This window comes from Atractosteus spatula, chromosome 24 (genome assembly GCF_055471065.1).
Source record: "Atractosteus spatula isolate fAtrSpa1 chromosome 24, fAtrSpa1.hap1, whole genome shotgun sequence".
Taxonomy (NCBI): domain Eukaryota; kingdom Metazoa; phylum Chordata; class Actinopteri; order Semionotiformes; family Lepisosteidae; genus Atractosteus; species Atractosteus spatula.
The window spans coordinates 14,296,566-14,352,947 of record NC_142729.1 but is presented as its reverse complement, the minus strand read 5'-3'; the positions used below and the strand labels follow the sequence as shown (position 1 = coordinate 14,352,947).

Sequence of the window (56,382 nt, the reverse complement as noted above, 5' to 3'; positions counted from 1 at the left end):
CGATTGTTTGGGAGGCCCTGCGATCAATTCCTGGGGTGCTGTCCGTGGGGAGTTTGCATGTTCTCTTCATGTTTACACGGGTTTCCTCCCACAGCCCAGAGGCACGCTGGGAGGTGAAGTGGCTCCTGGGAAAACTGGCCCTGGTGTGAGTGTGTGTGTGTGTGATGGACTGGTGTCCCATCCAGGGTGTACCCTGCCTTTGATCCCATAGATGGACTCCAGCTCCCAGGCGACCCTGTACTGGAAGAAGCAGTAAGAAAATGGATGGAATTGATCGCTTGTTATATTTTATTTTCATCTTCTATGGGTGATAGGTATCTATCTCACTCGTCGACGGCCCATTTGTTTTATTTCTCTGTTTTGGACTGGGAGAATGATCTTCTGCTGTGTTTTAAAGCTGAAAAAAAAAAGCTGTTTTCTTTTCTCGTTAACGGGACAGTGTGGTGTGACGTCTTTTTTCACCCGCCTGAAAAGGAGACTTTCCATTTCCCCATCTGGGTAAATAGGCAAGCTGGGTAACCGGGTAACACGAGATGTTACCCAAAAGAATCAGGAGCCCAACAGCTGTTTCAGTAGTTATTGCACAGACCGTGTTTATTGCACTCAACAACATACAGTAAAAAGGTTCAGGAAATTGGCCAAACATTGACCTAAGGAGTTCAGAGGTCGGGTAGCGAGTCTTTGAGGCTGACGACTGTGACGCAGGCTGCTTTGAGACAAGGGAACCTTTTTAATAATAATTGCTTACACTTATATAGCGCCTTTCTGGACCCTCCACTCAAAGCGCTTCACAGGTCATGGGGATCCCCTCCACCCCCAGCAGTGTGTACCCCCCACCTGGATGAGGCGCCAGTCCGCTCCCCACACCCCAGCTCTCAGTGGGGAGGAGAGCAGAGTGATGGAGCCAGTTCAGAGTGGGGGGTTATTAGAAGGCCAGGGGGGAAATTTGGCCAGGACACCGGGGTAACACCCCTACTCTTCTCGAGAAACACCCTGGGATTTTTAATGACCACAGAGAGTCAGGACCTCGGTTTTACGTCTCATCTGAAGGACGGCGCCTGTTTACAGTCTAGTGTCCCCGTCACTATACTGGGGCATCAGGACCCACATGGACCGCAGGGTGAGCGCCCCCTGCTGGCCCCACTGACACCTCTTCCAGCAGCAGCCTCAGCTTTCCCAGGAGTCTCCCCTCCAGGTACTGGCCAGGCTCACACCTGCTGAGCTCCAGTGGGGCTGCCAGTGGGGAGTTGCAGTGATATGGCTGCTTTTGCATGCAACTCACCTGAAAGAAGCTGTTCCTGCGATCTGTGCCCAGCTCCTGCCTGCTCTACCAACCCCCTCCAACAACCTGCCAATAAGCCCCATCTCTCGGGTCTCGTAAGGGTGTCCCCTGAGCGTAGCTGCTACCTCTTCATTCTCGCCTCCCCCCCCATCTGGGCTGGGAAGAGGGGAAGGCGATGGACGTGACGTAAGGTTCCGAAAACCTGCAGTCACAGCGCCGTTGGCGTCAGGGCTGGGACTGGGGGGGGCGTAGACCCCCCACCCCGGGGGCACTGTCACTCCGAAACGTGCACAAAGAGGGGGGGGGCGCCGATGGGATGACCCTCTTGAAACTGTTCTTCATGCCGAACCCCGTGATTGATGGGGCGAGCCGAGCGCCCGTCACTTCGATACCCCTAGTTTCTAGAACAGCCTCTAGAGAGCGTGTGATTATTGATCTGGAGCCCCTAGAGCCGATCGCAAGTCACTTCGGTGCCTCTAGTTTCTAGAACAGTCTCTAGAGAGCGTGGGATTATTAATCTGGAGCCCCTAGAGCTGATCGCAAGTCACTTCGGTGCCTCTAGTTTCTAGAACAGCCTCTAGAGAGCGTGTGATTATTGATCTGGAGCCCCTAGAGCCGATCGCAAGTCACTTCGAGACCTCTAGTTTCTAGAACAGTCTCTAGAGAGCGTGTGATTATTGATCTGGAGCCCCTAGAGCCGATCGCAAGGCATTTCGAGACCTCTAGTTTCTAGAACAGCCGCTAGAGAGCGTGTGATTATTGATCTGGAGCCCCTAGAGCCGATCGCAAGGCATTTCGAGACCTCTAGTTTCTAGAACAGCCGCTAGAGAGCGTGTGATTATTGATCTGGAGCCCCTAGAGCCGTCCCGTGAGTCGCCAGTGTGTCCCTCCTTCGTGGGGCCCTCAACGTTTCCTAGGTCCCTAGGCTCTGTGCCTGCAGTGCCTGATGGGAAACCGGGTACTGATCGGAGTCCCTTCCAAACGTTTCAGGAATCGTCTTTAAAGGAGCTGATGAGCGCTAAATCAGATAGCAGGCCCGTTCCTTCTGGATTCTCTCCAGAGATATAAGAATGCTTTAGCTCCAGGAGAGGGGGGGGGGGGAGTTCACTTTGTTTTGTCTGTTGTTTGGGGCTGGGGGTCTCGTTACGAGTGAAGATCAGACCCAGGAGCAGGTTATAACAAGTTAACATCATTTATAAGAGCAGGTGACATCATCTTTTCTGGCTGGACACTGAACAAGAACGAACACACACCTGCAGTCTGCGTGCCTACCAGAATTTTTCCATCAGCAGCGACTTTAGAGTCGCTGCTGGAACAGCTGTCATTTCAGAGAACCGATCGACGCTGGGAGAATGGATGTGAAGCACAATGTTAATGAACAAAGCAGCCTGCATCACAGTGGGAGGGGCCTGGCCACAACCCCGCCCCCACTATCTCCCCATTGGATGGGATGAAAACGTGCTCATTACATATGTGATGAGAGGGGTGGAGCTTAGCAGCGGTAGATTGGTATAGATACTGTAGATATAATAAATGGTTAATCTCTTTTAAGCATCCTATTACAAAAAGGAAAACAAAAAAGAATCCTAATAAAAATCGTTCTGCAAACTATTTAGGAAACACACTCATCGGGTTGTCATAAAATATCAAAATACATCACAGAGAAATCTAGGTGCTCTTCCTTGTTTGTACTTATAAAACTATGTAAAAGATTTAGTAAACATTTAGCAAAGATAGGTGAGGTTCCACACACTCACTTTGTAATACTCATAAATATACTGTACGATTTTTTTGTCTTTGTCTTAAAACATTGATCGTAACTATTAAATACTAGTGAAACCATAGCAAACCCGTACACAAGTTATCAAAAGTGGCGACACTCATTAATTATAGAAACACGTATTAAATATTATAAACACGAGTTATAGAAATGCTTATTAAACATGTGCAAGTTTTTGTTCGGTTCGTGAGAGACGTGGGTCGGGAGTCTGGGACTTGAAACTGCCCTCAATCCCCAAGAGCAGGGACACGTTGCCCAGAGACAGGGTGACCACTGACCAGCCAGTCACAAGAGCTGCCCAGACAGGATGGTTAATTACAGCACGACTCCCGCTAGTAAGCTCAACGCTGCCCCCAGTGCCTGATGTCTGCAATCCTCCTGTAGCTAGAGATGGCTCATGTTTTTTGACCTTCTGAATAGGCAGACTTCAGTTTAAAGTCAATTACAATTTGGAAATGCCAGTTAAACTTTTGTCTATCCGATTGCTGTCTGAAATCACAACCTATTTGGAAACTGAGAAAGCACCTCTCACGCACCTGCCTCATCAGAGACATTTGCCACCTTGTTCCACAGCGCCTGACAGGAGAGTGAGGTCTGATTGGAGGAGGGGGCGTTTCTCAGTGACATCACTGCGCTCCACAGCGCCTGACAGGAGAGTGAGCCCTGACTGGAAGAGGAGCGGGCGTGTCTTAGTGACCTCACTGCTTCTCCACAGCGCCTGACAGGAGAGTGAACTGTGGCTGGGTGGGGGGGGAAGGGGAGTCTCAGTGACATCATTGGGCTCCATAGCGTCTGACAGGAGAGTGAACTTTGACTGGGTGGGGGGAAGGGGTGTTTCAGTGACATCATTGGGCTCCACAGCGCCTGACAGGAGAGTGAGCTCTGACTGGAGGAGGGGGAGAGTGTCTCAGTGACATTCGTCCAGAACGAATCTCTCTCTGACATCCCCCCACCCTCAATCCTGGAGTTTTGTGGAGGGGGTCTACTCATCTCCATTCCGACCCACCTCTAAGTTATTGGCTCGTAAAGGATTCGTGGCTTTCTCAGAGCAAACTGCCGACATGCTGGCTTGAGAACGTCCAGAGGCCTTCAGCTGGACTTGGCTCTGTGCCCTGTGACAAGCGTCCCGCCACAACGTCCTGATTGACTTAGAAAGGGAAAGGGCTGGGGGCCCGGGGTTCGATTCTGGACCCGAGGAGCTGTCTGTGTGGAGTCTGCATGTTCTCTCGTGGTCCGTGTGCGTTTCCTCTGGGTCCCTCCCACTGTCCACAGACATGCTGGTGGGTTCATTCTGGGAAAGCTGGGCTTCTGGGAAAACTCGCCCCGGTGTGAGTGTGTGCGCGCCCTGTGATGGACTGGCGTCCCGTCCAGGGTGTACCCTGCCTTGTGCCCCAGTGCTTGATGGGATAGACCCCACCTTGAATTGAAAGAAGCAGTAAGAAAATGGAAGGGTAGAAGGCTTATTGCTGATCTGGTGTGTGTTATTGAGCAGTGTATCCATCTACACCAGCTTGATCGATATCCACCCCTCGATATCAGCCGCCTCAAAGGAGGTGGCCTGACTGTGCTTGTTTCTTTCAAATGAGATTCAGAAATTGTCCATCATGCTTTTGTTACATGTCCACACAATCTGCAAACACCAGCTGTTGTGAGACTGAAGTCACGACGAGGATAATAATAATAATTGCTTACACTTCTATAGCGCCTTTCTGGACCCTCCCCTCAGAGCTCTGTCCAGGTCCTGGGGATCCCCTCCACCCCCAGCAGTGTGTACCCCCACCTGGATGAGGCGCCAGTCCGCTCCCCACACCCCAGCTCTCAGTGGGGAGGAGAGCAGAGTGATGGAGCCAGTTCAGAGAGGGGGGTTATTAGGAGGCCATGATGGGTAAAGGCCAGGGGGGAAATTTGGCCAGGACACCGGGGTAGCACCCCTACTCTTCTCGAGAAACGCCCTGGGATTTTTAATGACCACAGAGAGTCAGGACCCTGGTTTTACGTCTCATCCGAAGGACGGCGCCTGTTTACAGTCTAGTGTCCCCCGTCACTATACTGGGGCATCAGGACCCACACAGACTGCAGGGTGAGCGCCCCCTGCTGGCCCCACTAACACCTCTTCTGTTAATCACTGTGCCGGTTGGCTTATTGTTGAAGAGGAGGGGGACCCAGTGTTGGCTCAGGACAGTCATACCTAGATCTTCGCCTGTGCTCTGATTCTCTGCCTGGGCTCCTGAGGAGCCCCTAACCAGTCAGTGAGCTGGTCACCCTGTCTGGATTAATATCCATCTCTGTATCTCTCTTTGCTCATCCCAGCACTGGCTTGTCGGAGCTCAGTTCTTATTGGCCTCATTCCCCTTCAAGTATCAGAAAGCCCCAATTCTGACTCCTCACCCCCACCCCATCCATACCCCAGGCCCTCTGGGAACGGAAAAGGGCGAACTGGCGTTTGGGCAGCTACCCTGGCACGACAGAATCAAACAACTGCAGGTGGAGCTACCGGCCCCCCCCCCCCCCCCCCCCCCCCCCCGCAGGCCGGGGCTCGACCCCGGCGACCTCTGCCTCCAAAGCCTGTTGCTCAGCCTGTTTGGGTTAGAGGTCACTGTGTCGGCGGGCGGGATAACAAAAACAAACGAACGACCGGACGGACAGCCGGATTGGGAGAGTTGGAGAGTTGGGTCGCGGTTTTGGCGAGGGGGGGGGGGGGTGGGAGCCGCGCGGCGGCGCCTCCTACAGGCAGGCGGGGAGGTTGGCGAGGACGTTGAGCTCGATGAGGATGGAGCAGAGGAGGAAGATGGCGTAGAGGGTGAGGACGCTCAGCCCCAGCTTCCGATCCAGCCTCCAGTGGTTCAGATGCACGCCCAGGACCTGGGACAGACGAGAGACACGCAGCAGGCGTTACACCCTGTCCTGCTGGAATCAGGCAAGTAGCCAGCAAAACTCTTATCCTTAATTAACTGGGATACAAGTTTGATTACACCCAACACTGAACTGGTTTTCTGTTCTGCTGCCTGATTTATTCTCTCATTCAAACCCACTTTCGACCGAGAGTCTATCCCAGCAAGCAATGGGCGCGAGGCGGGGTACACCCTGGAAGGGACGTCAGTCCATCACAGGACACACAAACACACTCACACCAGGGCCAGTTTTCCCAGAAGCCAATTAACCCACCAGCATGTCTCTGGACTGCGGGAGGAAGCCGGAGCTCTTGAAGAAACCCGCATAAACCCAGGGAGAGCATGCAAACTCCACACAGACAGACCCCCCCCAGGTGCGGATTCGAACCCGGGGCCCCCCAGCACGGGGAAGCAGCAGTGTTCGCCTCTGCGCCGCCGTGCCACCATTGATCCAGGAGGTGCCAAAGTGTCAAGATACTTTCACGGCAGATAGTTTTGCTTTGACCACCATCCCTCTGTACCCTAATGGGGTCAAAGGTGTTCCTGGTGCTGTCCAGTGCGATAACCTAGACACTGGAATGGCTTCGGCTGGGAGAGGCGGGAACGGACTGTAGGATGGCCGACCCTGCCTAAAAACATCTGGGAACATCTGGATCAAAAGCCGTTGTTAAGTAATGCTCCCTCCCCATAGCGAAACCCTTCTCTGCTACTGGAACATACCTGGGTTGGGTGACAATACGGAAGGCCATCATTCAGATGCTCCTTGGGGGTCTGGGCACTATATGACCAAGGGCCAGCACAGGGGTGTAGCAGTTAGCATTGCTGCCCCACATCTGTTGGGCATTCAGTCTGATTCTGGCCTGAGATGCTTCTGTATGGAGTTTGCATGTTCCCTACACGTTGGCTCGGATTTCTCCAGGGAATCTGGTTTCCTCCTGCCTTCCCAAAGACATGGAGGCGATTGGCATCTCGGTGTGTTTGTGGGCACCCTGTGACGGACTGGCACCTGGGTGTCTGTCGGGGTCTTTCCAGAATGGGATCTGGGCTTCTACACCCCGCATGAGGGATCAGTGATTTTCTCTCAGTGGATGGGAGGAGGAGGAGCTCGTACTTAGGCTGAGCTCTCGATGGAAGCGCTAGACAGCACCAAATTAGCCTTGACAGGTGGGTATTGAATCTGCTCTCCACCAACATCTAGTCCACCAACCTGTTTAGGATTAGAGTGAGGTTTAGGGTTAGGGTTAGCATTAAGATTAGGGTTAGCATTAGGGTTAGGACTAGGCTTGTACTAAACGCTATCCCCATCAGCATGAATTCTTGGAGGAACAACAGCTTGATTAGGAAGCTTGCTCCACAGCCCCACAACTCTTTGTGGAAAGTAATGCCTCCTGTTTTCTCTCCTAGATTCACCTCCTCTTAGTTTCATAACTTAATTTACTTTTCTCTCTGTTTAGGACAGGGATTATTAATGGTTTAATGATGGCAGATAACACCTTTATACTGGCAAACCCTCAACACCATCATGAAAGAGTCTTGCACAGCCTGGCGTAGCAGGAACACTACTCACAGTGAGAAAGACAGAGGCCAGCAGCAGGATCACTGAGTACAGCAGCCCTTTGCTGTTTATGAAGACCTGCAACAGAGAAAGAGCTAGAGAGTACACAGGGACAGAAAGAATCCTGTTGTTTACTGCAGCTCTAATCTTTACAGTTCACTGAGAGAGCCCATCTGCAAGCTGCGCGGTTAAGCACAAGCCACGAGTTTTTTAGAAACACATGATTGCGTGTCGAGCCCAGGAAACGCACAAGCACATCAGCTGTAAAACTCTTTGATCACGCACAGCCCGTGCTGTCGGCGATTAGTCATGCCTGTCAAACAGCAATCGTTTGGTTTTGCCTGGGGAGAGAAAGCCACTTACGGTTGAACCGTAGTCCACCACAAGAGTCTGCATGGCCCAAGGGAAGCCCAGTCCCAGCAGGATGTCGAATATATTGCTACCGATGGAGTTCGAAACAGCCATGTCCCCCATCCCTGTGCAGAGAGGAAATGTTTAAGGGAGAACCCTTCACTTTCAGCCTAACTAAACCAACTGGCCAAAATATCAGGAGCATCACGACCAAAGCCATTATCTCGTTCAGGATCACCTACAGCTGAGTACCCTAGGTGTGTGGGGCTGAAATAATCCTTCCACTAGTTTTCCCAGATTTCAGTAGGAAGCTCCAGATATTTTGGCCAGGAGGTGGTGCAAGTACATAATCACCACAAATTCTGTGCTCCTTATAAAACAACAGGCCTTCAAAAATCTTACAGATGTTCAATAGAATAAGATCTATTAAATGACATTAGAAAATGAGTCATTAGAAAAGCCGAAAAGCTATGTCCCACAGTTTGACAGTCCATAATATAATTCTGTTCTTCAGATGCAGTATTTCAGATGTGGCCTAGATCTGTAAGACTAATGATTAAATAAGCCCAAGTAAAAGATCATAGAAGAGCAACAACACTGACTCCAGAGCTCAGGGTCTAACAACCACCTGGGAGACGCACAGTGCTCATTCTGCATTGGCAGCCCCCACCTGGGAGACACACAGTGATCATTCTGCACCATTTGCCCCACCTGGGAGACGCATAGTGTTCATTCTGCACCAGCAGCCACCACCTTGGAGACACACAGTGATCATTCTGCACCAGCAGCCCCACCTGGGAGACGCACAGTGCTCATTCTGCACCGGCAGCCCCCACCTGGGAGACACACAGTGATCATTCTGTACCAGCAGCCCCCACCTGGGAGACGCACAGTGCTCATTCTGCATTGGCAGCCCCCACCTGGGAGACACACAGTGATCATTCTGCACCATTTGCCCCACCTGGGAGACGCATAGTGTTCATTCTGCACCAGCAGCCACCACCTTGGAGACACACAGTGATCATTCTGCACCAGCAGCCCCACCTGGGAGACGCACAGTGCTCATTCTGCACCGGCAGCCCCCACCTGGGAGACACACAGTGATCATTCTGTACCAGCAGCCCCCACCTGGGAGACGCACAGTGATCATTCAGCACCAGCAGCCCCCACCTGGGAGACGCACAGTGATCATTCTGCACCAGCAGCCCCCACCTCGGAGACACACAGTGATCATTCTGTACCAGCAGCCCCCATCTGGGAGACGCACAGCAGCCATTCTTACAATTCCTGCTGGAGCTGATCTCACTGCTCTCCCCTAATGCCAGAAAGCCTGTCAGTGGGAGTGGGACAGACAGGGAACTGCTTCCTTTATTTACCCTGCCTGGCGACGATGAGGCTGGCCATGCAGTCGGGCACGCTGGTCCCGGCTGCCAGGAAGGTGATGCCCATTATCACGTCCGGGATGCCCAGCGTATAGCTGATGATGGTCACCTGGGGTGAGAGACAAGAGGCTGTAATGTTAATGTCAAGGGCGCCCCCTGCGCCCCACCATGTAGAGGGCAGAGCCCCGAAATGCACTGCCTGTAGAATTTGCGTCAGGTTACAGTGACACACAGTGGTAATATTTGCGTACCAACAATTTGGAGCCACATTCCTGTGCTGCAGGGATTTGGCAAACTTGCTGGTGCTACTACAGCTGCTATTACTACTGATCTACTACAGCTTCTCTTACTACTGCTCTGCTACAGCTGCTATTACTACTGCTCTGCTACAGCTGCTATTACTACTGCTCTGCTACAGCTGCTATTACTACTGATCTACTACAGCTTCTCTTACTACTGCTCTGCTACAGCTGCTATTACTACTGCTCTGCTACAGCAGCTATTACTACTGATCTACTACAGCTGCTATTACTACTGCTCTGCTACGGCTGCTATTACTACTGCTCTACTACAGCTGCTTTTACTACTGATCTACTACAGCTGCTATTACTACTGATCTACTACAGCTTCTCTTACTACTGCTCTGCTACAGCTGCTATTACTACTGCTCTGCTACAGCTGCTATTACTACTGATCTACTACAGCTTCTCTTACTACTGCTCTGCTACAGCTGCTATTACTACTGCTCTGCTACAGCAGCTATTACTACTGATCTACTACAGCTGCTATTACTACTGCTCTGCTACGGCTGCTATTACTACTGCTCTACTACAGCTGCTATTACTACTGGTCTACTACAGCTGCTATTACTACTGGTCTGCTACAGCTACTATTACTACTGCTCTACACGAGCTGTTCTTACTACTGCTCTGCTACAGCTGCTATTACTACTGCTCTACTACAGCTGCTATTACTACTCCAGCTGTTCTTACTACTGCTCTGCTACAGCTGCTATCAGCTGCTATTACTACTGATCTACTACAGTTGTTATTACTACTACTCTACTACAGCTTCTCTTATTACTGATCTACTACAGCTGCAATTACTACTGACCTACTACAGCTGTTATTACTACTCATCTACTATAGCTGCGATTACTACTACTCTACTACAGATGCTAGCACTACTGCTCTACTACAGCTGCTAAAGGTACTGGTCTACTACAGCTGCAATTAATAGTGACCTACTACAGCTGCTCTTACTACTGATCTACTACAGATGCTTTTACTACTGATCTACTACAGCTATTGATCCTGCTACTGTTACAGATACTGCCACTATTACTTCTAGCACCACTGCTATTACAACTAAGAGTACTACTACTAACAAGAATATTAACAAGCTGTGCCCATTTCTGTAGCATTCTCCTCCAACCTGCTGCAGGTTAAGTGATACAACAGCACCACCTTCTGTCCACTCGCTGTAACTGCTGCAGAGCTGGCATTACCGCTGGGTGATTTTACAATTACTCCAGGATCAGAATTTGACAGGGAACTCGACATTTTCTACACACGGACATATTTTCTCGAATCTCTTCTTCATTTAGCAGCAACAAGATTGAGAGATGTGTCAAGAGATGTACAGTTACCCCCTCGAGCTCAAATTAGATGTCAGAGCACCATAACTACAACGTGTCTCATGTGTTTTTTAATCAGATTCAAGGATGTATCGTTAACAAATACGTATACTGGCGATGTGACAATTGCTCTGATCAACACACTTGCAATTAACTTAGTTTCTTATACAGGGGGCCAGATCTTATATTTGAAACCACACACTAACCTGCTGGAGTGTTATACAAGCCAGCAGCCATATCACCCTGCAACTCACAACTGGCAGCCCTACTGAAGCTCAGCAGGTGGGAGCCTGGTCAGTACCTGGAGGGGAGACTCCTGGGAAAGCTGAGGCTGCTGCTGGAAGAGGTGTTAGTGGGGCCAGCAGGGGGCGCTCACCCTGCGGTCTGTGTGGGTCCTAATGCCCCAGTATATTGACGGGAACACTAGACTGTAAACAGGTGCCGTCCTTCGGATGAGACGTCAAACCGAGGTCCTGACTCTCTGTGGTCATTAAAAATCCCAGGGCGTTTCTCGAGAAGAGTAGGGGTGTTACCCCGGTGTCCTGGCCAAATTTCCCCCCTGGCCTTTACCCATCATGGCCTCCTAATAACCCCCCTCTCTGAACTGGCTCCATCACTCTGCTCTCCTCCCCACTGAGAGCTGGGGTGTGGGGAGCGGACTGGCGCCTCATCCAGGTGGGGGTACACACTGCTGGGGGTGGAGGGGATCCCCATTACCTGTAAAGCGCTTTGAGTGGAGGGTCCAGAAAAGCGCTATATAAGTGTAAGCAATTATTATTATTATCATTATATGAACTAGGTCATGATTCTGATGGGGTTTTTTTGGTACTCCTAGACAGTTGACCAGTTAAAGCTTTTCCACAGACTGTTACTGTAGACACACAGTCCTAGTCTTTCTCAGTTAGTCTGATGGGATGTCACAACTTTGGCATGCCAGCTCTGTTTGACATCTTCTCTTTCATCAGCAAGGTCTTGTCTTGGCCAAAATTAAATTAATAAATTATCTGCCCAAGACAGGGGGATCAAAGTGGCACAGTGTTTAGCGGTGGTGCCTCAGAGCGTGGGGGCCCTGGGTTCAGTTCCAGATCTGGGGTGCTGTCTGGGTGGAGTTTGCATGTTCTCCCCATGTTCACAGATGTTTCCTCCCACAGTCCCAAAGACATTCTAGTAGGTTAACTGGGTTCTGGGAGAATTGGCCCTGGTGGTAGTGTGAGTGTGTGTCTGTGTGTGACCTGTGATGGACCCTGCCTTGCTCCTGCTGCGTGCTGAGATAGGCTCCAGCTGCCCCACAACCCTGAATTAGATGAAACTGTTAGAAAATACCCTGGCTTCCGTCAAGCAGCAGGATGGGATCCTGGGATCAGTTAATTACTAACTGCTTAACGGGCTGGATGGACCTCTTTGTAACCCACCTAATGTTCTTATTCAGTGATACAACCTGGGTGGACTGGAGCACCTTAGTTAGGTGGACAATTGCTGTGCCCCCTATACAGACGTGAACCCACAGTCCACCTTTCCTACGATAAAAGGTTGCACAGCTCTCACCATCCAGACCATGACGTAGGAGAAGATGGCTATCCAGAGGGTGGACATCAGGAAGGTCACCATGAACCACTTGTGCCAGCGTGGCAGGATGCAGTTGGGCACAGTGCAGTAGAGCAGCAGAGACAGGGGCCAGGATACCAGCCACTTCATCCGGGCACACAGCCCCCCTGCGGGTACAGAGCAGAGGAGAGAGAGAGTATCAGACACTGCCCGGGCACACAGTCCCCCTGCGGGTACAGAGCAGAGGAGAGAGAGTATCAGACACTGCCCGGGCACACAGCCCCCCTGTGGGTACAGAGCAGAGGAGAGAGAGAGTATCAGACACTGCCCGGGCACACAGCCCCCCTGCGGGTACAGAGCACAGGAGAGAGTATTAGACACTGCCCGGGCACACAGTCCCCCTGCGGGTACAGAGCATAGGACAGAGTATTAGACACTGCCCGGGCACACAGCCCCCCTGTGGGTACAAAGCAGAGGAGAGAGAGTATCAGACACTGCCCGGGCACACAGTCCCCCTGTGGGTACAGAGCAGAGGAGAGAGTATCAGACACTGCCCGGGCACACAGTCCCCCTGCGGGTACAGAGCACAGGAGAGAGAGTATCAGACACTGCCCGAGAACACAGTCCTCCTGTGGGTACAGAGCAGAGGAGAGAGAGTATCAGACACTGCCCGGGCACACAGCCCCCCTGCGGGTACAGACCACAGGAGAGAGAGTATCAGACACTGCCCGAGAATACAGTCCTCCTGTGGGTACAGAGCAGAGGAGAGAGAGTATCAGACACTGCCCGGGCACACAGCCCCCCTGTGGGTACAGACCACAGGAGAGAGAGTATCAGACACTGCCCGAGAACACAGTCCTCCTGTGGGTACAGAGCAGAGGAGAGAGAGTATCAGACACTGCCCGGGCACACAGTCCCCCTGCGGGTACAGAGCAGAGGAGAGAGTATCAGACACTGCCCGGGCACACAGTCCCCCTGCGGGTACAGAGCAGAGGAGAGAGAGTATCAGACACTGCCCAGGCACACAGTCCCCCTGCGGGTACAGAGCACAGGAGAGAGAGTATCAGGCACTGTTCGGGCACACAGTCCCCCTGCGGGTACAGAGCAGAGGAGAGAGTTTCAGACACTGCCCGGGCACACAGCCCCCCTGCGGGTACAGAGCACAGGAAAGAGAGTATCAGACACTGCCCGGGCACACAGCCCCCCTGCGGGTACAGAGCACAGGACAGAGTATCAGACACTGCCCGGGCACACAGTCCCCCTGCAGGTACAGAGCAGAGGAGAGAGAGTATCAGACACTGCCCGGGCACACAGTCCCCCTGTGGGTACAGAGCACAGGAGAGAGTATCAGACACTGCCTGGGCACACAGTCCCCCTGCGGGTACAGAGCACAGGAGAGAGAGTATTAGACACTGCCCGGGCACACAGTCCCCCTGCGGGTACAGAGCACAGGAGAGAGAGTATCAGACACTGCCCGGGCACACAGTCCCCCTGCGGGTACAGAGCACAGGAGAGAGAGTATCAGACACTGCCCGGGCACACAGCCCCCCTGCGGGTACAGAGCACAGGAAAGAGAGTATCAGACACTGCCCGGGCACACAGTCCCCCTGCGGGTACAGAGCACAGGAAAGAGAGTATCAGACACTGCCCGGGCACACAGTCCCCCTGCGGGTACAGAGCACAGGAGAGAGTATCAGACAGACCTTTCCTTGGCTATTCTAAGCCAGCCTGCATGCCCGCTTACCTGGCATCCGCAGGGGAGAGAAGACCCCTTCCTCCTCATCTTCCTCCTCCTCGGGCCGGCCGGGATCGCCCCCCGTCTCGCCTTCCGGGCGCCCCGCTTCGTCCCTCTCCCCGGGCTCCTCCAGGGGCTGCCTCTCGTGGTCCAGGGCACCCCCGTTCTCCAGAGCCCAGGAGCCCCCGCCGCCACTGCCGCCCCCGCCGCCCCCCGCCGCGGACACGCCCCTCGCCGGGGTGTCTTCGCCCCCCGCCCCGCTGCCACTGCTGCCCCCGGGGCTCCTGGTGCGGATCAGCCGCTGCCTCTGCCGGCGGGAGAGAGGGGGAGAATGTGGGTCCTGGTGCTGGTGTTCTTGAGATCTGGGGGTCTTGGGTTCTGGGGTTCGGGGGACTTGTTCTGGATTCTGTTGGTCTTGGGATCTGGTGGTCTGATGCTCCTGATTTCTGGGGACTTGTGGCGGGATTCGCTTGGTTGTGGGATCTGGTGGTTTAGTGTTCTTGTCCCGGTGGTGCCCAGTGGTGTTCAGTCTGGTACAGTAGAGCCCACTGGTGCCCAGTCTGGTACAGTAGAGCCCAGTGGTGTTCAGTCTGATACAGTAGAGCACACTGGTGCCCAGTCTGGTACAGTGGAGCACACTGGTGTTCAGTCTGGTACAGTAGCGCCCACTGGTGTTCAGTCTGATACAGTAGAGCCCACTGGTGCCCAGTCAGATACAGTAGAGCCCACTGGTGCCCAGTCTGGTACAGTAGAGCCCAGTGGTGTTCAGTCTGATACAGTAGAGCCCACTGGTGCCCAGTCAGATACAGTAGAGCACACTGGTGCCCAGTCTGGTACAGTAGAGCACACTGGTGTTCAGTCTGATACAGTGGAGCCCAGTGGTGCCCAGTCTGGTACAGTAGAGCCCACTGGTGCCCACTGGTACAGTGGAGCACACTAGTCCCCAGTCTGGTACAGGAGCTCCCACTGGTGCCCAGTCTGGTACAGTATAGCCCACTGGTGCCCAGTCAGATACAGTAGAGCACACTGGAGCCAGGTCTGGTACAGTAGAGCCCACTGGTGCCCAGTCAGATACAGTAGAGCACACTGAAGCCCAGTCTGGTACAGTAGAGCACACTGGTGTTCAGTCTAATACAGTGGAGCCTAGTGGTGCCCAGTCTGGTACAGTAGAGCCCACTGGTCCCCAGTCTGGTACAGTAGAGCCCACTGGTGCCCAGTCAGATACAGTAGAGCACACTGAAGCCCAGTCAGGTACAGTAGAGCACACTGGTGCCCAGTCCGGTACAGTAGAGCCCAGTGGAGCCCAGTCTGGTACAGTAGATTACCCTGGTGCCCAGTCTGGTACAGTGGAGCACACTGGTGTTCAGTCTGGTACAGTAGAGCCCAGTGGTAATCAGTCTGGTACAGTAGAGCACACTGGTTCCCAGTCTGGTACAGTAGAGCCCAGTGGTGTTCAGTCTGGTACAGTAAAGCCCAGTGAAGCCCAGTCTGGTACAGTAGAGCACACTGGTGCCCAGTCTGGTACAGTGGAGCCCACTGGTGTTCAGTCTGGTACAGTAAAGCCCAGTGAAGCCCAGTCTGGTACAGTGGAGCCCACTGGTGCCCAGTCTGGTACAGTAAAGCCCAGTGCTGCCCAGTCGAATACAGTAGAGCCCACTGGTGCCCAGTCTGGTACAGTAGAGCCCAGTGAAGCCCAGTCTGGTACAGTAGAGCTCACTGGTGCCCAGTCTGGTACAGTAGAGCACACTGGTGCCCAGTCTGGTACAGTAGAGCCCACTGGTGCCCAGTCGAATACAGTAGAGCACACTGGTGCCCAGTCTGGTACAGTAGAGCACACTGGTGCCCAGTCAGATACAGTAGAGCACACTGGTGCCCAGTCAGATACAGTAGAGCCCAGTGGAGCCCAGTCTGGTACAGTAGAGCTCACTGGTGCCCAGTTTGGTACAGTAGAGCACACTGGTGCCCAGTCTGGTACAGTAGAGCCCACTGGTGCCCAGTTTGGTACAGTAGAGCCCAGTGAAGCCCAGTCTGGTACAGTAGAGCACACTGGAGCCCAGTCAGATTCAGTAGAGCCCAGGAGAGGGCAGGACTTACCTCGTTGATGAGCATGCGGCCGGCCATGCTGAGGCGCGTGCGGGGGGAGAAGTGCTGGGTGATCATGATGCGCAGGCTGGCCTCGGGGAAGGACAGCTGGTGGGGGTGCAGGCTGAAGAGCTCGTCCACCATCAGGACTGGGGACTCCTGCACCGAGCGCCGGCCTGCCGAGGACACAGGGGGGTCACAACGGAGCAGACTCAACACGCCCCGCTGGGGTCTGGGCAGCATGGGTCTGGTTAAGAGACACCCCCCTCCCATCTAGGAGGACAAACTCCTAGCCAGCAGCCATATCGCCCTGCAGCTCCCCACTGGCAGCCCCACTGGAGACTCAGCAGGTGGGAGCCTGGCCAGTACCTGGAGGGGAGACTCCTGGGAAAGCTGAGGCTGCTGCTGGAAGAGGTGTTAGTGGGGCCAGCAGGGGGCGCTCACCCTGTGGTCTGTGTGGGTCCTAATGCCCCAGTATAGTGACAGGGACGCTATACTGTAAACAGGCGCCGTCGTTAAGATGAGATGTAAAACCAAGGTCCTGTGCAGGAGACACACAACTCCGATGTCACTGAGAGCCCACTGGTGCCCAGTCAGATACAGTAGAGCACACTGGAGCCCAGTCTGATACAGTAGAGCCCACTGGTGCCCAGTCAGATACAGTAGAGCACACTGGAGCCCAGTCTGGTACAGTAGAACCCACTGGTGCCCAGTCAGACACAGTAGAGCACACTGGAGCCCAGTCTGGTACAGTGGAGCACACTAGTGCCCAGTCTGGTACAGTAGCGCCCACTGGTGTTCAGTCTGATACAGTAGAGCCCACTGGTGCCCAGTCAGATACAGTAGAGCACACTGGTGCCCAGTCTGGTACAGTAGCTCCCACTGGTGCCCAGTCTGGTACAGTAGAACCCACTGGTGCCCAGTCAGATACAGTAGAGCACACTGGAGCCCAGTCTGGTACAGTAGAGCCCACTGGAGCCCAGTCTGGTACAGTAGAGGCCAGTGGTGTTCAGTCTGATACAGTAGAGCCCACTGGTGTTCAGTCAGATACAGTAGAGCCCACTGGTGCCCAGTCTGGTACAGTAGAGCACACTGGAGCCCAGTCTGGTACAGTAGAGGCCAGTGGTGTTCAGTCAGATACAGTAGAGCCCACTGGTGCCCAGTCTGGTACAGTAGAGCCCACTGGAGCCCAGTCAGATACTGTATAGCACACTGGTGCCCAGTCTGATACAGTAGAGCCCAGTGCTGCCCAGTCAAATACAGTAGAGCCCACTGGAGCACACTTACTGGCTGCAGTACATTATACGTACACACCATGTACCACATTGTGATCACAGACTGCTTCACCTCAGTCAGTACTAGCATCTCCATTCCATTGCCTCAGCTCACCTGCTGACTACACTTTAAAAAGTGAGCAACAGCCTCAGAAGTTAGGGATCAATTAAATAATGAACGCATTGCCAAGGTATCCACTCCTGATCCTGGAGGGGGTACAATCCAGATCTTACAGGTAACGTAAAACCGTCAGTGAGTTACAGCCTGGAAGCAGATCAATTAAGACCTATTAGAGACCACTGGATGCCACTCAACTCACTGAGAGTCCAGGGCAGAACGAAAACCCGGAGACCCGGAGGTCCACCTGGCCCTGGAGTGAGTGGCAGTGATGTCTTGGAAAGGTCCAAGACCAGGACGGGAATGGCAGGGACCGGAATGGGAGTGCGTCCTGATCGAAGGGGGGGGGGGAGGAGGAGAGACGGGACGAGGACACTCACCCTTCCTCAGCATGACCATGGAGGTGTCGGTGCGCGCCCCCTCCCCCGCGGGCCCCTGCCGGTGGCGGCCGTTCATCAGGTGACACCCCCTGCTGCGCTGGCGCTCCATGAAGTTTTGGATCCTGGAGTTAAACCTGGATCGAGACATCGGAGACTCTTGGATCGGTGGGATTGTATCTCCCGCCATCTTGGGGAAAGCTGAGACTGCTGCTGGAAGAGGTGTTAGTGGGGCCAGTAGGGGGCGCTCACCCTGCGGTCTGTGTGGGTCCTGATGCCCCAGTATAGTGACGGGGGACACTAGACTGTAAACAGGCGCTGTCCTTCGGATGAGACGTCAAACCGAGGTCCTGACTCTCTGTGGTCATTAAAAATCCCAGGGTGTTTCTCGAGAAGAGTAGGGGTGTTACCCCGGTGTCCTGGCCAAATTTCCCCCTGGCCTTTACCCATCATGGCCTCCTAATAACCCCCCTCTCTGAACTGGCTCCATCACTCTGCTCTCCTCCCCACTGAGAGCTGGGGTGTGGGGAGCGGACTGGCGCCTCATCCAGGTGGGGGTACACACTGCTGGGGGTGGAGGGGATCCCCATGACCTGGAAAGAGCTCTGAGTTGGAGGGTCCAACTCAACTCATTCACTTCATTAACAGAACAGTTACGTATTTGACCCACAATGTAATTGAGGGCTCAGGCAGAACAAGTACCGGAAGACACTGAGTCTGAGATCTCAGATCAAAGAGTTCTAGGCAAACTGAAAGAAACAGTTCTTTCCCGAAGACTAGGGGTTCAAAGTTTAAAATAGGGGCCGTAATGCTAAACAGTATAACACACTAGTAAGGTCTAGAATACTGTGTCTGAAGGGAGTGTCCCACAATGACAGGCTTGAGGAACTGAGTCTCTTTAGTCTGAAGGGAGTGTCCCACAATGACAGGCTTGAGGAACTGAGTCTCTTTAGTCTGAAGGGAGTGTCCCACAATGACAGGCTTGAGGAACTGAGTCTCTTTAGTCTGAAGGCAGTGTCCCACACTGACAGGCTGAAGGAACTGAGTCTCTTTAGTCTGAAGGAAGTGTCTCACACTGACAGGCTGAGAGAACTGAGTCTCTTTAGTCTGAAGGGAGTGTCCCACACTGACAGACTGAAGGAACTGAGTCTCTTTAGTCTGAAGGAAGTGTCTCACACTGACAGGCTGAAGGAACTGAGTCTCTTTAGTCTGAAGGAAGTGTCTCACACTGACAGGCTTGAGGAACTGAGTCTCTTTAGTCTGAAGGCAGTGTCCCACACTGACAGGCTGAAGGAACTGAGTCTCTTTAGTCTGAAGGAAGTGTCTCACACTGACAGGCTTGAGGAACTGAGTCTCTTTAGTCTGAAGGCAGTGTCCCACACTGACAGGCTGAAGGAACTGAGTCTCTTTAGTCTGAAGGAAGTGTCTCACACTGACAGGCTTGAGGAACTGAGTCTCTTTAGTCTGAAGGGAGTGTCCCACAATGACAGGCTTGAGGAACTGAGTCTCTTTAGTCTGAAGGGAGTGTCCCACAATGACAGGCTTGAGGAACTGAGTCTCTTTAGTCTGAAGGCAGTGTCCCACACTGACAGGCTGAAGGAACTGAGTCTCTTTAGTCTGAAGGAAGTGTCTCACACTGACAGGCTGAGAGAACTGAGTCTCTTTAGTCTGAAGGGAGTGTCCCACACTGACAGGCTGAAGGCACTGAGTCTCTTTAGTCTGAAGGGAGTGTCCCACACTGACAGGCTGGAGGAACTGAGTCTCTTTAGTCTGAAGGGAGCGTCCCACACTGACAGGCTGAGGGAACTGAGTCTCTTTAGTCTGAGGGGAGCGTCCCACACTGACAGGCTGGAGGCACTGAGTCTCTTTAGTTTTGAACAGAGAAGAACAGAAGGGCACCTGAAACAAGCCCCTGAAGGTGGGGTACAGTCACCAGCTGCTCTGTGCAAAAACGCCTGAACCCGAGAAGCACCTAAGGGGAAGACTAGGAGAATTTCACTTCATGCAGGAACTCACTTCATGATGAGGATGTAGACGCCATACATGGATATCAGGATCAGGGACTCCCACCTGCAGGCCAGAGAGAGAAGGGCTTCTGAGATAAGGACAGCAGTGGTTCTCGTTCCCCTTGTCCATTCGTCAGGAGATGGGCAGGTGCCCACTGGTGGCCGGAGGGGTGAGGGTACTGTGAAATGCCCTTCCGCTGCCTGTGGTGTACTGGGTGGGTGAGGGGAGTGGATGAGGGGGCGAGTAGATGAATTGATAGCAGGATGGGTGGATGGATTGATGAATGAATGGATGAATAGATTGATGGGTGGACAGATGGAGGGGTGAATAGACTGGTAGGTGGACAGATGGAGGGGTGAATAGACTGGTGGGTGGACAGATGGAGGGGTGAATAGACTGGAGGACAGATGGAAGGGTGAATAGACTGGTAGGTGGACAGATGGAGGGGTGAATAGACTGGAGGACAGATGGAAGGGTGAATAGACTGGTGGACAGATGGAGGGGTGAATAGACTGGAGGACAGATGGAGGGGTGAATAGACTTGTAGGTGGACAGATGGAGGGGTGAATAGACTGGAGGACAGATGGAAGGGTGAATAGACTGGTGGACAGATGGAGGGGTGAATAGACTGGTAGGTGGACAGATGGAGGGGTGAATAGACTGGAGGACAGATGGAAGGGTGAATAGACTGGTGGACAGATGGAGGGGTGAATAGACTGGTGGGTGGACAGATGGAAGGGTGAATGGACTGGAGGACAGATGGAGGGGTGAACAGACTGGAGGACAGATGGAAGGGTGAATAGACTGGTGGACAGATGGAGGGGTGAATAGACTGGTGGGTGGACAGATGGAGGGGTGAATAGACAGGTAGGAGAACAGATGGAGGGGTGTATGGGTGGACATGTGGATTATAGGTGGATATTAATTAGTTCTGGTCATTTAACGACGCAGGACTGCAGGACCCTCCACAGAGACAGTGAAGTCCGCTTAGCGCGTGTCAGAAGCGAAGGGGCTGCTCGGAAGACGCACAGAGCTGTGCCTGCAGCACCTCATTGGGTTCTCAGACGTGTTTTGTTTTCGTGGCAGAACCCGGGGCAGGACTTACCAGGCCACCTTCTCGTCGTAGATGACCTGCGAGAGAAAAAAACCCAAAGAGAGGAGGTTAGCGCCCGATCCGTGTGGCACCCGGCCCCCGCCAGCCTCCCAGAACCCCGCACCGCGCTCTCGGCGGGCTCGGTCCGATCGCCACCCTCGGACCCCGGAACAGGAGCCGGTCCCCCGACACCCGCGGGGTTTAGGACCCTGTGCAGACGGTCTGATCCGGAAGCGACTACTGGGAAAACACGGACGGGCTCTGATCCGGAAGCGACTACTGGGAAAACACGGACGGGGTCTGATCCGGAAGCGACTACAGGGAAAACACGGACAGGGATGGAAGGGATGGCGAACGGGGGGGCGGGTGGCGACAGTGATCCGGGTGCAAGGTGGGGGGGGAGCACAGGCGGACAGGCCCAGGACCCCATGCTCGCAAACCCCTCCTCTTCAGGACGCCCCAGCCCTTCCTTGTTCTGTACCGATCTCCCGCACCTGCCTCCGGTTCCTGCCCCCCGTCCTAGAACACCCCGACGTTCCTGCCGATCGGGGCTCGGCTCTGGAAGATGGACGCCGGGAAGCCCGCCTACCCGCCAGTCCGGGAGCGACTCGACGGCACAGGCTTCACCGCGGCCTCCTGACTGTCTGGGTCCGGGACTGGGAGCGTCTGGTCCTGTTACCCCCTCCCCCGACCCTTCACCAGATCCCCCTCCGGCTTTGAACTCTGCTGGTCTGTCGGGATGGATCACCCGGTCTTGGACATTCGCTACACCCCTGGATTGGCCTCGGATTCCCCTCGGGCTGTCTGCCTTGGCCACACCTCGCCTTTTCCCTCACGCCTCTCCGGATTGTGCCGTCTGCAGAGGGTCCTGATAGAAGTCCGAGGGGGATATCTGGGCGCGGTCCCAAACCCTGCCAAGGCCCCTCGTAGGCCCCCCCCCCCCCCCCCCCGGGGGCACCGTCACTCCGAAACGTGCACAAAGAGGGGGTGAACGCCGATTGAATGACGTCGATTGACGTGACGCCCCTGAAACTGTTCTGATGCCGAACCCCGCGATTGATGGGGCGAGCCGAGCGCCCGTCACTTCGGTACCCCTAGTTTCTAGAACAGCCCCTCGAGAGCGCGGGATTATTGATCTGGAGCCCCTAGAGCCGATCGCAAGCGCGCTGTTCCAGCTCGTGTCTCGTGAGTCGCTAGTGTGGCCCTCCTTCGTGGGGCCCCTCAACGTTTCCTAGGCCCCTAGGCTCTGTGCCTGCAGTGCCTCATGGGAAATCTGGCACTGACCATAATGCTCTTGGCCTTTGCCCCAGTGGCTTTGCAACTTTCTTTCAATAATTGACTCTTGCCAACCACGGTGCTGATGTATGTGAAGGCGCTTTTGATCCACGACTCGTAGAAAAGTGTTACCATAGTTCTATCTACCTTAAAATAGATGAGTTTCCTGGGGGGGGGGAGGAAAAAGGTTTGGCTTTTCATTTTATAAAAAGGTGCCCCACTTTTGTCCCACCTCAAGCGTTTGTCTCTGACCAGTCCCAGGTTTGACAAACTCCTCTCTTCCCCCCCCCCCCCAGATCTGCTGAGTGTCTGATCGGCTGGGGCAGAAGGAGCTGCGATCCCTTAAGACAAGTTAGAACCACCACCAGGGGGAGCTCTGCACTGGGGTAACTGAAAAGTGCTGTAGGATCCCATGAGAAGAAAGGAACTTATATACTTATATAATAAGGTATTATATATTACATTGAATATAATACCTTAGATAATACCAGGTGTTAGTGCTCTTCCCATAGACTCAAAGCTCTGTTACTTACCAAGATGAGGGCCAACACAGAGAAGGTGTAGTAGATGGAGTCTCGGAAGAGAGACCACCAGGTCAGTAGCACTGTCTGGGGACAGAGAGAGAGACCCGGTTTTTAGTTTTTTTTAAGTGCCTTTTGCGTGCTCAAGTGGCTCGCACTGCTGTCTCACGAATCCTGGGTTCTGGGTTTCAATTCGGGGGGGTTGAGGAACCATCTGGGTGGAGTTTGCATGTTCCCTCTGGCTGTGTGTCCTAAGACGGACTGGTGTCCCGCTGAGGGTGCAGTCTTGCCTTGTGACCTGGGCTCCCGGGAGGAGATCCGGGTTATCCGGACCCCCTACCAGGAATTAGCGGCTTTCAGATAACGGATGCATTTCATGCTGAGTTGGGTATATAAAACAAGGTGAAGAAATCCAACCTTTGAAAAGGTTTTGAACACAAGTAGCATTGAAAAGTATCCAAGGGGTGAAATCCCTGGATTTCTCCGGTGGGAGCATTCCAAAGCCCAGCTTGTAGACGAATTTGGGGGCACATAGCCCTGCATTACGTCTAAGATCTTAAAATCAATTCGAAACGCCACTGGCAGCCATTGCCGAGACACCAGAACAGGAGTGACACGAACAGCAGTTTGGGTCTTAGTCAAGACCTGGGCTACCGAGTTCTGTGTTCCTAAACTGTTCAGAGAGCATTTCTAGGATTAGTGAAATGGTTAGCATGTTTTGCTTTTGGAATTCCTATGTGGACCACTGCTTAAGGTCCACTGGGGTCACCGGCTGCCTTACACTGTGTGAGGGTGACATCACGTCTGGGAGTGGACTTGAACCAGGAAGCTCATGCTACACAGTTTTCCTACGGCAGAGGTTAATGAAAAGTCCATACTTGAGCCCGGAGCTCATCCCATTGATCAGTATCAGAAGAGATCCTAGTCAAAGGCAGATGGGTCCCCCATCCCCCCATAACCCTGGTACCCCCGATACACCTGGGTGGACTGAACCCTCACCCTCCTGGACCAGGGCCCACAGCCCTGAGCGCCACTCTCTTCCGTCCCCTACAGGCCGTAGGCCTAGACGGGCGCTTCGTACCTGTCCAGCGAAGAGGCCACACACGCCGATGATGACCAGGATGTTGAAGACGGCCGAGCCCACAATCGTCCCCACGCCCACGTCGCCCTTGGTGATGAACACACCTGTGGGCAGAGGAGGAGACAATGAATGAATGAATCTGGAGAGGCACTGCGAGCCGGGGTTCAATTCCAGTCCTGGGGTGCTGTCTGTGTGGAGTTTGCATGTTCCCCCCAAGTGAGCCTGGGTTTTTCCAGGTGCTCCAGTTTCCTCCCATAGTCCAAAGACGTGCTGGTAGTATTTATTGTGCACAATCAATGCTGTGGAACAGGTTGTGCATAACAATATATACTGTGCAACAGGGGGATCATGAATTTATTCATCTTCCTAAATGAATGCTCAACCCCTTTCACAGAATTTATCAGACTATTAAAAAAATAAATTCCTTGGCACTGTTGTCGATCAGAGACGAACCTCTGGGGAGAAAACACGTCATATGTAAGCTGATCCAATAGCCTTTGTTATTCCTGAGAAAACTTGGTGTGTGTTACGCCAAGGACTGTATTCTACAGAACATGTATTCAATTTCTTGCATTAGGAATGTGTCTTTTCGCAGACCCCAGCTTGCTCTCCATGAGACACCCAGACGAGGAGAGAGAGGCCTGGGGTCAGTCATTTATACGGCGCCCCTGGAGCAGCTGGGGTGAAGGGCGTTGCTCAGGGGCCCGACGGAGTAGGATTCCTCTGCCACTGTTAAGACTATCGCAGACCCCCCAGGACTATAGATTTTTAGGGAGCCCCTCCCCACCCCACCCGACACTCATCACTCCCGCCCAACAAGCACAACTACGCCCCTACATGGCATTACATTTAAAGTTCAATTCTTGTCCATAACGTTGTACGGAACTTAAGACAAGTTAGAATCACTCGTTAATAGCACGATAGCGGGGGCTTCTACACGTGACGTCTTCCTGCATACGGGCTGGCATCCGAATTTCAGAACGGCGTTTAACACCGCCACAGGGCCCGCCTTCTCAACAAACACAAAGCGCGCTCCTGCGGCACGCCCCGAGCCCCCCACTCCAGCGCCGTTCAATAAGGGCCAATCGCACAGAGGTCTTCTAAAATGCAGATCGGTGGTAGCCCAGCTGCTAAAACTAGTCCGGACAACGGAATCGTTTTGCCCCAGCGATGGATACAAATGGCGGTAGAGGCTCCTGTTCAGTGAGAGGAAGAACCAAAAACAGCACCAGCTCTGCTGTGATCACCAGGACAGACGTTCAGGTTCTGGAGTGACTTTGAAGACTGACGTCTCACTGCCCTGAGCCTATCGCCATGTGCATTTCCATCGCTGTGTTCATAGGCTGACACCAAAAACGTGACACAGTGGGTTTCCAATCAATCAGTAAGTAATCGGAGTATTTGATCGAGAGACATATTAACGGTACGGGTACCTAGCGGTACTTATACATGGATGAATTGCAGTCATCTGTCGTCGTCTCCTAATTATACCCCAGTCGCCCCAGTGGGTCCCCCCACCCCCACGCCCAGGGTGCCCCCTCTCACCGATGAGCGAGGTGAAGAGCTCGGGCGCCGAGCTGCCCGCCGCCATGAAAGTGGCACCTGCCACGTCCTCGCTGAGCTGGAGGTTCTGCGAGGGGGGGGGGCGTGGGAAAGATGGGGGAGGAAGAGGGATAGGGAACAGGGAAGACGGAGGGCAGGAGAGGCGAGAGGAGAGAGAAGAAGATTAGCGGGATCGTCGGTCCACGGGCCTTTCGGTGAAGGCAACAGCACACCTGGCTAATGCGTGAGATCTGGCCACCTCACGGTTCCAGGCAGCAGCTGACAGACGGGCAGAAGCGGAGTTCGGGGAAGCACAGATCGAGCCACAGCAAGCCGCAAAACTGTCAGCCACTCCCCAGCTTCTGCTACCGTATCTCCGGTCGGATTCACGCTGTGACTTAAGCCCCAGAGAGGGGCCAGCACGCTGTGAGGCACTGTCTCTAGCTCGCTTGGCACACAGAAATCAGCCCATCACCAGCGCTTCCTAAATCACAGACATGGGGTACCGGCCTGAGATATAACGAGTGTCCGCAGCCAGGGGGCGCCGGTCCCCCCCCCAGCCCGGCGGCCAGGCCAGCAGCAGTTACCTCCGAGATCTTCTCCAGCGAAGGAACGAAGTAGTCATCGCACACGATGGCGAGGGCGTAGAACATGTACACCGCCTGGGAGACAGCGAGAGGAGGAGAAAGAAAAACAAGTGATCAGACTGATTGATTGATTGATTGATTGATTGGCTGGTTAGTTGATTAATCGATTGGCTGGTTATTGGTTGACTGATTGATTAATTGATGGATCGACCGATTGATTGACTGGTTGGTTGGGGGGGGGGTGATGGATCAATCGATCGACCGATTGGTTGGTTATTGATTGGTCGACTGATTAGTTGGTTGCTTGGCTGGTTGATGGATCGATCGATTGGTTGGTAATTGGTTGACTGATTGATTAATTGATTGATCAACCGATTGACTGGTTGGTTGGGTGGTTAACCAACCGATTGGTTGGTTATTGATTGGTCGATTGATTCGTTGGTTGCTTGGTTGGTTGATGGATGGATGGATCGATCAATTGATTGGTGATTGATCGGTTGGATGGATGGATGGTTGGTTGGGTGATCGACCGGTCGGGTGGTTGATTGATCGATCGATCGATCGATCGGATTTCTTTTTTGCCGCGTCCTTTTTATTTTCAGGGAGCGTTCGAGATCGAGGGGGGTTTTACAATTCTGCTGCCGACCCACGAAGCCCATCGACTGGGTCAGCCGCCCTGCCCAGCCCAGAAGGCCACGTACAGCATCTGCAGACCCAGACTGGTCTCTGTGGGGGGGTCAGGCTCTTCATTGCAACTCAGAGAAACTTGGGAAATAGTGTTAGAGGACCAGTAGGGGGCGACAGATGCTAGACTGTAGGGGGTGCTGTCCTTTATTATTTATTCATTGTGTTGTTATGTATTATGATTGTAATGCACTGTCTACACTGTGTACTGCAAGTCATGGCCAGCAGCCATATCGCCCTGCAGCTCCCCACTGGCAGCCCCACTGGAGCTCAGCAGGTGGGAGCCTGGCCAGTACCTGGAGGGGAGACTCCTGGGAAAGCTGAGGCTGCTGCTGGAAGAGGTGTTAGTGGGGCCAGCAGGGGGCGCTCACCCTGCGGTCTGTGTGGGTCCTGATGCCCCAGTATAGTGACGGGGGACACTAGACTGTAAACAGGCGCCGTCCTTCAGATGAGACGTCAAACCGAGGTCCTGACTCTCTGGGGTCATTAAAAAATCCCAGGGCGTTTCTCGAGAAGAGTAGGGGTGTTACCCCAGTGTCCTGGCCAAATTTCCCCCCTGGCCTTTACCCATCATGGCCTCCTAATAACCCCCCTCTCTGAACTGGCTCCATCACTCTCCTCTCCTCCCCACTGAGAGCTGGTGTGTGGGGAGCGGACTGGCGCCTCATCCAGGTGGGGGTACACACTGCTGGGGGTGGAGGCGATCCCCATTACCTGTTAAGCGCTTTGAGTGGAGTGTCCAGGAAAGGCGCTATATAAGTGTAAGCAATTATTATTATTATTATTACTGCCTATGTCCCGAGAGATCAGCACCAACAAGAAATCCAGAGCACCTGGACATATGGTAATAAACTCCTCTATTCTCTCTACTCTCTGCTCTGTACTGTTACAATACTGTTCAAACACAAAATTGCACAATCGCATCATGCGGGTCGTGTGTGTGTGTGAGTGTGTGCCCGACAACGGATTTGTGTCCCATCCACGGTGTAGCCTGCCCTGTGCCTGTTGCTTGCTGGGGTAGGCTTTCGGGCTCCCAGGAAATGAATGGAAAGATGGATATAATACATCACAGACACACATATTAATCACGCAGTGGAAAACAGCAGATCTGTCATCCTAGTTCTACACACATTCCTCTTAGGCACTCTGTAGGCAGAGTGGGGGTCTGGTTCCTGTACAGTAAAGTCGGCAGTTTTCCAACAGGGAAGACAGCAGCTTGAAACGCTGTGTCATTTTCTGTTTATACCCCAGCTTCAGAATTAACTTTGTCCAGACGCAGAGGGTAAACTGTGCCAATAACACACAAGGGTGTGGACTCCCGTATTTGCTCCTAACCAGACTTCGGCGTGGAAAAGATCTCTCAGCTTTGAACATCCGAGATCTTTATTTTGGGGGGAGTGAACTAGTATTTTTTGGGGGAAAGAAAACTGTTGCTTGGGATAAATCTTTGTCTATTAGTAAAGCATCTTTAGTTACTAATCAGAAAATATTGGGGTTTTTTTTTAGTCAGCAAACGGCCGAGGAATCTGATTTTTATTAAGAGGCAGGCTAGGACTTTTGAGATGGGAGCTTTTGCAGAGCGGTGTTTTTCAAATATCGACAAGTGAGTAAACATGACTCCCCCAGCCTTGGGTGAAAGAGCAACACGGACGTCACGTCTCGTTTCAGCCATGTTACAGTAATTGGATAATCTTACCCCACTGGCCGAGAATGATATTGACGTGTTTTTTTTCATTTGTGCCATGCCTATTTTCTCTGCAGCGAACTTTTTCTTAAATTAGCCTTCCATCCAAATGTCCCGTACAGCCAATACAAAATAAAATACTTCTTTTATTACTTAGACCTTATTTATTCCTAATACCTTATTATTAATTCTTTATTTACTGCATCTCTTGCAGAAAACGCCCAGCTATCCGCACTGGGGGAAACCGGTAGGACTCTGTGAGACCGCTTCAGAGAACATGTCAGTGTCATGCCTGACATCCCCCCCTAGAGGGCGCTCCACTACTCCCATTACTAAGAATAATAATAATTATTATAATTGCTTACACTTATATAGCACTTTTCTGGACACTCCACTCAAAGCGCTTTACAGGTCATGGTGATCCCCTCCACCCCCAGCAGTGTGTACCCCCACCTGGGTGAGGCGCCAGTCCGCTCCCCACACCCCAGCTCTCAGTGGGGAGGAGAGCAGAGTGATGGAGCCAGTTCAGAGAGGGGGGTTATTAGGAGGCCATGATGGGTAAAGGCCAGGGGGGAAATTGGGCCAGGACACCGGGGTAACACCCCTCCTCTTTTCAAGAAACGCCACCTGAGAGCCCACTGCACCTCCCCCTCTTGCTCCCACCTCCTCCCCATTCCCGGCTTTTGCTCTCCTGTGCTCCATCGGCTGCTGTCTTTCCCTCTCTTCCTCTCGCCCGAAGAAGGCTGCCCACCCAAAAACATTCTGTTCCTTCTCTTTCTCAGCAAATGGGCTGAACCTCAATTTGTTCCTCTGCGGCCTACGCATGCCCGACGCAGCTCCCTACTTGAGCTGCAAACTAAAATACATCCAATATCCAATCAGACAGAGGATCGCAGGGCAGTCGGAGCCTATCCCAGCAAGCAACAGGCCCCAGCCAGGATATAAGATGGGATCAGATCACTTTATCGGCCATATCCAATGTCTTGCGTTAGGAATGTGTCTTTTCGCAGACCCCAGCTTGCTCTCCATGAGTCACACAGACAGGGAGAGAGAAGCTGGGGGGTCAGAGCGCAGGGTCGGCCATTTATATGGCGCCCCTGGAGCAGTTGGGGTGAAGAGTCTTGCTCAGGGGCCCAACGGAGTAGGATTCCTCTGCCGGCTGTTGGATTCGAACCAGCAACCTCCCAGCCACAGGGGGAAAGCCTTAGCCACAGAGCCACCACTCCGCCTTTACTCTGGACAGATCGCCTGTCCATCACAAGGCAGACACACACACACACACACTAGGGGCAATTTTCCCAGAAGCCAATGAACCCACCTGCATGTCTTTGGACTGAGGGAAGAAACCCAGGTGAGCACTGGGAGAACATGCAAACTCCCCACAGACAGCAAAAAGGGGGTTTTGCTTTCCAGTGTGCTCCCGAGGCCCAGACCCCTTACAGCCTGTGACCTCCTGACTCCACGGAGTGGCTCGGGGTCACTGTGGGGTTCTGGAATCGTCGGTGTATCGTCTAGGGGGGTGGGGTGGGGTATAAGGATGGGGTGTCGAACCCCAGAGGGTGGGTACTCACACACAGCACGTGCAGCAGGACTGCGCCCCTCTTCCGTTCTTCCCGGGTGAAGATATCTTCCGGGAACTCGTGGATTGCTGCCAACGGGAGGAAACACAACAAGAGCAGATGAGAGCTGGGAAAACTCATCTCCTTGAACAATGTCTTTCAGCCAACTGGAGCAACGCCTGGGCCCCCTTCCTGCCCTGGCTGGGAGACATACTTATAATAACGATTCCTGACACTTCTATAGCGCCTTTCTGGACCCTCCACTCGGAGCTCTGTACAGGTCCTGAGGATCCCCCCCACCCCCAGCAGTGTGTACCCCCACCTGGATGAGGCGCCAGTCCGCTCCCCACACCCCAGCTCTCAGTGGGGAGGAGAGCAGAGTGATGGAGCCAGTTCAGAGAGGGGGGTTATTAGGAGGCCATGATGGGTAAAGGCCAGGGGGTAGTTTGGCCAGGACACCGGGGTAACACCCCTACTCTTCTCTAGAGACGCCCTGGGATTTTTAATGACCACAGAGAGTCAGGACCTCGGTTTTACGTCTCATCCGAAGGACGTCGCCTGTTTACAGTCTAGTGTCCCCCGTCACTATACTGGGGCATCAGGACCCACACAGACCGCAGGGTGAGCGCCCCCTGCTGGCCCCACTAACACCTCTTCCAGCAGCAGCCTCAGCTTTCCCAGGAGTCTCCCCTCCAGGTACTGGCCAGGCTCCCACCTGCTGAGTCTCCAGTGGGGAGCTGCAGGGTGACAGGGCTGCTAATCCAATCCAAACCTCTCTCTACAGTACCAGTACACTCTTCTTCCTCTTGTAGATCTGTACTGTCTTCAGTCATGGGAAAAAACAGGGTAATAAATCACAGAACAATCAGGACAGACCATGATGACAGTGCTGAGCTGCAGGCTGATATGGCTGCTGGCTAGCTCCAAAGATCCATGCTATCCGAAGTTTTCTTTGCGTGCTCGCCCCTGTAATTAGTCACCCCAGCGGTGTTATTGTCCGAAGAGCTGTTTCCAACAAGCCCAGGGGCTGAGGGCAGATCAGGCACTCCAGCTGTCGACTGGAGTACTGTACAGCAGTCCGTCACAAGAGCGCAAGTCTGTGGTCTTAGAATTTAGTCACTAAGAGTCCAGCACAGTCCATGAATTCACCCACCCATTTTCTGAGCACCTTATCCAATTCTCTGGAGCCTATCCCAGCAAGCAACGGGCGCAAGGCAGGGCACACCCTAGATGGGACGCCAGTCCATCACAGGAAACACACACACACACACACACACACACCAGGGCTGGTTTTCCCAGAAGCCGCTTGTGTCTGAACCGTGGGAGGAAACCCACTCCAACCTGGGGGGGGGGGAACATGCAAACTCCACCCAGACAGCACCCCGGGTCTGGAATTGAACCCGGGGTCCCTACGCTGCCAGGCAGCAAGGCGGTACAGCCCGTTCCTTAGGACCTGAATAAGTAAACGAATTAATAATCGGTCCCGACACTTCAGAAGCCGGAACAAGACGGAACGTTCTCGGGACTTGGAAACCGGGCCCTGATCTCGGCCAGGAAACGCAGCAGCAGGCCGGCAGCCCAGTGCGAACACGTCCCCCCCCCCGACTAATTCCCCATGTTAACGAGCGTGGGCCGGCTGGAGGCAGAGTATCAGATGCGAACGCCTCATTACCCTACCGCTGGGAACACAGAGCGCGCAGAGACACCCACGGGAGACAAGCTGGCGCGTTCGCCGTTTTGATGCTTGCCGCCAGGAGGGGGGGCCGAAAACAGAAGCTCGCGCCCATGTAGCAGCGCGGTCCCTGCTGGCTCCACTACTGACATGCTGTTCGCTCACTCCTGACATCCAGCGCTTATAAAAGTTACTGGAGTGCGTCTGTGGAACCAGGGATCACCAATTCACCAATTAACTAACGCTACTGCACAGAGGGGGGGGTGTGCAGGTTCGACGCCGCTTTACTGCTATGCTGTGCCACCCAGTACCTCTAGCTGTAAAAATAATAATAATTGCTTACACTTATATAGCGCCTTTCTGGACACTCCACTCAAAGCGCTTCACAGGTCATAGGGATCCCCTCCACCCCCAGCAGTGTGTACCCCCACCTGGATGAGGCGCCAGTCCGCTCCCCACACCCCAGCTCTCAGTGGGGAGGAGAGCAGAGTGATGGAGCCAGTTCAGAGAGGGGGGGTTATTAGGAGGCCATGAGGGGTAAAGGCCAGGGGGGAAATTTGGGCCAGGACACCGGGGTAACACCCCTACTCTTCTCGAGAAACGCCCTGGGATTTTTAATGACCACAGAGAGTCAGGACCTTGGTTTGACGTCTCATCCGAAGGACGGCGCCTGTTTACAGTCTAGTGTCCCCCGTCACTATACTGGGGCATCAGGACCCACACGGACCGCAGGGTGAGCGCCCCCTGCTGGCCCCCACTAACACCTCTTCCAGCAGCAGCCTCAGCTTTCCCAGGAGTCTCCCCCTCCAGGTACTGGCCAGGCTCCCACCTGCTGAGTCTCCAGTGGGGAGCTGCAGGGCGGTCTGGCTGCTGGCTGAAAACAGGAGCCGCTTCTTCACACACAGAGCAGCCTGAGACTGAAGCCATCCTGCCGGGTCAGTTCGCCGTGACACCCCCAGGAAGGCGCTCGGCTACATTTACCCCCCCCCGCCGCCAAACAGCAGGACCAGAAGGGCCCGCATCTCGGTTTGTTTACTTCTCTTTTATCCCGGGGTTGCCCTTATTTTTTTTATTTTTTAAAGGACTGCCTTCTCCCACAGCTCTTTTTTTTTTTTTAATTTCATGCCGGGACCTGTCAGCCCACATCGAGGGCCCGGCCGTCGCAGTCCGGCGGAAGGTTTTGACAGGCCGGCCGGCCCCCCGGCACCGCAGTTGCCATGGAGACCGCTCCCCCTCCGGGAAGGCGGGGCGGGGGAAGGGGAGGGCGAGGACTACGATTGGCTCCTGGCTTCCGACGCACGGCAGCGGGCAGCCAATGGCGGCTCAGCGATGGGGGGGAGGGGGAGGAGTCTGCGTGAAGACGGGGAAGTGAACCCGAGGGAATTGAGGAGAGAGAATATGGAAATAGCAGCAGTTCCGAAGAGGAGGGGGGGAAAAAGGCAGAAAGGCTGAAAATAGCTCTTTTTTTCCTGACTTGACGTCCCCCGGGACGTAGCTCAAAGACTACAGAACAGCCTGGTTTACTCCTTCATCTCCGGCAGTGGCCTGTGGCGCCGCGCTGTAAACACAGCCCGGCGGACTGTAATGATGAGTGTTTGGGCTCCAGCACACCTGCCTGCTTTTAAACAGCAGTAACATCTCAGGCACCTCCCTCTGTCCCCCCAGATCTGAGAATCCCGTCTGTGTCTTCAGATCTTTTTTTTTTTAAACTATCGCTGTACTCAACCCGCTCCGGCTCACGGGCGCTTTATAACACAAGCTCAAGAAGTCGGTTTGCAAGGCTTTCGCCCAAAACACGCCTCTGAGGCCATCCGAATAATAACCTGTAGCCTGTAGCCCCCTGATGGGTTTGGGGAAGGTCTGCTGGTTTTCTTGCTGTGCTGTTGTGCAGATGGGGCAGCCTGTCCCAGCCTCCCATGGCGTCTTTTACACAAAGGGTGGTGGGAGCAGGGAACGAGCTGCCCAGGTCTGCTGTTGAAGCCGATATTTTGGCCTCTCTCAAGACATTGAGGAAATGAGATCCTGAGATCAGGACAGGAGGCACTTCTTTACACAGAGGGAGGTGGGGGTGTGGAATAAGCTGCCCAGGTCTGCTGTTGAAGCCGAGACCCTGGCTGCTCTCAAGACACAGCTGGCTGAGATCTGCCAGTCAGCACAGGAGGCACTTCTTTACACAAAGGGTGGTGGGAGCAGGGAACAAGCTGCCCAGGTCTGCTGTTGAAGCCGAGACCCTGGCTGCTCTCAAGACGCAGCTGGCTGAGATCTGCCAGTCAGCACAGGAGGCACTTCTTTACACAAAGGGTGGTGGGAGCAGGGAACAAGCTGCCCAGGTCTGCTGTTGAAGCCAAGACCCTGGCTGCTCTCAAGACGCAGCTGGCTGAAATCTGCCAGTCAGCACAGGAGGCACTACTTTACACAAAGGGTGGTGGGGGTGGGGAAGAAGCTGCCCAGCCATGATTTAGAACCCAATACCCTGGCTTCTGTTGAGACACAGCTGGATGAGATCCGCCAGTCACGACAGGAGGCACTACTTTACGCAAAGGGCGGTAGGAGTGGGGAACAAGCTGTCCAGCCCTGATGTTGGAGCCCATATGAATTCAATGGTGACCACAGGACCACCCCTCCCTCTGCAACAGAATTCAATGCCACCCCAATATCCACAGGGTGAAGTCCCCTTCCAGAACAGGGAACCTCCTACTTAACAACAACGTCAATGTGGGGATCTCTGAACCCCCAAATTCCCACCCCGGTGTCCTGGCCAAATTTCCCCCCTGGCCTTTACCCATCATGGCCTCCTAATAACCCCCCCTCTCTGAACTGGCTCCATCACTCTGCTCTCCTCCCCACTGAGAGCTGGGGTGTGGGGAGCGGACTGGCGCCTCACCCAGGTGGGGGTACACACTGCTGGGGGTGGAGGGGATCCCCACGACCTGTACAGAGCTCTGAGTGGAGGCTCCAGCAAGGCGCTATAGAAGTGTAAGGAATTCTTAATAATAAGCTGTCCATAAGGGGTATTTTGTATAGCATTTGTTCCCAACCTGCTTTCTGCTTCTTTTTTCATTTTTGCTGTTGCCAGTAAGATTATTTCACTGATCTTAATCTGCTGGATTTCCCATCGGGCACAGAGCCTAGAAGCGTACGAAATGTTTAGGGCCCCATGAAGGAGGGACACACTAGCGACTCACGAGACACGAGCTGGAACAGCGCGCTTGCGATCGGCTCTAGGGGCTCCAGATCAATAATCACACGCTCTCTAGCGACTGTTCTAGAAACTAGAGGTCTCGAAGTGACTGGCGATCGGCTCTAGGGGCTCCAGATCAATAATCACACGCTCTCTAGAGACTGTTCTAGAAACTAGAGGTATCGAAGTGACTTGTGATCGGCTCTAGGGGCTCCAGATCAATAATCACACGCTCTCTAGAGACTGTTCTAGAAACTAGAGGTACCGAAGTGACTTGCGATCGGCTCTAGGGGCTCCAGATCAATAATCACACACTCTCTAGGGGCTGTTCTAGAAACTAGAGGTCTCGAAGTGACTTGCGATCGGCTCTAGGGGCTCCAGATCAATAATCACACGCTCTCTAGAAACTGTTCTAGAAACTAGGGGTATCAAAGTGACTTGCGATCGGCTCTAGGGGCTCCAGATCAATAATCACACGCTCTCTAGAGACTGTTCTAGAAACTAGAGGTACCGAAGTGACTTGCGATCGGCTCTAGGGGCTCCAGATCAATAATCACACACTCTCTAGGGGCTGTTCTAGAAACTAGAGGTCTCGAAGTGACTTGCGATCGGCTCTAGGGGCTCCAGATCAATAATCACACGCTCTCTAGAGACTGTTCTAGAAACTAGGGGTATCAAAGTGACTTGCGATCGGCTCTAGGGGCTCCAGATCAATAATCACACGCTCTCTAGAGACTGTTCTAGAAACTAGAGGTCTCGAAGTGACTGGCGATCGGCTCTAGGGGGGCCTCGTGGGGCCCCTCAACGTTTCCTAGGCCCCTAGGCTCTGTGCCTGCAGTGGCTCATGGGAAAGCTGGCACTGGGACGAACGTAGAGGGGAAAAAAACAACTTTTTTCTCAGTCTCTTGAAAATCAGATGGCTCCAGTGGGGGGGTCTTTGTCGGGGTCCGGTAGACGTGCGGGGGTGATCTATCTCGCGGAGCCCTGCTTGAAGACGGTGAGCTGAGAACGGCTGTTTGCGTTTGCCCCCCCCCCTTACCCCCCCCCACAAGCTTCGGCCTCTCCCGAGCGCTGCTGGGATAGCCCTCCCTCCGAGGACGTGTCCTGATTTAACTGACAGGTGTCCGGGGAGCTTAAACGCAGAAAACAAACAACACCGCCACCGGGGCTTCTAAAAATAACCACAAAAGGCGTTTTTTTTTTTTTTTTTGGTGAGTCTCAGTTTGTTTACTCCTTCTCTTGTGTGTGTGTGTGTGTGTGTTATTTTAGCCCTCCCTGAGCTACGCGGGGCCTGCTGTTCCATGTGCGCGTCGCAGGGCCTGGCCTGGGCTCCGACACGGAGCATCCGGTCGCCTAGCAACGCCAGCCTCAAAGGGCCCAGGCATAGCGATGCCTGTGCCCTTTTAAGGAAGAGAGAGAGAGAGAGAGAGAGATGCTCAGGGGATCGGGGGCACTGAACACAGCTTGTAGATGCAAAGACAGGAGATTAAAAAAACACACACACACACAATCATGCTGGGGCTGCTGTTCGGCCTCGCTACTTAATCTCCCCGTAACCTGATTACATTTCAAACGAGATTGGAGATGCTCTACCCTCGGAATGTGGTCGAGATGGGGCATTTCTCTGGATTAGCAGACAGCGGTCTCGCATCACACAGTTAACGCGTTCGGACGGATTAGACATCAAACGGAACATCCCAGCACTGCTGAAATATCGGAGTTAGTTAGCCTCTTTGTAGGTTTATGTTTAGATCACTTTATCGGGCATCTACAATTTCTTGCGTTAGGAATGTGTCTTTGCGCAGACCCCAGCCTGCTCTCCAGGAGACACACAGACAGGGAGAGAGAAGCTGGGGGGTCAGAGCGCAGGGTCGGCCATTTATACGGCGCCCCTGGAGCAGCTGGGGTGAAGGGTCTTGCTCAACAGAGTATGATTCCTCTACCGGCCACGGGATTTGAACCAGCAACCTCCCAGCCACAGGCGCAGAGCCTTAGCCACAGAGCCACTGCTCATTACAATACTGTTTGACCATTATTGTGAAGCTGTGGTTAAAGTAAAGACCACAAAGACCCTTAGTTTTTCTTTCAGCAGACTGGGCCCCCCCCGGAGGTCAGGGCTCATATACTCTCAGGCTCCCTCACCTGCCCGCGGATCCTTCTGTGTGGAGTTTGCGCGTTCTGTCTGAGGACAGGTGGGGCTTCCTCCTGAGTGCTCTGCTCACAGTTGCAAGCCATCCAGGTTCATGCCTGAATTGCCTATATTCTGTGAGTCAGTGTGTGTGTGCGTGCGTGCGTGCGTGCGTGCGTGCGTGCGTGCGTGCGTGCGTGCGTGCGTGTGTGTGTCCTGTGATGGACCAGTGTCTTGTGCCCCTCAGCCTTCTCAGCCTTCAGCTCACAGCAAACCCAGGACTGGATGAAGCAATCAATGAATATGAATGGAAGATTGATCAGCTCTTTAGGCAGAGAGAAAGATCGACCTGGGACATCAGAAAGGAAACCACAGCATTCTACCCGAGAAAAAGAACACTAAGAGGCGATTCACAAGCGAGCCAAAGTGTTAGAAAGTTGATGATTAATACGGTTTTAAGGAGTGTGTGGAGTGCTGTTTACTCAAGCTGTTCCTCATGTTTCCCTGACTCCAGGACAACCTTCTCGGCTGGTTTACAACGTGCGAAACCTGTGACTCATCTCTCCTGTTTGGTGTCCCAGCTCCACACTTAGTCATCGGCTGCCCGGTTCATCCGCATGGAAAAAAACAAAAAATGTTATGTGCAAGGCCATCGCGTTTCTCCAGTCCTGTGAAAACAGGAGTGGGCGGTCTAGAGGATGGAGCCAAGATGCCGAGTGGTTGGATCTGTGCTCTGGAGGGTTTCGAGAACCAGGGCGATGGGATTCTGGAAGGGTTTGTGAGTGTCAGAGGGGTGTGTCTATAGGTCTGGCTCTGACAGGTTGGCGTGTCAGAGGGGTGTGTCTACAGGTCTGGCTCTGACAGGTGGGCGTGTCAGAGGGGTGTGTCTACAGGTCTGGCTCTGACGGGTGGGCGCGTCAGAGGGGTGTGTCTACAGGTCTGGCTCTGACAGGTGGGCGTGTCAGAGGGGTGTGTCTACAGGTCTGGCTCTGACAGGTGGGTGTGTCAGAGGGGTGTGTGTCTACAGGTCTGGCTCTGACAGGTGGGCGTGTCAGAGGGGTGTGTCTACAGGTCTGGCTCTGACAGGTGGGAGTGTCAGAGGGGTGTGTCTACAGGTCTGGCTCTGACAGGTGGGCGTGTCAGAGGGGTGTGTCTACAGGTCTGGCTCTGACGGGTGGGCGCGTCAGAGGGGTGTGTCTACAGGTCTGGCTCTGACAGGTGGGCGTGTCAGAGGGGTGTGTCTACATGACTGTCTCTGACAGGTGGGTGTGTCAGAGGGGTGTGTCTACAGGTCTGATTCTGGAAGGTGGGTGTGTCAGAGGGGTGTGTCTACAAGTCTGGTTCTGGCAGGTGAGCGTGTCAGAGGTGTGTGTCTACAGGTGTGGCTCTGACAGGTGGGCGTGTCAGAGGGGTGTGTCTACAGGTCTGGCTCTGACAGGTGGGTGTGTCAGAGGGGTGTGTCTACAGGTCTGGCTCTGACAGGTGGGCGTGTCAGAGGGGTGTGTCTACAGGTCTGGCTCTGACAGGTGGGAGTGTCAGAGGGGTGTGTCTACAGGTCTGGCTCTGACAGGTGGGTGTGTCAGAGGGGTCTGTCTACAGGTCTGGCTCTGACAGGTGGGCGTGTCAGAGGGGTCTGTCTACAGGTCTGGCTCTGACAGGTGGGCGTGTCAGAGGGGTGTGTCTACAGGTCTGGCTCTGACAGGTGGGCGTGTCAGAGGGGTGTGTCTACAGGTCTGGCTCTGACAGGTGTGAGTGTCAGGGGGGTGTGTGTCTACAGGTCTGATTCTGGAAGGTGGGTGTGTCAGAGGGGTGTGTGTCTACAGGTCTGGCTCTGACAGGTGGGCGTGTCAGAGGGGTGTGTCTACAGGTCTGGCTCTGACAGGTGTGAGTGTCAGGGGGGTGTGTGTCTACAGGTCTGATTCTGGAAGGTGGGTGTGTCAGAGGGGTGTGTGTCTACAGGTCTGGCTCTGACAGGTGGGCGTGTCAGAGGGGTGTGTCTACAGGTCTGGCTCTGACAGGTGTGAGTGTCAGGGGGGTGTGTGTCTACAGGTCTGATTCTGGAAGGTGGGTGTGTCAGAGGGGTGTGTGTCTACAGGTCTGGCTCTGACAGGTGGGCGTGTCAGAGGGGTGTGTCTACAGGTCTTCGTGTCTGCAGTCCTCCATATGTCCTTGATTCTTGCAGCTAGTCCTGCACACTGAATGTTCTTGATTCTTGCAGCTAGTCCTATATATGTCCCTTTAAGACCGCTGGTGGGGTTTGGACGACCGTCTGATCAGACACTGAACAGGGAAGCCTCCTGGCACGCCCTGCGGGTTGAGCAATGCTTGTCGGGCATCAGCACTGGCGGATCAAGGCGGCGCCTCATATCCCTCCTCCGCCAGCGGGAGGTGGGGGGGGGGAGGAGGGAGTTAATGGGGCGCTGGCAGCTGGAAAAGGGGGGTACCCCAGTGATCCCCCCTTCTCCTCCTCCTCCTCCTCCTCCTCTCTCCCAGCACATTCATCTCCAAGACAGATCTTCCAGTGTTTCACAGATCTTCCTAAAATGGGCTGCCCCCACTGCAATCAGAACTTCAAAGCCACCCCCCCCCCCCCCCACGCGCCTTCCTGGAAGTCGCCTCATGCCAGGCCGAAGGTTTACAGTACTCAGAGTCTTCGCAGGGCTCCCAGAGCTGCGCACAGCCCCGAGACGCCCCTTTGATGTGTCTGCTCGGTGCGCTGCTGTCCGTCCCCAGGCTCCTGCTCCTGGTCTTTTAATAAAACAAGCTCTGGCCTCGCTCTCCCTCCCTCTACCCCATGAGCAAGAAGAATCCTCACTCATTATAACTGCTTCCACTGCTATAGCGCCTTTCTGGACCCTCCCCCTCTGAGCTCTTTCCAGGTCAGGGGGATCCCCCCTCCACCCCCAGCAGTGTGTACCCCCACCTGGACGAGGCGCCAGTCCGCTCCCCACACCCCAGCTCTCAGTGGGGAGGAGAGCAGAGTGATGGAGCCAGTTCAGAGAGGGGGGTTATTAGGAGGCCATGATGGGTAAAGGCCAGGGGGGAAATTTGGCCAGGACACCGGGGTAACACCCCTACTCTTCTCGAGAAACACCCTGGGATTTTTAATGACCACAGAGAGTCAGGACCTCGGTTTGACGTCTCATCCGAAGGACGGCGCCTGTTTACAGTCTAGTGTCCCCCGTCACTATACTGGGGCATCAGGACCCCCACAGACCGCAGGGTGAGCGCCCCCTGCTGGCCCCACTAACACCTCTTCCAGCAGCAGCCTCAGCTTTCCCAGGAGTCTCCCCTCCAGGTACTGGCCAGGCTCCCACCTGCTGAGTCTCCAGTGGGGCTGCCAGCGGGGAGCTGCAGGGTGATATGAGCAGGCACAATAGCGAGACACTCCGATATCATTTTATCCCACCCGCGTGCTCAGCCGCCCTGTCACCTAGGCATTCAGTCACGTACAGCGCACAGAGGTCTGAGTTTAGTTTAGATTTAGTGTGGATCCCAGACTCTGGCCTGGGGTGATAACTCCTGACCTGGCTCGAAGGGGTTTTAAAGAGGCACCCGCTGTGGCACGTGACAACCAGTCAGGAATCGCCCATCGGGCTAGGGATATCATCAATGTGAGTGTCAGAGGGGTGTGTCTACAGGTCTGGCTCTGACAGGTGGGCGTGTCAGAGGGGTGTGTCTACAGGTCTGGCTCTGACAGGTGGGAGTGTCAGGGGGGTGTGACTACAGGTCTGGCTCTGACAGGTGGGAGTGTCAGGGGGGTGTGTCTATAGGTCTGTCTCTGACAGGTGGGAGTGGCAGGGGGTGTGTCTACAGGTCTGGCTCTGACAGGTGGGCGTGTCAGAGGTGTGTGTCTACAGGTCTGGCTCTGACAGGTGGGCGTGTCAGAGGGGTGTGTCTACAGGGCTGGCTCTGACAGGTGGGCGTGTCAGAGGGGTGTGTCTACAGGTCTGGCTCTGATAGGTGGGTGTGTCGGAGGGGTGTGTCTACAGGTCTGGCTCTGACAGGTGGGTGTGTCAGAGGGGTGTGTCTACAGGTCTGGCTCTGACAGGTGGGCGTGTCAGAGGGGTGTGTCTACAGGTCTGGCTCTGACAGGTGGGCATGTCAGAGGGGTGTGTCTACAGGTCTGGCTCTGACAGGTGGGCGTGTCAGAGGGGTGTGTCTACAGGTCTGGCTCTGACCTGACCTGGCCCGAGGGGGTTTTATAGAGGCACCCACTGTGGCACGTGACAACCAGTCAGGAATCGCCCATCGGGCTAGGGGTAACACCAAAAGAGGACAGGTCACTTGTAGACCTCCATTACCGGTTGATAACACAGTGAGACCATGGCTGGACTCGGACTATACACACCCCTCTGTAGCACTGCTGGCGGTCGGGACACTGTGGGAAATACACCTTGTGTGTGTGGTCTCCAGTGATGGCCATTAATGTTACAACTGAAGTCATCTCAACCCTTCACTGGACTGTGCTGTGACTCCCTGTGGCTGGGAGGTTGCTGGTTCAAATCCCGCGGCCGGCAGAGGAATCCTACTCTGTTGGGGCCCCTGAGCAAAACCCTTCACCCCAGCTGCTCCAGGGGCGCCGTATAAATGGCCGACCCTGTGCTCGGACCCCCAGCTTTTCTCTCCCTGTCTGTGTGTCTCATGGAGAGCAAGCTGGGGTCTGCGAAAAGATGAATTCCTAATGCAAGAAGTTGTATAGGGCCGATAAAGTGAGCTTATCTTATAAATGAAGCGTAGTCCCTTTGTGAATCTACAGTTGAGACCTGTGCCGGGTGTATGGTGTCCTGCTGTGTGAGAAGGCTCTTACCAGCTCGGGTGCAGTTGAGGGTCTGGTTGTCCTCTCTGTGAAAGGCCAGCCTACGTGTGTTCCAGCCTGGCCCAGGATCTGCCAGGTCAAAGCCGGGAGAGTGGACCTCAGGGGCTGGGGGAACACAGGAGGAAAGCCCAGTGGTGAAATACAATTCTCTCCATTCAAGGCCAGGTCTGCTACTACTTTACGGGCTTCAGGAATAGGAATTAAGCAACACTTTGGGGGGGGGGGGGCATTTTCTTTTACTTTAAGCAAGACGGGTCAGCTGTCTTTGAGGACAAAAACAAATGTTCTTTTCAAGATCAATTTCAGTAGAATCAGAAACTCGACTTTAAGTCCTAAGCTCAGACAGCCAGGATTGGAGAGATGACCATAACCCATCCATTCATTTTTGTAAACGCTTTAACCAGTATAGGGTGTCAGGGGGGAGCCGGAGCCTATCCCAGCAAGCAACGGACACAAGGTGAACCAAAACGTTTTTTTTTTCTTTTTAACCTCTCTCTGATACAAGTAAAGGAAAACACACAAACTTCCACAACATGACAATTTTCCCTTTTTTGGGGGGGAACTAAACACTTCTATGCACATATACACCCTGGATGGGACACCAGTCCATCACAGGGGGAATTCTCTGTCGGCTGTTTATTTATGCTGGATTCAATTCTTTATCTGTAGGCTTCAGAGGCCTGCGCAACCCCAAAGTGCGTCCCCCTCACCCCACATCCTGCGCAAGGTGCATCCAAAAAATGTTTTCCCCTTGGGCGGTGGGAGTCTGGTGCGAACTTCCTCGTCGCCTTGTAGAAGCAGTTAAGGAAGTTCTTGGCAGGATTATCAAATCATCATCCGGCCAACAAAAAAAATTTAAAAGTAAAGACTGAATGGCTTTCTCGCACTTGTAACGTTCCTTCTGTCCTCAGGATTCCCATACAGCTGTCTCAAAACCAGGCTGATCTTTGTCATCTTCAGTGTTACAAAACAGGATCTTATCTTTGAAGGTTTTACATCACAAGTCGTTCACACAAAGAAAGCCGGGATCTTCGAGACGTAAACACAGGTGGACGGAGACGGATATTTGGGCCAGCACGTCAGAAAGTCAATAGTCGCTCACTCGTTCCCTGCCTCCAGGATCTCGGGGACTCCCTGCTACAGGAACGTAGCCTGTTCCCGACACCCACCACTCTTGGTGTAAAGACGCGCTCCCTGAGCATGGCTGCCCACACAGCTCCCTCACGGCCTCTTTGCAGACCCCTGGGTCTTTGTCGGCAACCTTTCAGGGTTTCGGGACAGACGTTTTGGCAAACCGCAGGAGATGCAGAGTGCGAACTTTGTTCGAGTGGGATCGGGTTCAAAAGGGTCCTTTTCGCTTTATGCGGAGAATGAATGGTGTGAATAGAGGAACGAGGCTGGGGAGGGGGGATCCGCCCTTGGGGATATTCCAAGCGGGGAATTCTGGGGGAAACACACGCTGTGCTGGACAACTCGGAATGTGGACGGGGGTCCAGCCTTCTTAAAGGGGAACCGCTGTCCTGATTACTCAGTTATTGGATCTCGGTAACCAAATAAATTCATTGCCGGTTATAGGAGAATTTTACACATTTCGAACTCCGCACAACATCGTGAACTTTGTGAAAGTGCTGTTAGCGGCCATGTGGTCGAGAGTTTGCACAGACATGAAGCGGCCCTTCCTGCTCACTAGTCCCTGGCATGACTAACGTACTGAGATGTGAAGCGCCCCTTCCTGCTCACTAGTCCCCGTACTGACTAATATACTGAGATGTGAAGCCGCCCTTCCTGCTCACTAGTCCCCGTACTGACTAATGTACTGAGATGTGAAGCGGCCCTTCCTGCTCACTAGTCCCCGTACTGACTAATGTACTGAGATGTGAAGCCGCCCTTCCTGCTCACTAGTCCCCGTACTGACTAATGTACTGAGATATGAAGTGGCCCTTCCTGCTCACTAGTCTCCGTACTGACTAATGTACTGAGATGTGAAGCGGCCCTTCCTGCTCACTAGTCCCCGTACTGACGAATGTACTGAGATGTACGAGCGAATAAGTCCAGGTTGTGCAGCAGACATTTCACCACAGAAATGTTCCAGCCTGATCCGCAGGCAGAGCTAACCAGTGAGTAGTATTTGTCAGTGAAACCGTCTGGGAGAGGAGAGCAGTATTTCTACTGGATTGGAAGAGCTGGATCCACAAGCCTGCTTGTTTACAGTGTCAGAGGGCTGCTTCACCTCACCGGAAGTCCTGCTGCCTCGTTCTGAAGCCCAGAACTTGGCGCTGAGCTGACCTGCAAATTTAGCTGATTTTGCGATGTAAATTTACAACAGTCAAGTTTACATCCATTTCTGGTACTTTCTAACCCCTCCCAAATACAAAAACTGCGCCTTAATTTCCCTTTAAATTCCAGAGGTCGGCTGGGCAAATACAATCTCCACCCGTGTTTAGGCTAACGCCCTGATCCATATATATATATACGGTATTTTTTCTATATATTTATATACATACGGCGTACTGGTCACACACCGCCACACTATGAAATGGAAGGCTTTAGAAAATTTCTGTTTGTGTGGGGGTGCTTGGGACGAGGGACAAACTGTGCCTGTCGCGGAAAGGCGAGACGTAAATTCGCCGCGAAGGCAGAGGGACGCGGCGGGAAAAGAGAGGCGAGAGGACGTAGGGACTGAAAATAATGGAAGGAGAGGAAAAGACGAGCCGGGAAAGAGCTGAGGAGAGACGCGGGAGGGGTTTGCGGGGGGGGGGGGGAGTGGGTGAGGCGGCTGACCCGCTCCCAACACGCAGCCACGAGTGAGCCCTCACAGCTCCGGAGACCAGCGCCACCTTTTCCCCGTTTTTATATTTTCTGCGTGTACGGGAGGAATTAGGGGGAGCTGGGGAGCTGGGGAGTTGGGGGGGGGGGGGGGTGGTTTGCGCTTCACAGCCAGAAAACAGCAAACGAAAAAAACTCCTCGGAATAAAAGGAGAGGGAAAAAAAAAAGAAGAAAACAAGCACTTTCTCCCCGTCTCCCCCGGTTGCCGTGGCAACGGGGGCTGAAGCCAGTGGAAGCGAATGTGAGGGAGGGAGGCGTGTGATTGGGGGGGGGCGATCGAGACTGGCTTGGAGAGGGTGTTGGGGGGGGGGGCAGCGGAGAGTGGATGGCCCTCTTTTGCGTCCTGAGCTCATCAAAGTCTAAGAATAACATCGGCAGGCAGGCAGGCAGGCAGCTCGTTAGCCGGCTCGAAAGGCGAAGTGCCCCTCGGATCTGAAGTCTCCCCCCCCCCCCAAATAAACCTTCTGCTACGGGCCTGCTCTCTTTCTGAGCCTCTATCGCGCAGGGCCGGATTGTGGGGGTGCGTAGACCCCCCCCGGGGGCACTGTCACTCCGAAACGTGCACAACAAGGGGGGGGGGACGCCGATTGGATGAGGTCGATTGACGTGACGCACTTGAAATTAGTCTTCATGCCGGACCCCGTGATTGATGGATGCCTGCGATACCTCTAGTTTCTAGAACAGTCTCTAGAGAGCGTGTGATCATTGATCTGGAGCCCCTAGAGCCGATCGCAAGGCACTTCGATGCCTCTAGTTTCTAGAACAGTCGCTAGAGAGCGTGTGATCATTGATCTGGAGCCCCTAGAGCCGATCGCCAGTCACTTCGAGACCTCTAGTTTCTAGAACAGTCCCTAGAGAGCGTGTGATTATTGATCTGGAGCCCCTAGAGCCGATCGCAAGGCACTTCGGTGCCTCTAGTTTCTAGAACAGTCGCTAGAGAGCGTGTGATCATTGATCTGGAGCCCCTAGAGCCGATCGCAAGGCACTTCGGTGCCTCTAGTTTCTAGAACAGTCGCTAGAGAGCGTGTGATTATTGATCTGGAGCCCCTAGAGCCGATCGCAAGCACGCTGTTCCAGCTTGTGTCTCGTGAGTCGCTAGTGTGTCCCTCCTTCATGGGGCCCTAAACATTTCGTAGGCCTGTGCCCGATGGGAAATCCAGCAGATTAAGATCAGTGAAATAATCTTACTGGCAACAGCAAAAATGAAAAAAGAAGCAGAAAGCAGGTTGCGAACAAATGTTATACAAAATACCCCTTATGGACAGCTTATTATTAAGAATTCCTTACACTTCTATAGCGCCTTGCTGGAGCCTCCACTCAGAGCTCTGTACAGGTCGTGGGGATCCCCTCCACCCCCAGCAGTGTGTACCCCCACCTGGGTGAGGCGCCAGTCCGCTCCCCACACCCCAGCTCTCAGTGGGGAGGAGAGCAGAGTGATGGAGCCAGTTCAGAGAGGGGGGTTATTAGGAGGCCATGAGGGGTAAAGGCCAGGGGGGAAATTTGGCCAGGACACCGGGGTAACACCCCTACTCTTCTCGAGAGACGCCCTGGGATTTTTAATGACCACAGAGAGTCAGGACCTCGGTTTGACGTCTCATCCGAAGGACGGCGCCTGTTTACAGTCTAGTGTCCCCCGTCACTATACTGGGGCATCAGGACCCACACAGACCGCAGGGTGAGCGCCCCCTGCTGGCCCCACTGACACCCCTTCCAGCAGCAGCCTCAGCTTTCCCAGGAGTCTCCCCCTCCAGGTACTGGCCAGGCTCCCACCTGCTGAGTCTCCAGGACTGCTGGCAAAGTGTCTGAGGTTACATTTGACATCTCGTTTTACCCACAGAACAGCGTGCAAATAGCAGGAAGAAAATGATCCACATTCCTGGCTATATGATTGGTCACAGAGAACAGGAGCCAATTGGATCGCAGAAGCAAAAGAGTCCCGGTGGGGGCCAACGGTGAGCATCGCAGTGTTGGGGGGCCCCTGGGTTCGATTGCTTGGGGTGCTGTCCAAGTGGAGTTTGCATGTTCTCCCCTGTTCACCCACGTTTCCTCTATGTTGGTGGGTTCATTGATTTCTGGGAAATTTGGCCCTGGTGTGTGTGTGTGTCCTGTGATAGACTGGCGTCCTGCCCAGGGTGTACCCTGCCTTGTGCCCGTTGCCTGCTGGGATAGGCTGCGGCTCTGCCCCCCCTCCCCAGAATTGGATGAATTGGACAGAAAATGGATGGACACCTTATTTTTTCTACCTGATGACATTGTCCACTTGATTATTTCACAAAAAACGTATCACTCGGTGGCATGTTTTTCTCTTTTTGTTTTGTCTTCTTCCACCACTCATAGATTTCCCGAGCGTAATAAAGATGATAACAGATTTGTGCCGGCTCCCGGCGTCTCAAATTGAATACGTTCACCGCAACGTCTTCACAATCTCTCGTGAGGCAGCTCTGCGCACTGACAGGATGAATCTGTAATGTTCTGTAACCTTAATTGTAATCTGTAACGTTAATTATACTGGGAGCCGATTTAGATAAAGGGCACTGGAGTCCTGTCTGCCACGGGAGATAGTCTCCAGAGGTTATCCAGACTGCCAAATACTTTTTAAACATTTACACAGCAGCTCGACAAAAATGATTTCGGCAGATGCCCGCTGGATCTGAAGGGAGCCCGAAGCAGCGATTGAGGTGACTGAAGCAGCGCTCCGCGTGACGTCTCCAGCACCTGGGACCTCTCTGCAAATATGTGTCTGGAAATAACCTCCCGGATATTGCAGTTGCATTAAACAAAACCCCTGCTTCAGTGCTGCTTCACTAGAGCGAGCGAAGTGCCTACCCTTCGCTGGGCCAGATCCAGCGCGAGCAGGAGTGCTAATCGATCCACCTATCTCACTGGAGCGAGCAAAGTGCCTACCCTTCACTGGGCCAGATCCAGCGCGAGCAGGAGTGCTAATCGATCCACCTATCTCACTGGAGCGAGCAAAGTGCCTACCCTTCGCTGGGCCAGACCTGCTCAAGCAGGAGTGCTAGTCGATCCACCTATCTCACTGGAGCGAGCAAAGTGTGTACCCTTCACTGGGCCAGATCCAGCGCGAGCAGGAGTGCTAATCGATCCACCTATCTCACTGGAGCGAGCAAAGTGCCTACCCTTCACTGGGCCAGACCTGCTCAAGCAGGAGTGCTAATCAATCCACCTATCTCACTGGAGCGAGCAAAGTGCCTACCCTTCACTGCGCCAGATCCAGCGCGAGCAGGTGTGCTAATCGATCCACCTATCTCACTGGAGCGAGCAAAGTGTGTACCCTTCACTGGGCCAGATCCAGCGCGAGCAGGAGTGCTAATCGATCCACCTATCTCACTGGAGCGAGCAAAGTGCCTACCCTTCGCTGGGCCAGATCCAGCGCGAGCAGGAGTGCTAATCGATCCACCTATCTCACTGGAGCGAGCGAAGTGCCTACCCTTCACTGGGCCAGATCCAGCGCGAGCAGGAGTGCTAATCGATCCACCTATCTCACTGGAGCGAGCAAAGTGCCTACCCTTCACTGGGCCAGACCTGCTCAAGCAGGAGTGCTAATCAATCCACCTATTTCACTGGAGCGAGCAAAGTGCCTACCCTTCACTGGGCCAGATCCAGCGCGAGCAGGAGTGCTAATCGATCCACCTATCTCACTGGAGAGAGCCAAGTGTGTACCCTTCACTGGGACAGATCCAGCACAAGCAGGATGACTAATCAATCCACCTATTTAACTGGAGTGAGCGAAGTGCCCACTCTTCACCGGGCCTGACACTTCACAAGCAGGATGACTAATCAATCCTCTTCTCTCGCTGGAGCGAGCGAAGTGCCCACCCTTCACTGGGCCAGACCTGCTCCAGCAGGATGGTTAATCGATCCACCAATCTCACTGGAACAAGCAAAGTGCCTACCCTTCACCAGGACAGATCCAGCACAAGCAGGATGACTAATCAATCCGCCTATCTTACTGGAGCAAGCAAAGTGCCTACCCTTCACTGGGCCAGACCTGCTCGAGCAGGAAACACCAGACAGCAAAGATTCACGTTTCTGGCTATACTTCAGACAAAAGGAACAGTCATTTTCTCTTTACTGAGCCAAGCGAGGAGACACAGTTTGGAGGAGCAGTGAGTTGGAGGTTCCAGTCCCCAGCGTGGCTGCTATTGGGGTCATTCTCAGGTGCAAGTGTTTGTTAGGACATGAAGGGAATCAAGGTCTGGGAGGCGGAGCTCGCTGGAGTCGAGCCCCATCCTCCCAGTCTCAAAAATCACATTTCTATCTGATGGAGCCAGGATAAAGGAGTGAGGAAGAATCAGGCTACACGGTCTGAGAAAAACAACCTTACTACAGCATCTTATAGGTTTTGCTTTATACTTTTGCTTCTGAGGTGATAAATACTGAATACAGAGTGCGCCAGTCCGCTCCCCACACACCAGCTCTCAGTGGGGAGGAGAGCAGAGTGATGGAGCCAGTTCAGAGAGGGGGGTTATTAGGAGGCCATGATGGGTAAAGGCCAGGGGGGAAATTGGGCCAGGACACCGGGGTAACACCCCTACTCTTCTCGAGAAACGCCCTGGGATTTTTAATGACCACAGAGAGTCAGGACCTCGGTTTGACGTCTCATCTGCAGGACGATGCTATTTTTACAGCACACTGTCCCCCGTCCCTATACTGGGGTATTAGGACCCACACAGACAGGGTGAGCGCCCCCTACTGGTCCCACTAACACCTCTTCCAGCAGCTCTCCCAGGAGTCTCCCCTCCAGGTACTGGCCAGGCTCACACCTGCTGAGTCTCCAGTGGGGCTGCCAGTGGGGAGCTGCAGGGTGACAGGGTTTAGCCAGAGGAAACCCAGACAACGGAGACAGATCATCCGAGATTGTTTCTAAGAATGATAACTGCAGAGAGCTGAACAAAGGTGATTCATTCAGGCTTTGCTGGATGTATCTGGAGTATCACAGGAGACTTTTTACACCTGTGCCTCACACCCTGCACCTACACTGCTTGCAGTCAATTAGCCAGGAAGGTGTCTACAGTGACTCCGACACCTCGAGGAAACCGTCAGGGAATCTTAAAATGGTTGTGAGTGCTGAATGAGTCCTTCTTAAGTTGCTGTGCCCTTTACAATCTTGGGCCACTTCAACACTTCAACAAGATCTTTACCCAGTCATAACCCCTGCAATTATAGATGCATTTTGCTCTAATATTGCATCCGAGAACTGTTCCAGAACATTTTTATCCCCAGCCAGTGCCTGTAAACCGTCGTGGCTGTCTGAGTGGCCACGTTAGCCAGGTCTGCTATTGCCTGCAGCTTCGCCCCGGAAGAGCCATTGACATCTTTGCCATTACACAGCGTGCGGAAGAAAAGGCCAGGTCTGCTGCTACTTTATTGTCTCCCGGAATCGTGCAGCCCGATTGGTTTTCTTCTGCCTTAAGCAAGACGCCCCATTCCCATGGCTGTCTTCGTCTACGATTGGGGTAGGAACTTGTTTTCAAGAATGATTTCACTAAAATGGGCCACTCCACTTTGCGTACATAGCTCAGACAGAGAGGTCTGGAAAGGTGAGGTCATAGCGGTAACTCATTTGCCCGTTTTCTAAGAGTCATGAGGGTCGGTGCCTTGCAGAAGGCAACAGCAGACCCGGCTAATGCGTCACTTCAGTCTGCGGGACTAAAAATCCATATCTCCTGCAGATCCACGTCGAGTGCTGTTGGGAAGGTGGCCCCCCCAGTCTCTGCCGACTTCCTGTAAGATTGACGACACAGCTCTAATTCCGGTTGGAGAAATTCCCCGAACACTCTTGGAGAAGCAGATATAAGGGACGCCAGTCCATCGCAGGGCACACAGAACCCACACACACTCACACCAGGGCCAGTTTTCCCAGAAGCCCCCCCCCCAGCCCGAGAAAGCCCACTCAAACCAAGGGAGAACATGCAAACTCCACACAGACAGCACCCCCAGGAATTGAACCCAGATCCTCAGTGCTACAAAGCAGCATTTGGGATGCAGATATCTGGGAACTTTGTGGAAAACACACCCGAAAAGTGTTCGCATATCGACAAAAGGCGCTATCCTGTGGGAATTCCTCATTTTTTGCACAGGGTGTGACGTACAGCACAGTCGCAGGACGCGGGCGTGTGCCGTACAGTTTTGTACTGAAACCTGGCGGTAAAAAATGTTGTACTTGGTGAAAAATGGCGTTACAAAAGGTCTTCTTTCCCCCCCCGCCACCACCGCGACCGCCGAGGCTAAAGTCGAACGACACGCAAGAGCTGCGATCTCCCACCCGCGCCGGACAAAGCGCGTCTCTAAATTACACGGCGAGGCGGGTGTCGCCGCCGACCGAGGTAAGTCTGACGGCAGGGCAGTCATTAAGATCCAGGACAGGAGGATTCGCACAGGACGCCAGCTTTTTAAACGAGCACAGCTAAGAGCAAATCAATGCAACGCGCCCCTTCGGAGGAGACGTCAAACCGAGGTCCTGACTCTCTGGGGTCATTAAAAATCCCAGGGCGTTTCTCGAGAAGAGTAGGGGTGTCACCCCGGTGTCCTGGCCAAATTCCCCCCCTGGCCTTTACCCATCATGGCCTCCTAATAACCCCCCCTCTCTGAACTGGCTCCATCACTCTGCTCTCCTCCCCACTGATGTAACGAACAGTTCTTTCTGGACCCTATGCGGACGACACAATCTGAAGAAGTGGGGGAACACTAGGGAAACGTCATGCAGGAATACGGGGCTGAAGACGGGGGGGGCGTGTCCAAGGTGCGCTGGTGCACGGTGGGAGGTGTGGCCGAGGCGAACAATCCAAAAGAGTAGTCCTTAGGGAATATCCAAAACACAAGGGTAAGTCCAAAACCAGGAGATCCATCAGAACAAAGAATTAAAAACCACGAAGGCCGGGTCTGAACCGGCGGACGGGGAACGGGAACAGAGGTTAAAACCTTAACGGGACCAGGCGCTTCCAGGTCCCGGACTCGCACGATATGGAAATCAGATGCAGAGCCCGGATGAGCCTCAGCGCCTGGCTTTTAAGGTGGGCTGGGAATGGGAAACAGGTGCAGAGAATAAAGTCTTGAGTGAAAGGGCTGGAGCACCCTTAAGGAGGGGGGACTATAATCGTGACACCTGAGAGCTGGTGTGGGGGGAGCGGACTGGCGCCTCAACCAGGTGGGGGGGTACACACTGCTGGGGGTGGAGGGGATCCCCCATGACCTGTACAGAGCTCTGAGCGGAGGGTCCAGAAAGGCGCTATATAAGTGTAAGCAATTATTATTATTAAGAAGAAGCTGTCCGTGACGTCTGTTTCGTATTGCATTCATCTGCAACTCGAATTCTGCGAACTTGTCATCTCGGCCGGGGCCAGTGTGAGACGTGATTACTAATTAAAGCTCATTTCGCAATATCTCTGTGGGGGGGACCGTCAAGCTCGGTTATCGCGACTGTTGGGCTCGTATCTCGGGTTAATAGCGCACAGCTACGGTCCTGTCCGGGAGAACCGATGCCGACGAGCACCCGTTCAAGACCGAACTGAGAACGTATTACGAGGATTGTTCTCCCGAGATCAGTTTGTGGTCGCCGCCTCACGCGAATCAATTGAGAGAAGAAGGGTAGAGAACCATCTGAGCTGTAGGAGTGCTTCTTTACACAAAGGGTGGTGGGGGCGGGGAACAAGCCGACCAGCCATTGTGGTTGAAGCCGACACCCTGGCCTCTCTCAAGAAACGGCGGGGTGAGATCCTCCGGTCAGGACAGGAGGCCCGTCTTTACACAAAGGGTGGTGGGGGCGGGGAACAAGCCGCCCAGCCATTATTGTTGAAGCCGATACCCTGGCTTCCCTCAAGAAACGGTGGGGTGAGATCCTCCGGTCAGGACAGGAGACCTGTCTTTACACAAAGGGTGGTGGGGGCGGGGAACAAGCCGCCCAGCCATTATTGTTGAAGCCGATACCCTGGCTTCCCTCAAGAAACGGCGGGGTGAGATCCTCCGGTCAGGACAGTCTTTACACAAAGGGTGGTGGGGGCGGGGAACAAGCCGCCCAGCCCCGTGCTTGAAAACGATACCCTGGCTTCTTTCACGAAAAGATCCTGGGATCAGAGCAGGCGGCCCTTCTTTGCACAAAGAGGGGTGGGGGCGGGGAGCAAGCCGCCCAGCCCCGTGCTTGAAAACGATACCCTGGCTTCTTTCACGAAAAGATCCTGGGATCAGAGCAGGCGGCCCTTCTTTGCACAAAGAGGGGTGGGGGCGGGGAACAAGCAGCCCAGCCATGTGGTTGAAGCCGATACATGAACTACCGGCCAGATGGGCCGTCATGACCTCTGAGCATGGCCACCGCTCATCTGTTCCGAAAAACCACGTCCCATCCCTCCTAAAGCGTCAGCGGATCCGCTCGTTCAGAATAAACCCCCGCTCCCTGCCCCTCCCGCCGAATTCATCAATTATTCATTCTCACTGCGCCGGCATCTTGAAAGACCCAGAAAGGAGAACGAGACTGCGGCGGGGAGCTGAATTCATTACCCAGCCCGCGTCCACAAAAAAAACCCACGAAAAGCCGACGTTAACCCCCTCCCCCTCGTATTGCAGACCAACGACCGAGGCGTCAGTTCGCGTGGATCCATCCGAGCTCGGTTTTCCACGTTCTGCGTGAGCGCGGCAGGATAACAGTTACGATTTCGCCAGAGCCCAGACAGTCCACGCCACACGACAAGAAAACCATCTCATAATGAGAGCCATACCATACATGAACACTATTATTATTATTATTATTATTATGATGTAAAACACCTCCATAGACTCCGACACCCCTCTTGATCAACGATCAAAGCACGCCAGAATCATGGCTGTCGGTGCACAATTCTTCTATGTGACTCTATTATCGGTGGTATCGCATTCTCGCCCGCTCCTGGGTCAGCCCTGTTGTGTCAGTCCGACACCTAGAGAGCTTCCCTACGCTGCCCGACACACACGCACCGAGCCAGCGAGCGAGCGGGCGGGCTGAAGTCGGGATGGACCGATCTGTCCGTTCGGAGCTCATTCTCCCTCCCTCCCCGGGGCCGATACTAAGCGATACCTGGGTCCGTGCAGCCCCGGTCTCGGTACCATAAGCGCTCAGACCCGACGGCACACAGACACAAATACACACGCTCACACACAGACACACACACACTCACACAGACACATTCAAAATGTATCGTCAATTGCATTGTTAAACGCCCTTGGGGGCAACCTTGTTGTGAAAGGCGCTATATAAAAATAAACTGAATGGAATTCACATACACACAGACACACACTCACACACATTCACACACAGACACATAGATATACAGACACACACTCACACACACAGATACATAGATACACAGACACACACAGACACACATTCACACACTCACACACAGATACATAGATATACAGACACACACTCACACACACAGATACATAGATACACAGACACACACTCACACACAGATACATAGATATACAGACACACACTCACACACAGATACATAGATACACAGACACACACTCACACACACAGATACATAGATACACAGACACACTCACACACAGATACATAGATATACAGACACACACACACATAGATATACAGACACACTCAGATACATAGATACACAGACACACACTCACACACAGATACACAGATATACAGACACACACTCGCACACACAGACACACACACACATAGATATACAGACACACTCAGATACATAGATACACAGACACACACTCACACACAGATACATAGATATACAGACACACACTCACACACACAGACACACTCACACACACACATAGATATACAGACACACACTCACACACAGATACACAGATATACAGACACACACTCACACACACAGATATACAGACACACTCAGATACATAGATACACAGACACACACTCACACAGATACATAGATATACAGATATACAGACACACACTCACACACACATAGATATACAGACACACACTCACACACAGATACATAGATATACAGACACACACTCACACACACAGACACACACTCACACTCACACTCACACACGGATACACACACTCACACACACAGACTCACACTCACACACGGATACACACACTCGCACTCACACTCACACACGGATACACACACTCACACTCACAGACACACACTCACACTCACACACGGATACACACACTCGCACTCACAGACACACACTCACACACAGAGATACATAGATACACACACACACACAGACACACACGGATACACACACTCACACACAGACCGAACGGGCACCCCCCTCCCTCCCTCCTCGCGCGCGCCGGGCGCCGGGCGCTCACCTGTCCCCGGCGCGAGCCGCGCCAGCCAGCTCGTGGCGAGCAGCAGCCCCGCGCCGCCGCAGCAGCAGCACAGACTCCGCAGCAGCAGCAGCCGCCGCCGCCGCCGCCTGCCCAGCGTCTTCATCGGCTTCGGCTTCGGCTTCATCCCCGGCCGGCCGCCTTCAGCGCATAGCCGGCACCTCCAGCCCCCGCCCCCGGCCCCGGAGTCCGGCTTTCTTCCGCCCCTGGTTCGGGTTGGGGTTCGGGTTGGGGTTCGGGTTCAGCGCCGCGGCCGCATGTCCTGCGGGTCCGCTGTGGCTTCGCGTCCCCCCCCCCGTCTCTCGCAGTCTCCTCCGCCGGTTTACCCCCGCGACCGCATCTTTGCAGGCGCGCTGTGTGCACTGGGGTGGGTGGGTGGGGGGGGGGGGTGAGGGAGGGAGCTCGAGGCGGCAGCTGCTGCTGCCGAGTGCGGGCTCGAGAGGGAGGGGAGAATGGTCGCACGCTCTCGCGCTGAGTCTGTTCGGACTCGGTCGGGTTCCCCTCCGGTATCCGCCCGCCCTCTCGACTCCTCTCTCGCAGTCTCTCCCCTCTCTCTCTCGACTCCTCTCTCTCTCAATCTCTCCTCTCTCTCCCTCTCTCTCAATCTCTCCCCTCTCTCGCAGTCTCTCCCCTCTCTCTCTACTCCTCTCTCGCAGTCTCTCCCCTCTCTCCCCTCTCTCCCTCCCTCTCTACTCCTCTCTCTCAATCTCTCCCCTCTCTCCCTCCCTCTCTCTCTACTCCTCTTTCTCTCTATCTCTCCCCTCTCTATCTCTCCCCTCTCTACCTCCCTCTCTCTCTACTCCTCTCTCTCAATCTCTCCCCTCTCTCCCTCCCTCTCTACTCCTCTCTCTCTCAATCTCTCCTCTCTCTCCCTCCCTCTCTCTCAATCTCTCCTCTCTCTCAATCTCTCCCCTCTCTCCCTCTCTCTCAATCTCTCCCCTCTCTCGCAGTCTCTCCCCTCTCTCTCTACTCCTCTCTCTCTCAATCTCTCCTCTCTCTCCCTCTCTCTCAATCTCTCCCCTCTCTCGCAGTCTCTCCCCTCTCTCTCTACTCCTCTCTCGCAGTCTCTCCCCTCTCTCCCTCCCTCTCTACTCCTCTCTCTCTCAATCTCTCCTCTCTCTCCCTCCCTCTCTCTCAATCTCTCCCCTCTCTCGCAGTCTCTCCCCTCTCTCTCTACTCCTCTCTCGCAGTCTCTCCCCTCTCTCCCTCCCTCTCTACTCCTCTCTCTCTCAATCTCTCCTCTCTCTCCCTCCCTCTCTCTCAATCTCTCCCCTCTCTCCCTACTCCTCTCTCTCAATCTCTCCCCTCTCTCCCTACTCCTCTCTCTCCCTCCCTCTCTCTCTACTCCTCTTTCTCTCTA

The 56,382-nt window shown here is 53.8% G+C and overlaps 1 protein-coding gene across 1 annotated transcript; it reads right to left on the bottom strand.

Annotated features, from left to right (window-relative positions):
• Positions 1-567: 567 nt before the first annotated feature.
• LOC148815962 (sodium/potassium/calcium exchanger 3) lies at positions 568-55,307 on the bottom strand. The gene is made up of 17 exons (XM_088904847.1): positions 55,005-55,307; positions 41,833-41,946; positions 30,054-30,130; positions 26,115-26,189; positions 25,531-25,615; positions 23,986-24,089; positions 22,917-22,991; positions 21,121-21,146; positions 20,025-20,078; positions 18,012-18,145; positions 16,252-16,415; positions 14,167-14,464; positions 12,423-12,589; positions 9,236-9,350; positions 7,872-7,984; positions 7,521-7,586; positions 568-5,924 (listed from the first exon to the last, which is right to left on the bottom strand). Exons 1-17 carry the CDS (start codon positions 55,147-55,149, stop codon positions 5,787-5,789), a joined length of 1,950 nt encoding a protein of 649 aa, XP_088760973.1. The 5' UTR covers positions 55,150-55,307; the 3' UTR covers positions 568-5,786.
• Between the last annotated feature and the right edge of the window lie 1,075 nt (positions 55,308-56,382).

Excerpts from the sequence above, each read along its gene's own strand:
- LOC148815962 (XM_088904847.1), bottom strand. The coding sequence starts at position 55,149 with ATGAAGCCGAAGCCGAAGCCGATGAAGACGCTGGGCAGGCGGCGGCGG. Across the intron at positions 25,616-26,114 it reads CGCTGGAGAAGATCTCGGAG|AACCTCCAGCTCAGCGAGGA; the intron begins GTAACTGCTGCT and ends CCCCCCTCGCAG. Across the intron at positions 16,416-18,011 it reads CATGGTCATGCTGAGGAAGG|GCCGGCGCTCGGTGCAGGAG; the intron begins GTGAGTGTCCTC and ends TGTCCTCGGCAG.